At 34.8% G+C, this 59,071-nt stretch overlaps 2 protein-coding genes across 2 annotated transcripts; one reads left to right on the top strand and one right to left on the bottom strand.

The window, feature by feature from the left end:
- The first annotated feature begins 5,828 nt into the window (after window positions 1-5,828).
- On the top strand, window positions 5,829-46,340 carry slgA (proline dehydrogenase slgA). Its single transcript, XM_090114340.1, has 12 exons — window positions 5,829-6,124; window positions 28,658-28,779; window positions 33,693-33,779; window positions 37,890-38,071; window positions 38,944-39,008; window positions 39,614-39,792; window positions 41,180-41,354; window positions 42,374-42,478; window positions 42,842-42,979; window positions 43,706-43,816; window positions 44,226-44,388; window positions 44,642-46,340. The coding sequence occupies exons 1-12, from the start codon at window positions 5,921-5,923 to the stop codon at window positions 44,845-44,847; spliced, it is 1,737 nt and encodes a 578-aa protein (XP_089970466.1). The 5' UTR covers window positions 5,829-5,920; the 3' UTR covers window positions 44,848-46,340.
- Window positions 46,341-52,348: 6,008 nt separating this feature from the next.
- LOC149899388 (uncharacterized) lies at window positions 52,349-55,996 on the bottom strand. The gene is made up of 5 exons (XM_090114441.1): window positions 55,857-55,996; window positions 54,554-55,288; window positions 54,088-54,354; window positions 53,617-53,880; window positions 52,349-53,062 (listed from the first exon to the last, which is right to left on the bottom strand). Exons 1-5 carry the CDS (start codon window positions 55,953-55,955, stop codon window positions 52,850-52,852), a joined length of 1,578 nt encoding a protein of 525 aa, XP_089970567.1. The 5' UTR covers window positions 55,956-55,996; the 3' UTR covers window positions 52,349-52,849.
- Between the last annotated feature and the right edge of the window lie 3,075 nt (window positions 55,997-59,071).

The raw sequence follows: 59,071 nt of genomic DNA, 5'->3' as shown, positions 1-59,071 counted from the left end.
ATTTACGTATATAGATAACAATAAGTGTAAAAATATATTTTTATCGCATTTGTTTGTATTGATAGATTTTTATTTATTAGAAATGAGAGGTGAAGAGTCGCTCGTGAGAAAATTATTGCCATATTCTAATTATTCTTTTACAAACTGAGGACCTGTTAATAGAGTGTATTAATAAAAATAATGATAAGTAAATTTTGGCAATTTAATCTGTGATATTTCGAAATTGCTACGCATTTTTAATTTAAGAAAAAGCTTTACATTTAGTTTTGAAATAACTATCAACTTTACATTGGTACTTTGGTTAAGTTACATTGACACCAGGATTGCAGGCGTAAATAACAAAAAAAAAAAAAAATATAAATCAAATATTTTTTTTTTAAACAAGTCCTCAGTTTGCAAAAAAAACTTATTGGTCAGTGTTGTGTTAAATTTATGAATAAAATAATACGCTACGTGAAAAAATAGCAGACTTTAAGCACTTGGCTGCGATTCGTCGCTTACGGCTCCATTTAATTTTGACGTTTTTTTTAATAGGTCTAATGTCGAAATTCAGTTCGTAAGGGGACGAATCGTTTGACATTTGAGCCGTGCATTATCTGTGCCAAAATTTAATCCGGAGCTCTTTTTGGCAGTTACATGACGCTATAAGCAGCTTTGTGCGTTGAAAATTCTATAATGATTGCTTTTACATGTTTCTCATTGGTTTATTTACTCAGAATTCAGATATAGTGAATTATTTATTCAATGCAATATTCGTTTGCGTATAACATTGAAAATGTTGGTTGTCCCGTCGAGAGTTAGTTCGGTAGTGCATAATATGTATAAAACGAGAGTTTATTTCATAATTATAATTGAATTCGCTGAAGTAGGAATGTGACCCCTCGCTCATACGTTAGCTGGTAGATGGCTCGGCACCCGGTACGGTTCGTTTGTGCCTATAATACAATAATTACGTGAGTAAATGTACTAGTGTGTGTGTTTCGTTTAATAGCAGAATATATTATCGAGTGATTTATAGAATTTTTATACATTAGCGTTTAAAAGATGACTATTTAATTATAACACCAAGTCGAGTATAGTTAGTGTAAATAAGTAGGGACTAGGCGTGTCTGTGTACAGGTTGTCTACGCTTTGTATATACGCTGTGGTCGAGAATCGTTGGCATTTGTGTTGAGTACTCGAGGGACATTAGCAGATGTAATGCAAGATACACGTATATCGTTACTTTAATAGCATTTATTAACATTATCATATTATATTATTATATATATATATACGTTTATTTAATTTGGTGGTCTTATTACCATCGCGTATCGATTTTATTAATTGTATATGAATCTCATTGTTCATTCATTTAACGATGTACAAAAATTGACAGGATGTGTCATTTGTAAATGACATAATGTAAATGCCAGTGTTGCCCGTACAAATATATATTAATACATATATTGATTGATATTTATTAGTTTATAATATATGTGATGGTTGGCAGCACTGGACTTGAATAATAATGGACTTTAATGTGTAAACACAAGGTTTATTTTCGTCTAATATCGATTTTTCTCTTTTGGTTAGATCACGGTAGCTTTTATATAAAGATGGATGATAGTCAAATTTGAAATACATATGTATAATAGGATTTAGTAACGAACTAACGCATTGCATTCTACTCGATATCAATTTTTGTTTGATATTATGGACAATATTTTGCGCAAATTACGTATGTTGTTCCTATGTTTACAACGTTCTTAAAAGGGTCAATGATATTTTGTCTTCAGTTCTGATAGTTTTCAAAATATACAGAAATAAATTCAAATATATATGTATGATCACTATTGAAAAATAATTAGAGAAATCATATAAAAATGCCTTATTTAATATAATTAAATACTCGATGATTTGTTTCCTAATATATTGCAAGAATTGTTTATTATCATATTTAAAACTAAAGTATCTGAATGAGAAAATATAATATTATGTTCTATTAATGCAATTTATATCTTATTTATATACATATATGTATATGTAATAGTTGTATTGATTTATATCAGTGTCAGTGATTACGCTATTTCTATGTTATTGAATAAAAATGTGATTTTCACATAATTGTAATATAACTATAAATTATATAGGTATTTTTTTATTTATGCTACAAATTGTATCGTTCACGTACGATTTATTTAATGAGAAATGATTGAAAATGCGCTTTATTCTTGTAAGCAAGTATTTCCACCAATGAAAAGGTTTTTTGCGCATATAACGCACACATTGACAAATTATATAAGTCCACGAGAATATCATAAATATAAAGAAATTGTACATAGTATAGTTATGTGTTTAGTGATAATGTGAATGTAAGATAGGTATTACCGCGCGGTAGATATTGTTTTGAAGCATTTTATAGCCCGTAGAGATCGGTATATTTAGTCAAGTATATATTTTAAAAATATAATATTTTAGAGAATAAGAAAAGATGCTATACACTGAATTTTTGTGTGTTATTTTTAACCCTCTTTCTCCTATTATAAATGGTGATTACATATTATTTTATACAATTATTATAATATGTAATTGCTTGGGCTTGCAAATCTTGCAATTATTATAACATTTCCTTCCTGTAAAAGTACATGTATTTTCCCATTCCCCGTATATAAAGTTGGTTAACACCAATAAATAAATTGAAATGACAACATATTTCCAAATATTAACATGGAATGAAACCGAGGTGTTTTCCCCGCAACGCTATATAGGAGTAGTCCATTGTTTACGATTCAATAGTTCGTACAGTGAAATAGTTGCATGGGGGAGTGGGGGGAGCATCCAAAGATGGCGAGTATATTTTCAAGTTTATGCCAAATCTAATCACACAGAGGCTGATTCAAGAATTTTCTGCCATATTTTTCATTCAGTCAAACACAAAGACAGTGCAGAGATAATTATTCTAAGCCCTGACACCGATATTTTTATATTAGGCCTTTATTTCTGGCATAAACTTGAAAATATACTCGCCATCTTTGAATGCTCCCCCCACTCCCCCATGCAACTACATATTTCACTGTACGAACTATTTCAGCACGAACTGTACGAACTATGTACGAACTATTTCAGCATCATTTTATGAATCATCTTTCAGGACCAGCAACTTAAATAAAATGCATTTAATTTATACACTCCTTTTGAGTGGCGGTTTTTACTTAAAATTTACTCATAGTTTCAATGGATATTTCTAAAAGCTCCCAAAAATTAATTGAAAAATATATTTTTTTATTTAAGCATAGAATGTGGGTAGGTGGGGTAGGTTCGTTAGATACACACTAATTGCTTCTTTGATTTTTTTTTGGGTACGCTGATACAATTTTTAAACCAAAATCTCTAAATAAATAATACGTAATTGTTTTATATTAGAAAAGATCCCTTATTTTCCACCGTATAGGGCGTATAGGTATATAAGGTATCTTTGGGAAAGCCCTTTTAATTTAATCAAGAAATTACACAATGAGTAATATTCTGGTAAGTGCTCGGTAAATAGTCTTATCGTATTAAGCAAATACTGATAAAATATTCGTAGTATTATTTACATAGATCATTATCAATTAAATAAATATCAAACATCACTTTTGAACATTGCTTTTGATGTGCGTGTAACTCTTTTTTAAGGAGTAAGTACCTATGTTTATTATAACTATAACTTTTTAGGCACAATGTGATTGACAAAAAATCTATAAATCATGATACCTACAATTACAATTTATATGAAAATTGAAATACGCTTTTAGTTAGTTTGAGCTATATGTATGTACCTACAATTCAATACGCTGATGGATTTGCATATGCACGAAAGATTGCCTAGATCACGATAGATTGTAACACGTTGGGGCTCATACGATGAATCATGAATGATACATTGTGTACCTACGTATGCATGATCTCCATTTAATTATTATTATAAAAGTAATAAAACATTTTTGAAAAATGTATATACTTATTCATGGAAATGGAAAATAATATATTACCGTCGATTATATAACAGTTACATAAACTCTGCCTTTATTGATCGCAAATCGGTGCAATAAGTTTTTGGATGCGCTCGAAACGGGAAGTTGCACAATGCACAGAAAACCGGCTCAGCACATCGAGATAGAATGTACTACGTACTAGAGAGGCGATCGCTACTACACTCTCTTTAACACGAGCTAGAGGTAAGAATCACAAGTCTCTTTAGTCTGTGTCGGACTGTGCCCCCCGCTTGCCGCGTCAACACGTGTTATTGCTCTGTTCAAAATGCCTTCGTGTTTGCTTAGATATTGTTTTAACAGTTCCCATAATACAAACAAAGCCCGAGGAGTGACTTTTCACCAATAAGTTTCCTTATTATGAGTAAGTCATGCATTTTACTAATATTGTTATCATTTTGCGAAAAATCACCACGCGTTCTGCGTTTCGCGCCATTTTTCATAGATTAACAGCACAGACGTGACACTATCGATGAGTCTGTTAAAAAAATGTAACTGGATTTTTTTAACTATGTATATACAATATCTACTAGGAAAGATTACCGTGGTGTAGTACCTAAATATTTATACTTTTACCCGACTACGCAAAGTAAAACGGTAGGTTATATTAAGTAATATTTATTTATTTTCCTATTTTTATTTATTAAAAAAAGGTTAATCAACAGTTGTTCCAATAGGATTTATAAATTATTATGCACAACAATTACAAATAAACACAACATTCACAGAAACTAATACAGTAAAAGTTCCTTAATCGCGCTTCCTTTATTCGTGTTTTCACTATTCGCGGATTAAAAAAATGCGACCCAATTTCTATATTCACGACTAAAAATTTTTTTTATTCGCGGATTTAATAAGTACATACATAATAATAAAATTATTCCAATAGGTATCTTACCCAATATCCTTGTCAAATGGACTAATAAGAAAGTAAAATAGATCTTATTACAAGTTTGCCTTGTTCTTAAATGATATCGCCGAGGCCTTTGACACAAGCCGCCTTTGTCGCAAGCCACCTCTGCGGCGATTGATGTTTTTGAGAATGTAAATAAACAGAATGGAAGCAACCTTATAACTCAATAAATAAAGTATATTTTTAAATGTAGTTCCGTTTATAGTAAAGTTACAAAAATTGTGATCGAGTAAGGGGGCGTCCATAAATTACGTGAGGTGTTTTTTTAAATTTTCTGCACCTCCCTCCCCCCCTGGTGAGATGTCGTGAGAATTTATTCAACCCCTCCCCCATCCTCGAATCTCACGTGAGATTTTTCAAAATGTGAGTTTCTTATACGTAAACGCCATCAACATTGAATCATCGTATCCATTTAATTAGGGCTATTATAAACCAATACTCCAAAATTCGATTACATCATGAAGCAAAAACTGATAAAACTATTGATTACTACACAAAACGACAAAAGCTTACTAAATTGATATTATTTAAAGGAAATTAAAATACATAGTTTAATATAAAATCCTCGTTTTATTAATTCCCTAGTATCAGTACCACCAGATAGTACCGAGTAAACAGATTGCACAATGTGTCGCATCTGCACGCATTGCTTAATCTTTGAACTTGAAGCCACGCCTCGCTCGTTCCACACGTACCCCACCACATCGGCCGCGCGCAATGTTTTTGTTTGGAATAACCCCTCTAGTACGTAGTACATTCTATCTCGATGGCTCAGCATTCAATAATCTGCAATGAGCCTATAGCTTACTTCAACAATGACACACCTCCAGTGGGTTTTATAATTGGAACGTTTGCGCGCGCACTCGGCCGCGATATCGAGCGCCTCCGCCTAGACGTCACTGTCATCGAGTTTTCAAATTTCAGTTGTCAGTTGTCAGCCAAGCGAGGCGGACGTGTGTGTTACTCAGTGAACCAGTGCGCGGAGCTTTTAAACATGGCTCTGCTACGCCGGCTGGCAGTGAACGCTCCTCGCGGGATTCGCGTACTCTCCACGCCATCCTCGAGTCGGGACGAGCTGGACCTGTCGTTCAACAGCCCGAAAGACGCTTTTAAGAGCAAGAAGACCAGCGAACTAGTGCGGGCGTACCTCGTCTACCAAATATGCTCGATCAACTGGATCGTCGAGAACAACGACATGGTGAGTAAATCGATGAACAGCTGATGTCTTATGTAACTGTAACAATGTGCCGGCGTCTTTTACGTTCGGAACGTGGCTAAAATTAACTGAGACACGGTCCTTGAATTTGATTCGCTGGTAGTGAGTGATGGCGAGCGAAGTTAAGTCTTCATGCGTGTTTTTGTATTTCGCGAACACACTGCACATTCAACCGGTTTTTTTGGTCCCGTCGGCCGTCGCTGTATTATTCTAGATCGCATGGGCCAGGCTGTTACGTCACAGTACCCGTAGTAATTTGAACAATTTAAAATTGAAGGAAATCGTAGATTATGCGTTCGGTAGTTGCGTGTGGCGAATTCCTTATTGGGTTTGAAAATTGCGATAACGCCGTGGGATTTGATTGTTTTCCATGAATGGGGAATGGATTCGTGGTGAAAAGTTTCATGGCGCATGCGTTTTCGGTCCGCTGGCTAGACGGTTATGTAGACCGGCCACCCGGCGGCGGGCGAGGAAGTCCGCGGTCGACCTAACGCAACTTAGGTCGGCTGAGGTCTAGACTGGTTTCTACTTCCGTGAGAACTATTGTAATAGAGAAAGAGGGACTTTAAAATTTTAATCTACGTATTGATCTTATTATACTTGGGCTGTGGGCAGGTGTAGTCAGTTAGGAATTTAATACATATTGAAAAATAACATGTGCATGGTGCATATGAAATAATTACATGCATGTTATTAAAGAATATTTATCGACCGGAAATTCTACCCCTTATATGGTGAATCTTGTTTACTTCTTATTCTGCTAATAAAATATAATTATTGGGTATTTTCTATCAGCTATCGATACGATACCTACCTACTGAGCGTTACTTATGTAGGTGGTGAACCTACATTTTTTTGCAGATTCCACGTGGTGATATAAATTGATCACTTTTTTGTCCGAAACATAGAACTTTTGGACTACTTTAATGATCGGAATACATAGGTATTATGTTTTGTATCAATTTTTATTTAATTTAAAGTTTCTGTTATCATATATGCTCACCTACCCACATAACTGACAAAAAAATTATCGAAAGAAAGGACTCCGTGAAAAAAAAAATAATGATATTAGAACTCTTATGTTAAGTATAAAAATTACGTAAATAATGGTGTCATTCACCTGCTCTTGAATTCGTTTATAAAAAAAAAATATTGAAGCTTACGTTATGAGAACAGCTGCTTGTTGGTTTGTGAACGAAAAAAAAACTCATTCATGCTTTCCGTTTTGATAATAGAATAGCTAAAAATTGTCGGTCGTAGATAGATAGAGAAGTTTGCAAAAATAATAATATAAAAAACGTAGGGGTTTTTGTTACATAGGTACAATATTGAGTAGGTACCTACTAGTTACCTACTAATAGCTTTCATTGTTTAAAACGAAAAATTTTAGAGGACACATCACCTGATTTTAAGCGACTCACGTCGTAAACGACCTCGCATAACTATGCCTAAATCCATCGCGTTTAGATATTGGAAGAAATAAGCGCGAGCTAGATTTGTTCTCAAGGATAAAAAATTCGTTACAATTGTTTATTTTTAAGAAAATGTAGCATTTGTATGAAGATTTAAGAAAGAAAGAAAGCATTTATTTCTTATTATGTACGGTCTAGTAACTTCAAACAATATTCGATATTTTTACGTAATCATTCATTTTATAAATGTTATCCTGAAAATGATATTTTCAATAATCAATTGCCTACCTAGTTATTTTTAACAACGCAATTTATTTTCGCATTTAGCGCGGGCATAAATTTTTTCTAATCTTTCAATTTCTCTTATCTGCAGCTGCGGGATCATTAGTATCCCAAAGTTGTATATAGGTAAGCCAACAGGAAATTAATCAAAATATTATAATAAAACCGAAACTTTTTAACCTAGTCCAATATATTATATCTATACTAATATTATTATAAAGCTAAATAGTTTATTTGTTTGAACGCGCTAATCTCGGGAACAAAAATTCTTTCGGCTATATCATCACGCTTAGAACAACAGCAGCGGAGTACTGCGAGTAAAACCGCGGAGCACAGCTAGTTATAAATGTTTGTGAATATGTCTGTCAGGTTTCAAACACGCCTGAACGCCTAAACGAACTTAGTTAAATGATGTGAACTGAAATAAATCAATTATGTACATGTTTATATTTTATGTAAAACTAGCGGTCCGCCCCGGCTTCGCCCGTGGTACATATTTACGTTTTCTCTACATAAAAACCATCCTCGTACTTCAAGGAATACTTACTTACTTACTCCTGTGGCGCTGAAACCCCGAAGTGGGTCTTGGCCTCCGAGACGAGAACTCTCCACCTTGCCCGGTCCTGAGCGGTCTCTTGCCAATTGTCACTGGCTTGAAGCGCACTCAGGTCTCTCTCCACTTGATCGCGCCAGCGATACTTGGGTCGACCCACCGGCCGACGGCCCGAGGGACGGCCCAAGTATGCTCTCTTCAGACCTCGCTCCTCACCCATTCGCTCTACATGACCAAGCCAACGCAGGCGATGCGCTTTTATTTCCCCAAGTATATTTGGCTCGGCCATGAGTTTTTCTAATTCGGCATTCTTCCGGATTCTCCAACTTCCATCCTCTTGTCTGATAGGACCAAAGATCTTCCTAAGAAGCTTTCGTTCTGTGACTAAAAGGTTACGCTCTTCGTTCTGGGTTAGGGTCCAGGCTTCACAACCATAAGTAAGTATTGGTCTTATAACCGTTTTGTAACTATATCCGCAGTTTGGTTTTTTTACTCAGAAGCCTAGACACGAGGACTTTATGCAAGGCAGCACCACACTTGAGGGTATTTTGTATGCGGATTTTAATCTCTTCCTCTCTAGTGTGTGCATCCGTTATCGTGCAACCCAGATATCTGAAGGAAATACTTCAAGGAATATAATAAAAAAAGAATTATCGAAATCGGTTCAGCCGTTCTCGAGTTATGCGCTTACCAACACATTTTGCGATTCATTTTTATATACAGTTGAACCTCGATAACTTAAACCTCGATAACATAAAAACCTCTGTAACTTCACAAAATAATATGTTCCCTTCCCATCAGAGCCCAAAACCTCTTTAACTTAAAATACGCAACCTCTATAACTTAAATAAATAATCTCTGTATTGGCCCTCAATAACTTAAAGAAATGTTTTCACAACCTCTATTACATAAAAATTTTTGTCAATGAGTCATTTTGAAAGAGTGTCAAAACAAAATGTTTCGGTATTTATTGCTTGCACGTGTTTACTATGTACTCAAATTTCGACGGACCGAAGGACGATTTTTAAAAACACAAGATTTAATTTACACGTCTTTAATTAGTGCTTTCTACATTCAGAATGAATTAAACTAAAACTTAAACTAATAAACTTATCTCTAAACAAAAATGCAGCGTTTGAAGAAATACAATATGTATGCATTAAGGCGATGCAGGGTGGCCATAGTTTGCTGCGTTAACAAATATGACATCGCTCGCATGTACTGCGGGTGGCCCCGATATAACTCCTCCATCCTCAGTTTCAAGAAAATCTGAAGGGTTTTCTTGAATACATATTTTTCTTAATTTAGACTTAATAACTATGACGATTACAATTATAATTACGATTAATACAAAAGTTATAATGTTAATCACTCCGACGGCACTATTCACTGTACTATTAAACTGGTTTTCACTATTTTCACTATTTTCAATTAAATGCCTAAGCATATTTATGTCAGTTAAATTTGCACCCTTCAGGTTAACAGGCTTCCTGTCGGTCTGGGAGTTCATCAAATTTGGTAATATAATTTTTGGTAAACTTGGGTATATAATATCATTTCCATTCGTTTCATATTTCTTTAGTGTTATATCTCCGATTTTCACGTAGCAGCCAATCTCGTCTAACGCCAATAAATAAGTACCACGAAGAAATTCTTGGGTTACCTCATTTTCACAGACCTTAGTAAGTACTGTTTCCACATTTACGTAAAGTATCCATCTATTTGGTAGAACATTGTCGATTTTCACGTCATCTATGGAAATGGGAATCTGCTGACAACTGGAAACATTTGTGGATAGCCGCAGAAGATCGGTTAAACAATCATCTTTATATAATGTTGATGTCAGTATTTCCGGGCATAGGAACCGGTCTTCATCAATTTCTTTGCATGGTTGTGAAAGTGGCATCGTTTTCAACCCCTTCACAAGGACATATGGGTATTTGGGAAGGATAAGGGAAGTCTGACCTTTTTCTTCGTTAAATATAGGTAAAGGTATTATTTTAAAATATGAGTAAATATCATCAGTAATTAATGGAATAGTCATTACGAATTTTATTTGACTTTGTTTTACATAAGTTTGTACTTCTATTAATTGTTCGATTTTAAGAACATTATCTAAATTTACTGGAAATGGTAACTTAGAGCTAGTTTCAATATTTTTTAATAAAAGCAATAATTCCTTCGTATCTACAACGGATTGGTGTAAAAGTTTAATTTTACTAAAAGCTACAGCAGTTTCAATTTCACTTAATCTAACGTAAATAGACATAAAATTATGTAAAAATGCAGAATATGTATGTATAATTTCATTAGTCTTTTGATGTAAACTTGTGTCATTTAAAAGCGAATCAATTACATTTAGCTTATTCTGGATTGCAATGAAATTGTTATTAGATATTTCAGCCACATTTAATAACGAACCCACCATCTCAGTAACGATCGTCATCTTATGTATTATAGAGTCTTGTTTAGTCTTTAATTTTTCAATAGTGTTTTCAAATTGTATAGCATCTTCGTTGTCGAGGTTACCGGTGATAATTTTTATAACTGAACCAAGTGGATTTAATAAACCACGTTTAGATCTAGAAGACGGAATTAATTGTTCAAATTTATCAATAGTATAATTCATATGATAATCTGTTTGTAATTCGGTTGTAGTAAAATCGGAACCTAACGCTTTTACATCAATACAACTATGAACCTGATTTCTAAATGATAGATAACTATTTATATTAAATTCTAAATCGTCATATATTAACTTTAAATCTAACACCTTAATAACTCTCCATGTGTCATTGCTGACGACTGCATAGCCTTCACGGAGGGGTAGTATTCCGGGATTCCGTTTAATCTGGTGCAGTTGAAGGCCCTGGTTTTGGATCACATGGATCGTCAGAAGCAGTAACCTGCGGAGGACGCTTAATGTATTTAATTGGAACTTTAGTCTCACGATTGTGTGTCGTTACTGGCACAATATTTCTATGGATTGGTCCCGTGACTATCGCTTTCTGATATGTAGGCCTATCTTTAGCACGTCTCGTGTTAAATCCTTTAATGTAAACTGAATCTCCTATGTCTATGTTAAAATAATTTTCACCGCCATGCTTATCCTTAATAACCTGTTTCTTATGAATAATTTTGTCTGTAAGATATTTGTATAAGAATTTTGTGCGTTTGTGGTGATCTTTTACAAATTGTTGAGTTAATTGTTTATTAAAATCTACAGCTAGATCTAGAATCAGTATGCCTTCCGTATCAAGATCGCGAGCTGAATGAACCGTATCTATATTTTCGCTATTATTGTTAGTCGCAGTCAAGGTGCTGCTTTCCATGGTTATTGTACTACTATCAGGTGACGGAATCGAATATGGGGACCTTGGGCGATTATTTTTAGTGATAGGCACTGTTCGGTCTGAATCAGACGAAATTGTAATCGGCGTCAGGGGTTGGTCACATTTTCCCGCCTGATCGTTACTAACTTTTACTATTTCATCGGTGAAGTGTTTTTGAAGATTTCGCTCCTTTTCATCTACATTAACTTTCATTGACACGTCGACTATTGCTGCGGGCATACGAACGCTTTCACGAAAAGTCTGAAAATCTAATATAGCGTCACCGTTCTGAAGGTTAGTTGGAATTGATACTCTAGTTTCTGATCGAGGCTCTAAGGTGATTTTTAACGGAGGGTTATATATAATCGGTATTTTGGCGTTAAATGTTTCTAAAACTTGGTGCTTCATATCGATATTTGCATCTAGTTTCTTAAGTAAATCAGATCCGATTAATCCATCATACTTACTGTCTACATTGTATACATAAAATTTGTGGGAAAGTGAGCTTCTAAAAGTTTTTAATAATGGAATTTCTATAACCTCATCATGAGTGCTTTGCGCATGGGTACTAACAACTGTAAATTGTTCATACTGTTTACGGTCTCTAAAATATTCTTCTGCTTTGGCTGGACTTATAAAGGAACGACTGCTTCCTGTATCTATGAGAAACTTTGCTTTTATTTCGGGAACTATAATATGTGGTAATTTTAAGAAGCTGTCACAATAATTTAAATTTATTATTTCACTGTCTCGTTGGAGGCCGGTAACAGGAAATTCGTTATTGTCATTAAAATTGCTTTCAGTTACTTCCGGATCGGTATACTCGTATAACTCGTTCGCGGCGTCTTCTTTATAATCTAAGGGTGAGTTATCGTAATTTTCATAATTTGGTTCATCGCAGTAATATATGTTATGAGTTACGTTTTGCCTCATAGGTGCTGTACGCATTGATACATCGCTATTTAAGCCGGGGTTCGGTGCCTGGGCATGTTGTATGCCAAATTTAAAACGAGGTTGGTCTGTTTGTTGATTTGGGATTCCTAATTGATAACCGGAATTTTGAAAAGGTCGCAATTGGTGGTTATTATTAGATTGTGTGCCAAATTTATAGCCTTGGGCTTGTGGTGTTTGCCTTGACTGTTGAATAAAATTTGGTCGAGGTTGTTGTATCAAATCTTGTCGGGGTTGTTGGGCGAAATTCGGTCTATAACCAATTGGCTGTTGAGGACTGCCATATTTAAAGTTTTGATTTATAGGCATTGTAATAAAATTAGGTTTGAATGAATTTTGAAAAGTGTTTTGGGTTATAGGTTTTGGCTTACTAATCTTTGTGTTATATTGTTGTATAAAATTTACTTCTTCCGTAACTACACTAAGTGCATTTTCTAAGTTTTTACAACCCCTTAATCTAACAATCCGGATCATGTCCTCCGGGAGGTTGTACAGAAAAACATTTAACGCAGTATTATTGTATATGATCATTTTCGCGGCTTTGACCCCTTCATCAGTGAAGCGGTTCACCTTTGAAAATAGGGAACTTTTTACGTTTTGTATTCTGTGGCAAAACTGTATGTAACTTTCACCTTGTTTTATTTTTAACCCTTCTAACTCTAATGCTATACACTCTTCCGATCGCGGGTCTCCGAAATGTTGGGTAAGTATTTCTTTCAATTCAGTCCATGAAGTTATATTTTGGTAATCACTAAGCAGTGAAGCTGCCTTACCGATAAGCCTGCTCGTTATGGCATGGTATACATATAAGTTTTGTGCGTTATTACTCGCATCTTGGAATGACCTTATAATATATTCACTTTTATTGATAAATAGGTTTAATAGTTTTTCATCCCCATCAAATTTGGGAATGATACATAGTATTTCTCTAGGAATGAGTTTAATCTCTTCCATTTTGCGTAGTTTTATCGATTAAAACACGAAATTAATGAAAGTACCTAACACTTAAAATCACTAACTAATAACTAACAATTAAAATTAAACACTAAAAATTACGACTTATCACGATAATTGTAATGAACAAAATCAAATAAACGTAATGATTAGGCCGACTATTTTGGGTCGGGGATTTCGTGAGAACAGGGACTATGAAAAACAGGAGTGAAGAGGTCTACTCACAGTCTGCTCGCTCCCATGTCCTTCACTTATGATTCTGAATGCTCGTCCTTGAAGTCTCCGTACGCGTTTCACTGCAGCGATTCAGTTTTTTACGCGTACGCGTCGCGGGAGTTATTTATTTAGTTCGAGGATACTCGTCTGTACCGCACTATCACAGGTCCTTAATTATGGCTTTACTGATAGCTCGGCAGCAGGATATTATCGAGTATCCTACCGGCTGCGCCACTCAAATTTCGACGGACCGAAGGACGATTTTTAAAAACACAAGATTTAATTTACACGTCTTTAATTAGTGCTTTCTACATTCAGAATGAATTAAACTAAAACTTAAACTAATAAACTTATCTCTAAACAAAAATGCAGCGTTTGAAGAAATACAATATGTATGCATTAAGGCGATGCAGGGTGGCCATAGTTTGCTGCGTTAACAAATATGACATCGCTCGCATGTACTGCGGGTGGCCCCGATATAACTATGTATTGTTAACGTAAACAATACATTACCTATTGTTTGCTTTATCGAAATTCTTCAAAGATTTGCGGCGGTTAGCTTTATGACGACTTACTTGCATCATAAGTTTTTGATCGTTGTCCTAGAAACATCACTTTACTTACTGTGTGATAAAACTGGCTTAAAATTAGTCCAAAAAGAAAACTAACAACCCCCACCTGCGCTGATAAATTAAAAGCTATAGAAGCAGTGAAAAATGGATAGACCCTTGATAACTTAAAACCTCTATAACTTAAAATATTTTGTGTTTCCCTTGGACTTTAACTTATCGAGGTTCTACTGTATAAGATTTAGTGGGAGATAGAAAACAAATCCGCAATTAATTACATATGCCTTTTGTACTTACTGAGCCTCCTTTAAACAAATCATTTAAACTAATTACTTATTTTACGATAGCAAACAAGGAAATGAGACAAAAAATGTAATTCAACACGGCTACGTAAAATTCAGTATTTTTTTTTACGTAAAATTCACTTTGTAACAAATTCTGGAACAAAGTCAATGTGACAAGTTAATTTTGGCATCTTTTTTTGTAAATGTAGGCCGAGACATGACGAGCGCTAGCCGGCTAGCACAAAGCAGGTCATAGGTAAATGACCTAGTGCTTCGATTTGTTACAATGGGTACCTACTTGATGATTTTATGCTAAGTACAGTTTTAATAGAATGCGAGTTGATTTATTATCTTGATTTTTTAACACCACGGAATTAAGTTAAGTTTACAAACATCGTAATCGTAGTGAGCACATATTGTGATTATTATTTATTATATATAGCATTTTACAACTACCCCCTTCTTTTCAAGCTACAAAGTACCAAAAGTTCCGTATCTTGTAATTCTTTTATCTTTACGAAAATATCAAATCTTCTGAATATATTATACTCGTTGATTTATTATCTAGCTTGCCAAAAGTAAATTAATTTTTAAAATCGCTATAGCTGTGTGAAATATCGTTTCAGAACGAATTTATCCGTAAACAAACAAACATACGATCAATCTCTCTCTTCATCAAGATATTTTAGATAACGCATAGCTATGTTTTGAAGAATCTTTCAGGAAATTTTATTTTTAAAGAATAACCTTATGTTTTTGGCGTAAATTTGATCTAATTAAGCAAACAGGCGATAACAGACAGTAAATATTAAAAGAAACAGACAGAAATCGTCGTAAAACTGGTTATATCGATATAAAATGGGTTTACGTGCACGCCACATGGTAACAAGGGTACTTTGGTAAACTTGGGTTGATCGACATTTGCCCCCTTATGTTCGATTCGTAATTCCTGAAAGATTCGTAAATGATGATGTCGTGTTCAAATTTTAATTAAACACTATTTTAAAGACAATGACTATTATTCTTTATAACTTACATTGTATGGCAGCGAATACTTATATGAAAGAAGAGCTACAAAATATTTCAAGTCGTCTATTCTTTGAAGCAATCGCTACGTATCCAGAAAAAAAAAACGAATGTTTTCTGATGCTATTTGTCACAAAATAATAAACGTCCTTTATTTTGAACAGGACACAATTCTCAATTAAACGCTCTGTGTGTTACGCCCTACTACCTACACTCACGTCGCATTAAATTTATTTATAAAACGAACATTATTGATTCGGTTATATGTGAGATATGTATGAGATGTCAACTCAATCACTTGGCCATGGCGGCGTGCCAGCTATCCATCGAGGGTTGAGTACCCTTGGTGGGGTTTCCCTTTGTACGGATCACGTAATGTACTGTGGAAGAGTAATATTTCACCTAGAATTTGGGCTAGATTTTGTAAAAGAAAAAGTATCTTAGGCATAGTTATAGCAGCTAGATTTTAGTGTGACAGTGAACAGAAGAACAAACAAACTTTCGCATTTATCTTAATATATATAAATCTCGTGTCACAATGTTTATCCTCAATGGACTCCTAAACCACTTAAATCGATTATAATAAAATTCGCACACCATGTGCAGTTCGATCCAACTTGAGAGATAGTTTAAACATGTAGGTACCACGGGCGAAGCCGGGGCGGAGAGCTAGTAATATGTATAAGTTAGGATTACAGATCATAGGCTATACTATCTTGGCTAGGGACAAAATATATAATAATATTATGCATTGCGAAAGCCACTAGGAGGATAAAATGGAGCAAATATTGTGAGCAAAGGTGCAGACGGGATGCTAGTCAGTTATTATGAAATATCCAATAAGAAACTGCGTTTTCCTTCCGGATGCTTAGAAATCTATTAGACATACAGGATAATGAAATATTATTTGTACGTCAATCCCTACGCGACAAGACGTAAGCAAAATGTTTATCACAAAGCAGACATTAACTTGAACCAAGTCTAAACCAGCTAACAATGCAAATTAGATTCTTTAAGAAATTCTGCCTTCTGAATAATACCATGTTCAAATTAATCAGTACGAAGGTTGGGTAAGAAGAAACATGGTATTACCACAAAAAAATTAAACACAGTCTAACTTTAAACCAGGGATCTCTCACTTTAATAGTTGTCTATGTGAAATACGACAAAACCAGAAAAGAGAACCCGCGCTTAAAGTTAAACCCTGTCTAAAGTTTTTTGTGGTAAGACAGATAATGAATATAATATCATTTGCCAAATTAGGATAAGTAGATTGCGAATTATGTAGCTACTAGAGGTCCGCCCCGGCTTCGCCCGTGGTACATATTTCGCAATAAAAGGTAGCCTATGTCCTTTCTCGGGTATCAAAATATCTCCATACCAAATTTCATGCCAATTGGTTCAGTAGTTTAGGCGTGATTGAGTAACAGACAGACAGACAGAGTTACTTTCGCATTTATAATATTAGTATGGATTTGGAGGGAGCAAATTAAAGCCCTTCGTTTTACATTGCCGCTTCACGCATGCGGGTAAATACTAAGTAGCTTGTGCAAATCATCGTTACACTTTAATTGTTAATGTTATTCAATTATTATTAATCACATACAACCTTTCCTTAATAAAATAAATATTCTGCAAATATCCCGGTCATTTTATGATGCACTTATTTAATATTTATGACGTGGATATCTGCGGTTTTGAGCGTATGACGACTTGATAGATAGTATATATTGATGCGATTATGGCAGAAAGCTGAGTCAAGACCCTTTTCTGGAAATGCAGTGCACACACAATACCAGATTCTCAACAAACATGGCGTCTAATTTATGTCTAATTTTATTATGAATCGTACTTTCTTTTGCACGCCTCATAAGCGAAGCGTTGAGGTGGGTACTACAGACTGTCACTTCGCGCAAAACATCTGATTTTTCAAACTTAAAATGTCTTTATGTATCATACATTGCACTTGTAAGATAATACATACACACACATATTAAGAAAAAACACTATTTTTAACGTTCATGATATTTTTGATGTCATTTTTGTTATTTAAACTAGTTAAAAAACAGTTTAAAAAAGTTCTGTCTTGGACGTCCGTGTGTCTGTACAGGTCAATTAGGGAAAGCTGGCATGTTCACAGTACTCACACTTATGCAATTTCACTTACAGTATGTTCAAAAATAAAACCGGCCAAGTGCGAGTCGGGCTCGCGCACAAAGGGTTCCGTAGCAGCAAATATAATAAATTACAGTTAAATCAACCTATCTCAAAAACTATAAGAGATACTTTGATCAAACCAAAAATCGTTGAAAGAGTTAATTAGCATGCATCACCTCTATTTTTTTTAGAATTTTATACCCCGTAGTTATAAAAATAGAGGGGGGGGGACATACTTTTTACGACTTTGAGAGCTGATATCTCAAAAACCGTTCACTTTAAGAAAAATGTTTTTTAGAAAACTTTATATCATTTTAAAAGACCTTTCCATTGATACCCCACACGGGTATGTACATCGAAAAAAAAAATTTCATCCCTCAGTTACATGTATGGGGGGCCCCACCCCCAATTCTTTTTTTTACTATTTAGTGTCATATTTTTGTAGCGGTTCATACAACACATATTCCCATCAAATTTCATCACTGTAGTACTTATAGTTTCCGAGTAAATCGGCTGTGACAGACGGACAGACGGACAGACGGACAGACGGACATGACGAAACTATAAGGGTTCCGTTTTTGCCATTTTGGCTACGGAACCCTAATAAATGCGACTCTAGTTTCATTTTAGACTTGAATTGTAAAATGGGTGCGTTGTAGATATGTATATGCAAATATAATTACTTATGAAAGCTCTCATAATTTACCTGTAAAATTATAATTTAAAAGTAAATCAATTGATGAAGTTAATTATTTATTCTAATAATAATCAATTGGATAAAAGTATTAATAATAATTCAATTATCAAATAATAATTAAATTCCTGACTTTGGTCGAGTAAAGATATCTAAGAAATATTATATTTGTAGTAAGTACGTAATACCTACCAATACGCGCTAACAAATATGTGTTACATGTTTATTGTATAATTTTCACACTATTGGTTTTAAACTCAAACTCAAACATTTATACAATTCTTCTAGAAGCACTTTTGAATCGTCATAACAGTTTAACAGTTTTAACATTTACCACCAATTCAGAAAGCAGTATATAGAGAAGAAGAAGAATCTATTTAATCATAATCGTAATCTTCTATTTCACTGTAACTTTCATCGCTCGAAGAACTCGATGTTTCGTTGTCGGAATTTCTTAATGTTATTATAAATGAGTCAGTGTAATTATCTACTTTTGGTTCTAATTGAATATATTTTTCCTCATGTTCTCGCGTCTTTCTCCAAACGTCACTAAACATATCCAGACTAATAGCATTTGCTTCCTTTCTAAATAATTCTTCCACAGTTTTCAAGTTAAAGTTCACATTTTGTGATGCTACTTTCCCTTTAATTATGCCCCATAGTAACTCTATTGGGTTGAGTTCTGGATGGTATGGTGGAAGGCGCAATACACTATGTCCATGATCTTTGAGGATTGCATCAAGTAGGTAAAAATTGTGTATAGTTTGGCTTATTTTTTTTTAATAATGTGATAACTCTGATTATTAATTAGTTATTTGATTTTTGAAAAAAAAATCCGATTTTAATCAAAATGTATATTTTTCTAACAAGATCCTTATCATCCAAATTTCCACCTTGGTGAGAAAAATTGACATTTCTAATGAAAATGAACAAAAAATTAAATGATTTTATTAAATACTGTAAAATAGTCTATAATATTCTTCCATTTACTGTATCACAAAATTCTTCATAGATTTTTAGATATTCGTACTACACCAATTACATCACCCTGTATTTATAAACAATTGCAAAATATGACACATACATAGGCCGGGAGATACTGACACAAAATTTCGGGTCATTTGTAACAGAATGGCGGTTCTACAGAGGTCTTATTACGCAATGACTAAAAGAAAAATGATGGTCAGAACTCAGAACGCTGGTACCGGCGGACTAGTCGCGTGGGCGTTAGTCGAACTCGTCGGATAAATAGCGAAAGTCAAACGATTTACAAATCGTTTGACTTTTCCGCGGTATGGCGACCATTTGGAATCGTCCGAAAAGTATGGCATGGCGATTTTAGTAAATGGCTGCACGACGATGGTTACCTGTGCAAAAGTGAGCCCGGTAGGTACAAATGGTTGAATTGTTTTTTTTAAATCAACGCATTCACGTCGGTATGGCGGACTGTAAGTCACATCGTAACTGTATGGCATGACACTACCGCCTACATATTTTTTTAAGGGCTATCGGTAAATTCTAAAATTTTTGTGTTACAAATCGTTGGACTTTCGCTATTTATCCGACGAGTGTGACTAACGCCCACGCGACTCGTCAACCGGTACCAGCGTTCTGACCATCATTTTTCTTTTTGTCATTGTGTACTAAGACCCCTCTAGACCGCCATCCTGTTACAAATGGCCCGAAATTTTGTGTCAGTATCTCCCGGCCTAACATGTGCAATGTGTAAATGTGTTGACGTTCCAGCTCTTCTTAATATACCTATATGTGCGGATCCTTTTTCTTGTTAACACGATAGCGACCGAAATACTTTACTAATCGAGTCTTTTTTTTTTCTCTTACGCTTGAGTATGCTCAGGAATAGAACCCTTTCATTTTTCAGGGTCTGATTCGATGTGGTTTAATTGTTATTAAATAAACAAAAATAATAATTAATAAATATTTATTAAAAAAAATTATGAGGCGTGCACTTTTGGATTTTCCAAATTATCTTCTTTTATTTTGTGTTTTCTTCTTGTGTGTGTACTGTGTACCTTTATCTAGAAATAAATGTTTTTTCTTTCTTCTTTCTTTCTTCTTCTATATATTGCAATAAAGGAAAACTAAGTTAAACTATTACGATAAAATACTTTTTCATTAAAATATTTCTTTTTATAGCCTTTTCCATTGTTTCATTAAAAGACATTCGTTTTACATCCTTGAATAATTTATTTTTAAATTTAACTTTACGGACATTTTAAAATTAACTTTTTATGTTAATCTATTGTCGCTTTCATTTAATTATGTTTATTTAAATTTTAAAACCTTGGTGATTGTGAAGCAAGGTTTTTTTCATGAATTAACTGCTATTGTCATTATAATTGTAATCTTATTTGTCTAGAGATGATACGCGTTGGCTAGACACTTAATTTTTCACGACATTTTTTGATGATTTGCAGTGTTCTCTGATCTGTTCCTATAATCTATTTATACTAGTTAAATAAATTTAAATACTAAAAAATGTATTTTTGACGACATTTTTAAGTTTTTAATTTTTTATAAACAATTCGAATAAATAATAATTGAAAGAGGAGGCAGAGGTCGCTTCTAGCGTGAATATTTTGAGCTTTGTTAGCTGTTGTGAGCTGGTGTTAAAATATATATATATATATGATATTTATTCGCACATTTTTCGTTCATTCAACCAAAATGTTCAATCAATTTTGCGATACCTATCAGAGAACGTGAGATAAGCATGACATGCACGCGAGCGAAGCGTGAGCGAAGACCTATAGTATCTAAACAAATTGTAAAAAAAAGTCTAACGCATCAAAGGCAAATACCAAATAATACATTTACAAGATTTTTATTGTACCCAAATTAGAAGAGATAAAAATAATCTTCGTATGCGTTTGAACCTAACTGGGCTGCCTAAAACTGGATTTTTCAGTTGATTTCAATTTTGATAAGGTCACATTATAGGTATGCCTTGTGAGCGGTTTTTCTGTCCTTATCCCTTGGCCAAATTTCTAAAGTAGGTGTCCATTATATTGATTACTTGTTTAAAACAATGTATAAAAAGACGAAAATTAATAAACCGATTCAGCTGAAATTTGTGAAATAGATAGATCATGCCTTGAAAAAGCGTTTTGATATAGCTAGGTGCCACAGCAACACCTTGTCCGAGTATAGAATATCTTCTTCTTATATATATAAAATTCTCGTGTCACAATGTTAGTCTGCATACTCCTCCGAAACGGGTGGACCGATTCTCATGAAATTTTCTGTGCATATCGGGTAAGTCTGAGAATCGGCCAACATCTATTTTTCATATGTACCACGGGCGAAGCCGGGGCGGGCCGCTAGTATTTATTATATAAATGCTCTTTGCAAAGTTTTTTGTTCCCCATAGCGGTTTAGTGACCCCTTGATCTAGTTCGATTTAGTTTTTGTTAGCAGAAACCGGAGTGGCCGGCGGTTAACGCCTGGTTAAATATAACTGTAGTTTATTAATTTGTTTTATACGACCTATTTTAATTTGCGACGAAATAAATCTTTGAAATTGAAACTTAATAAGAAAATTTTTTATCACAAGTGTCCTCTCATATAGCAAGAAATGACAAAGAAAGCAAGTAGCAAGAAAGTAAGCAAGTAGATGTGTACCTATTTAAATAAATAAAAATAAATAAAGTCTGCGATTAAAAATTGATGTAAACATACACTAGATCTGTATCTTTCTATAGAAACTGTTTTTCGTCCCAAATATGAAATAAATAATAATGTAACGTTACGACTATTCAAAGGCGCTTCTAAAAGGAGTGAATTTGCACGATAAAGTGTTTCAGATTTAGTTTAAAACCTAGTACGCATTATTCTTATCATCAAGTTGACTCATAAATCGACATTTTCGCATAAGCAATCAGATTTGCCGAAATATACATGTCTCATTGCGATACGTGCATTGGAATAAGAAAACAAAAAAGAGGGTAGATGCGAGTTTTACAGTAAGAACGTAGAAGCTCGATCATGTTTTAGTATAGATTTAATAAATCTGACTGTATGGGAATGTGGGAGGATTATAAATCTGACTTTGTACTATAAATCTAGACAATAGGTACACATAAAATACTGCAATGGTATTTATGTTACCCGATTTTTAGTTTTTATCATGAAGGCGAGCGAATGCCTTGAAAAATTTTGCTCTGAATATTTTATCTTAGTTTATTGCTTTTATATAGGATAGAATATGTGTGTATCAGTCTGTGGAATCGTACGAAACGGATTGACCGTTTTCGATGAGATTTTTTATTTATTTAAATTAAGCCAGTTTCCTTGTTTTCTTATCCCTACTTAACTGGTACTGTATTGTATCAGTATTTTTCCTTAACTTCACATTAGTGTTAAACTTGCCTTACATTAGACATTTCTGGCGTAGGTATGTGATTAGTGATTAGACTATTAATTGCCGCACACGTTTCAGTATATTTTTTTTAGGTCGGTGGCAAGTCGGTACATTTTCAATTAGATTTTCAATTCAATTTACTCGTATAATTAACTCAATCAATTATTTTTCCTATGCTATCTATATGTAAATAATGCTACATAACAAGTTACACGCAGTATATGTAGATAAAATTACCCCCCATTGAATACTTACAGTGTGTTTTTGTAATAGATAACAATAATTACACATGCAGCGTATCGATACGTAATTAACTACGAATAAGAAATTACTTTTGCTTTTATACTACCTACGTATGCGTCATGCTGGCCCACGCTGTTCCAAAGGTTGGCCGACCGTGGGCCAACCCGCGTCACTGTGATGCTCTTATGTAACCGGGAGGCGTGCCCTTCAGAGGTTTTGACGTCGTGATTAGATTAGTTCGTTTAGATTTATGTTCCTGTACCTGTGTTTTGAAACAATTTGTTTACTGTATGATGAATGGGATTTGATAGAACTTTCATTTGGAAAAACTTCTTTCGATGTAGAAAATTCAGTAGGTACCTACTGCTCTTCATTTGAAAATTTATGGTATGTTCTTTTAGTAATTTAGATAAATACGGAATATGTAATCGACTTATATTAAAGGTGTACCTAAATCTTACCTATATGCATAAATATATTTTAAAAACATGAATATTAAATACCGTACGATGTATTTTTTAAAACAGGGCTTTTGTTTTAAATTAATTATCTGATTTCATCGCATTGGTTTTATTATACTCTTATCTATATTGGTTATTGAATTTCTTGGTGACGGTTTGGTCGCTTTGAGAATCGATATAATTAACCAGCTTACTAATCTATAGATTGCCCTAGGTCCGAGGCCAAAGCAAATATCGCGTCTAGACTTCGATAGGAAAGAAGAGATAAATTATATTTCATTTCAATATTGATTTTGTGAGATCTAAGCAAAATTTGATAACATTTCTCTGAAGAATTGATGTTTATTCTTGTCAAAATCTATCGATTGATAAATTTCTTCCAAAGGAGAATGGGCAAATTGGGCCTGAAACTTGGGCTAAGACCAATACACACGAAATATTGTTTTTGTGATAGATCATTACACATACCTTACGAAAAAAATAAAATAAAAAAATAAATCAACCGGGTTCTTGTACAGTCAAGGCAAAAAGTTTTATTCATTTGGCTATTATTTTGCGCACAATAACGGCGTTTTTAATTCGAGTGAAGTAAGTATAAATCTAAATGTCACTGGAGTGACTGAGTTTAAACACAAAAAACGTCTAACTACGTTAAATTATAATAACCACGGTATAGGTACCTGTTACAAAACATAATATTAGTGTATTTCGCTTATTAGAAGGCTTAAGATTAGTGCGTATTTGTAAGTGAAAGTGAATTGGAGTAACATAAAGATATTGTCATTGTATTATAACAGTTATTTATGGCAAAAAATATTATACACAAAGAAATAAAACTTGATGTGACTGTACAAAAACCCGGTTGATTATTTTTTTATATATATTTTTCCCGTTATGTATGTGTTATGATCTACTATAAAAACAATATCTCATGTGTATTGGTCCAACTCAAGGGTTCAGGCCCAACTTCCATAGTAAAATGCCCATTCTCCTTTGGTCACACTGGAATATATGTTAAGTTATTGTCTAGTGTGACTGGAATTAAAAATATAACCAAACTAATACATTGTTTCATTGAGATACACCTTTAAAATTTAAATATGTACATAATGATCATGTTTCTCAGTCGATGACATACTCCATATTTTATCTTAATTACGCAAAGATCATACGAAAATAGTAAGTAAATAAATAATTGAATCACGAGGATAAAAAACCTGCCACAACATTACCGAAATAAAATCATCTATAGATTTTATCAAAAAATCTGTTTCCGAAACTATTCCGGGGCTTATCTCAGATAAGGAAATGCAGACAACTCCTGATAGCAGACGATAGCGAGAGAAAATTCCATTCAGGAGAATTTTCTTTTGGAAAAACTAAGAGTTATCTAAATTCTTTTAACAGATTGTGACGGAGCGATTATTTTGGTACCGAAATAAATAGGTTGATAGGGAGATGGGATCAAATCAAAAAGGCTTGTATATTAGGAAAAGATTATCTTAAGAAGTATATAAGTAATATGATAAAAATAACTTTCGTTTTTGATAATAATCGGCACATTATTGGCATCGGTATATCAACACTTTCATATAAATATAAATATTTAAACAGTAATTTATAAAGACGGATGAATGTTTAATCGAATCTAAGTACATAATACAAGTAACTAGCTTACCGCCCGCGGTTTCGTCCGCTTTGTCTAAAATCTAATAAATTATATATATTAAAACCTTCCTCTTGAATCACTTTATCTATTAAAAAAAACCGCATCAAAATCCGTTGCGTAGTTTTCAAGATTTAAGCATACAAAGGGACATAGGGAAATAGGGACAGAGAAAACGACTTTGTTTTATACTATAGCTATGTAGTGATAGGACTTTAGTAAGCTAGTGTGATAACGATTAAATTTATCACCAATTAGTGGTAGCTGCCCTTGCTAATGTAATTCACGTAATTGTAATTGCTTGTACACTACAATTAGGAGGATTGTATTTAAGACGAACTATCTTTGTAATGTATACTTCTTACTATACTTAATTAATTTTATAAAGGTGGTTGTATGTTTGTATCTCTTTCACGAAAATATACGACCGCATGTATAAAATATTGTACAAAGATGAGAGATAGATTGTAGTCTTGATTAGCTTAACACTTTTAGCCGGGCTATCATGACTGAAACCAGATCTGATCTGCAGCTAGTGTTACAATAAATTGCTTGGTGCTTTTTGAATGGTTGATTATCTCAAGATAATCAACTTCGGACTATTATAATATAACGCATACGTCCTAGTTTAGTAAGTTATTTAACCATGTTATCATATTAAGGACTGAAAAAGCAAAGTAATGGACAATATAGTTTTAATCGCCATTAAAATAAATTAAATTGGTTTCAATATGCACGTCATAAAATTACAATTCAGTTTGTTTTTGCAAATTCAAATTAAACAACGAAGGATATTCCTTTGCTTCATTGTCTTGAAACCTACAGTATTAGGTACTAATTCTACCTGGGTGGTTTGTATTTATGGTTAGGTTACATTGAATATTCGATTCGTTCCTATTAATACGGAACCATAAATAGGTACTATCAACTTCCTTTCCTTCCAAAAAAGATTGAATGGGCATCTACATTACCAAAACCTTTCGGCAGAACTCAGGCGTGATTTAATAATTATTTAACTTCTCTTGCTGTAAATCGTCAGAATCGTCATCACATGTGTAAATAGAAAAGTCACTTATGTAAACATAAGATAGCTCTATATAAAAACGTTAATTTCCACAGTAAATATGATCTCGATAATCCCGAGTGGAAAAAACCTATTAGCACGTCGAAATAAATCCACTCAAGTGGTTTGATGCGGTCGGTAACTAGTTTTTTATTGTAAAAATCACGAGATTGCGAAAAAACTAAACATAGCTGATGTAAACGGTCGCTAACTCGACAGACATGCTTCAGACTGGGATAGGGTTGGCAACAGCGAGTATTAAGGTTCTTGTTACTAAGTTGTCATATTGATGAGGACAATGGCATTTGCATATTATCGAAAGCATACATATTGATGATTTTTTATGAGTAACTAATTGTAAGTAAGGTTTTAATCGTATCGTCTGTGATAAGGATTCTTTCGGGTAGGCTTTTATAAGTTTTTGGCCATACGTAATATTATTTTCTATAATTAAATTTAAAATATAATTCATATTAAAATTCAATTCATAATGTTTAGGTGAGCATAATTAAAAATAATGGTCATTATTAACTTTAAAACGGTGTAATTGGCAACCCTAGCAGTCGTCCTTGACGTAACCTCGAATTTTCAATGTCACTACAAACAATTAATTACCATCTTTAGCAAGATCTAGAATTTTAATATCCAATGATAAACTTTTTTTGAGAAAATTCTCGTTTTTTTTGTAATTTATCATCCCTACTAATATTATAACAGCTGCGAAACTCGAAAGTACCTAACTCTGTCTGTCTGTCTGTTACGCTTTCCCGCTTAAACCTCTCAACCGATTTTGATGAAATTTGGCATAGACAATCTTTAGACCCTGAGAAAGAACGTAGGCTACCTTTTATCAAAACACCACGCGGGCGAAGCCCAATAAATGATGGACATTGAATATTTCATATTGTATTTAAAAGCTGTTAGCAGTCAGAATGATGACAATGCAAATTATATACAAAGTTTGGTGTGATCTTTTTTACTCTTTTTTCTCATAGAATTTTGATGAAATTTAGCACAGACAGAGATAATAATATGTATATCCTAGATGATTAAATGGCGTAAGTAATTGTTATTCTTCTCTGAAGTATAGTAATTTGTAAAGAAGCGTAGGTACCCTCATTAAAAATAAAAACTATCTAGGTACTAGTACATTGTACCTACTTAAAAACTTGTACGAGTGAAGCGGCAGGCTGAAGCTTGTTTTTCAACATCATGCTATATTTAATAAAGCAATGAATAATTATGTACCTTCATATTAGGTTTTTTTAACTCAGTAGTAAGTAGTAACTTTTGATAATAAACATTTAAAATATAACTTAGAAATACAACCGTAATTTTAATGTACCTATATCTAAGTAAATAAAGTTTAATATAAAGTTTAATATACTTAAATACGTAAATGTTTTATGTCCAGATAATTCTAGTTAAAAATAATTACTATACACATACAGTAGTAGATTTCTAACTCTTTGATAACAATCAGTTAATTATCACGGAAGCTAAATTTATCATTTTGCAAATTATGTTATTTTATTTAGCATAAGTAATTATTTTTTTTTTAGTAATTCCGCCTCACCATGCTTGCTGAAAGATTTTAGAATTTTTTTTTGTGGAAGATTCGAGTCCCCAAAGTTTAAATCCTTTGGACAACTTTCTTTTCTAAATAAATAATACACGCCAAAGTATAACATCGACTTTAATAAAGGAGGAGGTTCTCTGATACAAAAAAGACTCGTGTGGCACTCGGGGACTGCCGCGGTAAAGCTATTGCATGCTATGCCTTCAAGCCACACCTCCGCGCACGTCGGAGTGGGGAGCGTGAGGTTTTTTCGTTACGGAATTTCTGGATTCGGTCCCCGCGCTCAAGGCCCGTGATAGAAGCTATGCAATAACTTAAAAGATGATGTTCTTAATATTATTTTTATTCGAAAGAGTAACTTGGTTTCATAAATACATATTATATACTGGCCCCGGCTTCGCAGTGGTTGAGGCATGATAAAAGTTCTTAGCTTTCTCATTGTCTGTGGTCTTACCTATGATGTATGAGTTTCTTTTTAATACTTTGAGTACTGTGTAATAACTCAGGCCCCGGAACCACAGACACAGTAGAAAATCTATTGTGTCGTGGTCCGTGGACCGATCGGGTCGTTCGGGGCTCAATGGGTTAGTTCAGCCCAACAATCCATCCAGTTTATACTTTATAATATTAGGTACTTAATACTTTTTTACTATTTATCTATTTAGTATTGATAAAATCTTATTTGTATACAGTTGATGAAGAGGCTGCGCCAGCTGGTCGGGCAGCGGATGTTCGAAGCCATCATGAAGGCGACCTTCTACGGGCAGTTCGTGGCTGGCGAGGACCAGAACAAGATCAGGCCTACCATTGAGAGGTGAGTCGCATCGTTATGTATTTAGTCAAATGAAATGGTATCCATCTTTAAATAGGAACGATTAAATATGACCTTTTGTGTGTCAAATGTCACATGTCATGTGAGAAAAAAAGTTTTAAGAAATTACTCGGAATTTATTCTTTTTGCATATTAATAACGTTTATTATAGGGATGTAACGATACATGATTTTGCCGATACGATACCGATACCGATATTTGTAGTAATGTATCGGCGATACCGATACCGATACCGATATCGATGGCTTGGTAGAAAAATAAATAGTGAATTATGCATAAAAAGTTACCAACATTTAACAGAGACAACTGTTAATCGTATTCTTTTAAATAAAAATGCCAAATCAAAAAACAACAAAACCATTTATTTTAGTATTATTATTTTACGAAGTCAGTTAAACTTTGAGTAATACACATATAATCAGTACCTAATAAAAGTTTACTATTCTGCATTTCTGCCGTCCTTTAACTAGAAAGCCGTTAAGCCCACGAAGTGAGTTTCGAGTAAATGGCAAAAAACACGGAAATCGTTATTTCTTAAAAATTATGACACTTACAATAATTATTGTGAGATACATCGATCGACATTTAATTATATTATATACTAGCGGTCCGCCCCGGCTTCGCCCGTGGTACATATTTACGTTTTCTCTACATAAAAACCATCCTCGTACTTCAAGGAATATAATAGAAAAGAATTATCGAAATCGGTTCAGCCGTTCACACGTGATGCCATGACAACGCGAAACGGGTGCAGACCCGCCGCCTTTTTATAGCTCCCGCCGCGAAGCGCGTCGAACGCGGCAACTGATACACAAAAATAATCCTTATGCATGATTCTGTATTCACGCGCGATGACTTATAGCGTATTTCATGTATAACTTTGGTGTTTCTACACTGATTTACATGATTCTTTTACTATAACCTGCCCAGGAGTATGAAGAATAATTGTGCCAAATTTTGTTAAAATCCGTCGTGTAGTTTTTGTTTCTATAACGAATATACAGACAGACAGACAGACAGACAAAAATTTTACTGATTGCATTTTTGGCATCAGTAGCGATCCCTTATCACCCCTTCATAGTTTTTTTTTTAAATATATTTCATGTACAGAATTGGCCTCTCTACAGATTTATTATAAGTATAGATAAATATTAGTTTTTACCCAAAAACTGTTATAATTTATTTTTAAATTCACTTTTTCTCGTTTAGTTCAGCATATAATCTGAAAATTTTAACTATTTACTGGACAAGACGGCCGTTCACATACCATAGCGACTTTTTAGCTAAGTAATTTAGTATTTTTATTTTCATTTTACTATACTACTATAACTACTTTTAAGCTATGACTTTCGTTTTAATTTAAATTTCAAAAACTTTATAATCAGCGTTTAAGGGCTTTTGGATGCTTTTGTACTATGATTCTATATAGTTGTACTAAATTTTAATCTTACTAATGTTAAAAATTTGCTGCTGTCTGAGGCTTTGCTCTCGGGAATTACATCCTCTAGGTCAACCAATGGAAAGGAAAAGGATCAAAAGCTTTTAGGTTTAAGTATTAAGGATTTAAACACTATCTAAATTAATGGTTTTAGCGTCTTATTGTGAGTAACAAGTATTTTAAACTCTTTTACTAAATGACTCTTTTAAGTTTTCGATAAAATTAACCTTTATTTCTCGTCATGTTCACGTTTATTTCATTACAGTGGCTCATTAAGGGGTTAAGATTGAGATAAATCTTCTCGCTTTTCTTTTTTGGAACCGTATATTCATTTAGAATTGCAATTTTAACGTTATTTTATAAATATTCTTCTGCGAAGCCATCATACGAGTCACGGATATGTGAGTACATATAGAACCACAAACAATGTAAACATAAATAGTTTCCTGAAAAAAAAATTAAGACTTGTGCACAAGGTTTTTAAAAAAATACACCCTGGTTTCAATAGGGCTTCAAGCTCTTACATGTGGGATGCTCTTAATAAATAATGTAGAACCGCTTATCAAATGATTAGAAGACTCTTTCATCCACATTCAGAAAATATAATATACCAGAATATGTGGAAAATAGCAGGAGGTAGAAAACTTTTTATTTGCTACAATGTAAAAAATACAAATCTTAATAATCTAATACATATAAAGATAAGAAAAAATAGCAATAGTTGCAAAATGGACTCCCCGTCAGCGGGTCAAAGGTAGTGTACTCCTAACAATTTTTGTATCACCATCTCTAGTACATTGCTTGACAGTCGATTACTAATTCCACCCACGGGGTAAATTACATAATTAATAAATAGTTTTAAAAATTAAATAGTACAGACTGTCTGACTTTGACTTGTTATATTTTCCGTAATTTAGCTGCTAGATTGTTTAAAACTTAGTAAACCTGATCAGAAACAATACGTCTTGTAAAAGAAAATCAAAAACAATCGGTACTCTGCTTGGGAGCGACATTATTTCATCATCACTCTCATCCCCAAAACTGATGCATCACCAGAATCGGATAACTGCCTTTTAGCTAAAAAATGAGGGTTAGCTGCTTTGTAGCTAAGCAAAAAAGTGTTATTAGAATTTTTCCTAAATAAAATTACTTAACTAAAAAAGCGTTAAGGGCGAGTAACTGCAAATAAGGTAAGGATTTCCATTGGAATCGTTATATGAAAGCATATCATAAAGCAGTTATAGTCCTTTTGCGTCCCTATAGTCAAGTATAATCTGATAACGTACTTTTAGTCAAGTAAAAAGCTAAAAAATAATTATTAAATCTGGCGGTTAAGGTACTTTAAAGGAAATTTAGCGAAGTAGTGTTGGTTAGACGCTTTCAAGTTATGGAATCGCTGAAAATTGTGTTACTTAACGACTTACAATATTTTCATATTAATGCTAGAGAAATGATTCTTAGACAGAAAGATAGAGAATTCTGAACTCTATCACCCTACTTTTAAAACTGAAAATTGACCATTTGAGGGTTAACGGCTTTTTAGTTAAAGGACGGCAGTATTGGTAGAGTTTTTTCAGAAAACAAAGTGCGCACGCGCGGGCGGCCTCCCGCATCGTTCATTGGGCGCGGATTTTTGAATTATTTGATATCAAAAAAATTGGTTGTTTGTAAAGTAGGTTTACGATCGAGATGTTTACGTGATAACATAATGCAGTGGCAGCGCTCGAGATGAAACGGGAGATCGGCCCATCTCTCTCTCGTTATACCTGCGATCGCGCTCGTGAGGTTTTGGTGTGACACAAGTTTATGAACATGTCACCCGACTAAAACGATTTTAAAAACGTTATCACGTTAAAAATTAAAAAAATTCAAAATTATTTATTTCTTTCCTTTACATAAACAAATTTGTGATTGGAACACTCCTAGTAAGCAAATAAAATGCTTGTGTCAGGAGGTTCCGCTCTTCCTTAACACTATTACAGAAACAGAAATAAAACAATATGAATGAATACAATGCAAAAACATAAAAGAAAAGAAAGAATTTAATAAAAAAATATCGGTATCGGTTGATTTATTATCGGCGATACCGATATATCGGCTTGCCGATATATCGGCCGATATATCGGTATCAGTATCGGTATCGTTACATCCCTAGTTTATTATATTTTTCCTGGCTCGTACATCAAATTTGAATAAAAACGTAATTGCTTTACAAAGATTTATCAAAGGTTTGAATTGACAGCTATGACGTCACAAGTCACAACATGGCGATTAACTATATTTTTTGTGGGATCGAATTGTATGTTTGTTTAACATATAAGGGATCTTTTAGACGTGCTTTTTGAATAATTTATCTTTATAAGTCAAATTATTGAGAGGTGAGACTTATTTGTTTACTTGATATCAGTTCAAATTGATTTAACATTATAATTAATCACGCGTCTTTCTCTTATTAAAGTCCATAGATTTATAGATATTTGATGCAATACAAAATATCCCTAGACTTTGTTGACGAGTGTATATCTGGTTAGTTTAATGAGCTTAGCAGATAATATCTTCGTATTTAACATATTTATAAACATACAGACATACGTACAACATGCGATTATCCACTGTATTTATTGTCAACAATGGTTGAATCTAAAACCATCGCAACCGGGATAAAAAAACATGTTTGTTGTAAAGATGTAGTTTTCTAAAGCAATTTTATAAATCAGTTGAGGCATTTGTTAGTTACCCTCATTATAACAAAAATTTTCTTTCTGGCGTCACGCGAAAACCACTGGAGCGGTTTTGATGAGATTTTAGAAGTGTGTAGCGATTCAGTTTATTAATAAGAATGACTTGACAAATACACTATTGACGTATGAAAGTTAATTACAGTGAATAATTGTTACATTTCCTGTACTTCTTCCTCAAAATGACGCATATCCTCATTTTTTTTAATTCATAGTAATGTTGAAATTATATCGTAAGTATTTCTATAGAAAATGAATATATAAAGATATGAGTCAAGGGTATATGCTTTAATAATTAATATCATGTTCTTCATTGGGTTTCTACAAAAAATTACGGAAACGCGTAATTGCTACCGCAGAAAGCTTGTCTTTTTAAATATAGGAAAAAGAAAAATTTGAATAAACACTGAACATAGTTAACAGTTAATACATCACTTTTATTACTATTAATATTTAAATTGTAAAAGTTAATTTTATTCATCACTAGCTGTTCCCCGCGGTTTCACCCGCATTATTCCACTCTTGTTGGTCTAAGCGTGATGATATATAGCACCTTCCTCGATAAATGGGCTATCTAACACCGAAATAATTTTTCGGAATCGGACCTGTAGTTCCTTTCCTGAGATTACATTACTAGTAACTACTTACTTTCTAATATTATAGTATAGATTATATAGTATATGGTCTTTTTTCATATAAATTTCGTATGTATTCCACAGATTGCGCTCATTTGGCGTCAAATCAATCCTGGATTACTCCGTGGAGGAGGACCTCTCGCAGGAGGAGGCTGAGAAGCGCGAAGTCAGGTAATTTTACACAATTTTACTTGGTGTTTTGAAATATTTAATACTAGCTGACAGCTGTGCCCCGCGGTTTTACCCGCAGTGCTCCGCTCCTGTTGCTCTTAGCGAGATGATAATATATACTAGCCTTCCTCGATAAATGGACTATCTAACACTGAAAGAATTTTTCAAATCGCACCATTAGTTCCCGAGATAACTTCGTACTACTTATAAGTTATAAGTGATACTTAGATACGATATAATTTTCATTCATTCCATTATTATCAAACAAAATAACCAAAATTAAATCTTAAATGTTACAAATTTATAATTTTTATTTTGGACTTCCTGAAATTTCACTCGCCTTTATATAAACATCAAAGTATTTTTAGAAAAATTATTTTTGGTGCAACCTCCTGTACTACCTACATCATTTATCAAGCTCATCCAAATGGGACATTATTCGTTTTTACATCAAAAAAAATCACAGAGGCTTCGTAAATGACGCTAATACACATTTGACACGAGTGACGACAAGGACAGCTATATCCTTACGTCGCACGTGCGAGCGGGACGGCCGTTGTATAGTTGGAATGATTTTTCCCATTGTTTCGAAGGCCTGTGTATTATAATGAAGTCGTGATTTTACTTAAAAAGGCTTCAGCCAACCTTGAGTGTCACGTGTGCAATCAATTAGAAATTACGAAAACTATTTTCAGCTCGTTAACGATATTACAATATTTGACATGTTTGTTTATGAATTAGGTGGGGTTTATGGGATATTTCATACATTTTCAGTAATGTGAAAATGTAGTGCCAGAGTAAGTACCGAAAGTAAGACTTCTCGTTTATTTTGAAAGTCCTCAACATTCTTACCAAACGGGGGCATTTGAATGAGTGGGAAAAGAACAATTCAAAAGGCCATAATCCGATTAGTTTTACTTCTTACATTAAGTATCTTAATCTATTAAAGGTATAGCTCAAATATCATTAGCAAATACGTTATTAAAAAGGTAGATCCGTTGTTACTAGGTACGTCTTAGCCAATACGATTTATATTATAATTTTCTTCAGATTTGTAACTCAATGCTTCTAGGTCGATAAATCGATGATAATATCGGTACAGATTACTACATATTGTGGCAAATATTTACGGAAACTCGGCCAAATTTAACAGTTATGTTGCTAATATATACCGAAACAAGCCAAAATATTACAGTTGATATTCATTATTCACTGAAGCAGACAAACATTTTGTAGAATTGTCAACTATATATTTTTTTTAATTTTTCAGCGGCAGTTCAAGCTTGCGCTTGGCTGAATTGATCATGAAGGAGGCTAGAAGTATCCAAGAACTGCTTATAGCCGGGTTTTTATGTTTTGCTTTTTTTTGTTCGTACTTAGTGTCGGAAAATTAGTTAGCTCTGTTAGACTACTCTGTAACTTGATATTGGTATGCGTTTTTTTGGGTAATACTTGAAATTGAAATGGAACTTGGGTAACCAGTGATCGATTTTGATTTGAATGTAGTTTTGGACCTTAGAGGTGAAGGGTAGGGGGATGTAGTGTAGTGTAGATCGTGTAAAGAGGGTCTTTGTTTTGATATTCAATAAATGAGGGATAAAGCTAAAAATTACATGCATTGGTTGGGGGGATAATAACTATAACATTTTTCTCGGAAAAATACTAGGTATAGGTACATAATTCGTGAAAAATGGATACGACAGCTCCTGGTTTATGCGGTAGGAAAGCCTCGAGTCTAATTAAAAACAGCAAAGCAAATATATAGACGTAAACATGGATTTTTGATAAAACTCCCAGAAGCAAACAGTTACTCACCGTGACTTGAGATAAAAGCAAAATCATTTCCGACACTCTCGAGGCCAGTTTGGTCACATATTGGCTTCACTCCCGCGGTATGTGCGTTCAGTTTTTACTTATTACATAACAGTGAAATAATAATAATAACACCAACCACGTGGTTCTGTGGGATGCCAAAACTTTCGTTATCTACCATCTGATGTGTATTTTGAGGGTAATTTATGTGACGGTGGTCTATCGTCATTTTTGATTAGTCATGACCCATGGTATAGTCTTATTTCGCCCACTGTCTTGGTGTCTAAATATCCAGCCTACTTTGATGGTGTGAAATAAACGGAAAACTGACTTTAGCACCTTTAAAGGTGGTATATTGAATGAAAACAAATTAGGAAGACTTCTCCTAAATCGATTGATTTATTATAAACGAGTAGGTCGTTCAAGAGAACACCCACACACAGCTTCTATGTAATTGGTATTGGGGTCGAAATAACGCTAGAGCTTACATAAAGCGTTCATACCGTGTTCTATTTTACCTAATGGTTGCTAAGAAATTTTCTGGTTACGAGGCAATATTATAGTAAAATAGGTTAGTCTGGGTAGTGACTAGTGAGTACATAACTGAAAGGAGGCTAAATAAAAATTCTGCAAATGGAAACTGGAGTGTTGCCAATGTCTAGCGAAAAGGCACAAAGTAACGGGGATGCCCTTTTTCTAGTAAAAGAAACAATAATTTAAAAATTATCTCCACTAAATCTCACAAACGTGACATAAATCTACTATTGAGAAGCGCTTGGTAACTGCAAACAAAAGAACACGACACGAGTCCTTGGCTGAAAATCATTTCGTTTCATCGTTTGTTACGTAAAAATTTTACTGACTTTGAGCCAATTGCTTTAAAAATAATATGGGGGCGTGTCCGAGACCGCGTGATTTTAACTTCGCTCGTAAAATTGGTAATTGTACACGTAAAAGACTTACTTCTGGTCATGTTATGTGCTATAAACGGTCTTATAAAGTTGGCATCTCGATTCTTTTTTTAGGAAAGTAAAATGTTTGAATTGATTATGTTGATTTCATTCTGTAGTACAAGGTACGAACTATGTTATTCGTAAAAGCAGGCTGGAAAGTGTTTCGGGATGGTATACATTTGTCATATTATCAAGGCTTGAAACATTTCAAAGTTCGATTGAGTAAGTATGCAATTAGTGTCGAGGTTCAAAATTCCTTTAAAACATATTATTACAAGAATAATAAAAATGAAACGAAAACAATTATAATTAACACTAATTATGTTGGATAGTAACTCATAAGAATGGGATATTTAAAAATGTGTTTGAGCTGCGATCTGAGACGACAGATGAGAGACGTTCTGATGATGTAAAAGTATTTACACACCTTCCCAAATACCACACACTCTGTTCGTCTATAACTCTATACAGTATACGTATATTAATAATATTGTAGTAAAAAATTATGACGTCGTTGAAAAAAAATTGTAAATTTTAGGTATTTCATACATTTTAGTAAATAGGGCGCTGCGACGGTTTGCAATTTCCTATAATGTGTATCCTTGCGCGTGTCTGTTCGTCCGTCCGACTACACAGTCGGACACACACACGTGTGTGCTCGCCCGTCCGTCTAATCCCACTTATCCTGGTTTCTTAACTACATATATTTAATTCCAAATTACATCCAAATCGGTGCTGTTATTAATTTGTTAAAGTCTAACAGACATAAACAGAAATTCGCTTTTGCACTGTCTCCAGATACAAAATATTACAAAATTGCTCAGTTGCAATGTGTAAGAAAGATATAACAACAGAGTTTCAATTTATAATAAGGACTACAAGCGCAGTGTGAATTTCAAACAATATGTCCTGTCTATCTCTCACCTATAGTAGATTTCCCCAAAAATGATAGCCTACCATCTCTAAACTATTTCCTAACAGAGTTTCAATGGACTACAGGCGCAGTGTGAATTTCAAACAATATGTCCTGCCATCTCTCATCTATAGTAGATTTCCCCAAAAATGATATCCTACCATCTCTAAACTATTTCCTAACAGAGTTTCAATGGACTACAGGCGCAGTGTGAATTTCAAACAATATGTCCTGCCATCTCTCATCTATAGTAGATTTCCCCAAAAATGATATCCTACCATCTCTAAACTATTTCCTAACAGAGTTTCAATAAGGACTACAGGCGCAGTGTGAATTTCAAACAGTACATCCTGTCTATCTCTCACCTATAGTAGGTTTCCCCAAAGAATGATATCCTTCCATCTCTAAACTATTTACTACTATTACCACCAGCGCCTCAGTGTCAGTATGCGGGGACCTTGCGGAAGAGGGCCAACTGCGCCAATACCACGTGGAGCAGCGCTTCGCTGACCGGCGCTACAAGGTGACCAGCGCCCGTACTTACTTCTACCTCAACGAGGCCGCCTGTGAGAAGAACATGGAGGCCTTCTTGAAGAGCATTGATGCTGTGGCTGGTGAGTATATAAATATTAGGGGTAGAATTATGTACTAGCCATATAATATTGTAAAAATGACACCTATATTATGTGTTAAGTGTAATCTGAATTTGATGGGGCATATAGTGCAGGCGTTTTTAGGGTTTTTAAAAGCCAGCGATGTATACTAAACAACTACACTTAAAAGCACCTATTTAAAGGTTGATAAAAAGGTTCGAGCACTGTTGAGTAAAACATTCATTGAAATTAAGACATTATTTCGTGGTAGTAATGTTCAAAGTGGATTGTATCGCTATTTAGAAAACTCTGCCTTATAAACTCGTAGGAAGAGTTTTGCTTCAGACAATTTTGAACATGATTGTGAGTCTAGTTGTTTATTGTACGATGCTAGGAAGGAAAGAAAAGGACAGAAATCTAAATAAATCACTTTTACTCTCTTTTCCAATTAGCGAGTGATGCGTGTGAGCAGTTGTTGTATAAACAAATATGAAATAAACAATGGCCTATGCCTTTGTTTTGTTAACAAATATTTTTGTTATTACGTCATCACACCAGCATTGCTAAAAATTTATCGAAAACGATTCAGCTGTGAAAACAACAACGCGTCAATAATCAGGCGCTTTCACATTTAAACTTGAAAAGCGCCTGGCTTCGCCTGAGGTCCATATACATATTATAGTATTCAAGGATCGTGTCCATATACAATGTTGAAAGAATTTTTTAAAGTGGTTCAGTTGTTTCTGAGATTAGAGTATTGATACAAACAAACTCTTCAGCTTTTAGCACCTATAGATATATTCATTGAAAGAAGTATATTTAATGAAATGAAAATTAATATAGATGGCACTTTATAATTTTACCATCCTCAATGAAACATAATATTATTTCAGCAATCACAAAGGGCACAGGATTGATGGCGATAAAGTTGACCGCTCTCGGCAGACCACAATTACTTGTGAGTACACATTGATTTGATTAAATACTTATGTAACCATCTGTCGTTATAAAACGAATGCGCAATTACGTGCATCAGCGTGTTTGTACCAAGAGTGTACGATATTCCCCAAAAACACTTTCAATTCATGCCATGCCTTTGAGCACTGCTTTTTTATATTTTTGTAATTATTATTATGTGATTAAATCTACCAACTTTGTGTTTCAATAAATATATTTTTTTACGACCCACACTTTGCACACCTGCAAAAATCGCAAAATTAAATGTGTCGTATTTAACAAAGTGTACACAGGGACAGACACGGGAATAAATTAATAAAATTTGTTTTATATGTTGGGATTTGTGATTAAAAAAAATGTGTGCGTGTACAAGTGTACACACGTAAGAAGTGAAACTTCTTACTTATTTTTCAAAAAATTATTTACTATATGCAACTTTACGTCGAATCGAACGAAATCGAATACGTCGAATCACGCGTGGTAGGGATAAGAAAAAGATGGCGCGTAACGGAAAAATGTCACGCGTAACGAAAAAATGTTACACTAAATTTTTTTCCAACCCCGATAAAGAAGTTTCACTTCAATAAATAATATCTCCCATTTCAGCTGCAACTGTCCGAGGTGATAATGCGCGCACGCAACTACATGCAACAAATAGCGGGCGGTACGGGCAACGTGCTCACACACCACAAGACGATCGAGGACTTCCAGCGGTACCTGGGCGAGCACTCGTCCAAGCCTGAGGTCCAGGACTTTATGAAGAAGATCACTTCGGATAAGGAGGGGTGAGTGTGTGGGGTAATCAAGTTAGGGTACGTTGTGAAGTCAGGGGACATTTTAAAGTTAGGGGACATTGTAAAGTCAGGGTACATTGTGAAGTTATTGTCACTGTAATGTTAGGGGACACTATAAAGTTAGGGGATACTGTAAAGTCACGGCAAACAGAATAAAAAACCAGGAGAAAAGTTAATTCAATAACTAAAACACAAACGATCTGATCAAATTTAATTGTTGATTTTTCCGCGACGTATTTGCTAATGTAAAAACAATAGGCTTTTGAATTATAGAACATATATAAAATTTATACATTTATTTATCATTCTTTATCCATAGATAACCTAATAGGAATTTAATTTAGTTACACATTGACTGAAATAATCACACAATAACATGCTTATTTTAGCCGTTACAACTTTAAATGACCCTAAGGCATGTTTTCTTACAAATATTCTTTATTATTTTGTCCCAAAATTGACAACAGAATTGTACACAAAAACGTACCTTATTACCATTGTAATAGCGGTTATAATGTGTAGATAACGTGGCAATGTGTTGCAGCGTGCTGCACCTGTTCCCCTGGGACCGGTCAGTGATACTGCGTTCTTGTAAGACTTGACACTCGCTAGAATGTGCTAGAAATTACGCTAGACTGAAATAAGATTCCATTATTAACCATTATAGGCCTTAAAAACATTGTATTGCCAGACAGGGGTAGAAATAAATGTTTCGAAAGAGTCATGAGCACGGTGACAGTGTGAATATTTTCTACGTCTGGATTATTATCATAATTATAGGCTATGGTGGTTATGCCAGTTGCACAGTTATCATCCATAAGGATATTGTAGCAGCTATGGTAGATTTTTCACATGTTATTTTACGGAGAACTTAATTCATTAACCAGTATTTATATAATGTTGTGTGGATAATCTAGAGGTTCATTCCTTTATAGAATTAAAAAAGTGCCGGTTTGTCACAAAAAATTATTAAAAGTTAAAAAATTTTACAAACTTTAACGTTTGAAATTATTAACTGAGTAATATTTTTAAAGTGATCAATTTCTCATAACTTTTTATGTCCTTCCATGAGCTCTGTCAAAAAACACTTTAATTTCACTATTTTCACAAACATTTATTTTCACGATTCCAAATTCTTTACATTATCTATACTAATATTATAAAGAGGAAAGGTTTGTAATTATGTATGTATGTATGTATGTATGATTTTCACGCATAAACTACTGGACCGATTTTGATGAAATTTGGCACCGACAATCTTTAGACCCTGAGAAAGAATATAGGCTACCTTTTATTGCGAAATATGTATACCACGGGCGAAGCCGGGGCGGACCGCTAGTATTTTATACAATTTCTCAAACCGTTAATTTCTCTCCAGAATAGTCCACCTGTTCCCGTGGTCGAACATCCTGGACAAGGACATGAACCTGTCGGACTCGTTCCGCGTGCCCGACCCGCAGACGGGGCAGATGCGGCGGCTCATCTCGCAGATCTCGCCCAAGGAGGAGGAGATGTTCCGCAATATGCTGCGCCGCCTCAATCATATTATACAGGTATGTATCTTTACTAATATTATAAAGCTGAAAGTTTGTTGAACGCGCTAATCTCAGGAACTACTGGTCCGATTTGAAAAATTCTTTCAGTGTTAGATAGCCCATTTATCGAGGAAGGCTATAGGGTTTATATCATTACGCTAAGACCGATAGGAGCGGAGCTATGCAGGTGAAACCGTGATGAGTAGCTAGTATTATGTATAATGAGAAGAATATTTTTTACATGGCGATAATTACAGCAGACATTTACAAGTAAAAATTTGTAATAGTAGTATAGTTAAAAAAAAACCGTTTAAACTTTTGATATTATTGCATTGTCACCGATTCTTGATTAAAAAGCTGTGTTCAAATTAAATCTGTCTGTATAAAGTTGTTAAAAATCGAGTCTAAGAGCGTATATGCACTATGCGGGTAGCCGCATTGCGGGTAGCCGTCCGGCTGACCGCAAGCACAATTATGTACGTAATATTCATTTCTATGCGCACTGCGATGCGGCTACCGCAGACCGCACAGTGCGCATAGAAATGAATATTACGTACATAATTGTGCTTGCGGTCAGCCGGACGGCTACCCGCAATGCGGCTACCCGCATAGTGCGTCTACGCTCTAAAAGAGTTGGTTACATACAAACATTCAGATGAAACTAATATATGTATAAATGTGTTAATACACTGTTAGTTTATAATATATCTTGCGAGATTTGCGCACTCAAGTTTTTTTTTATTTTTTTCCTTTTACATGATGTATTGTCTGGTAGAGATTGCTACCCGTTAAACCGCCGTTAGCGAATTTTAAATTTATTGTTCGTTTTTCATGTGCTTATCTATACTAATATTATAAAGAGGATAGGTTTGTATGTATGTAGGTTTTCACGCATAAACTACTGGATTTTGATGAAATTTGGCACAGATAATCTTTAGATCCTGAGAAAGAACATAGGCTATATTTATTGCGAAATATGTACCACGGGCGAAGCCGGGGCTGACCGCTTGTTTTTAATATAACTTTTCATGATACAGGTGGCTGCTGAAGCTGATGTGCGCATCATGATCGACGCGGAACAGACGTACTTCCAGCCGGCCATCTCCAGGATCTGCTTGGAGATGATGAGGCGGTATAATAAGGTAAGGCATTTATTTGATAGGGCAATGTGTTAATTTGTTCGTGATGTAGGTCAAAACATGGTTGTTTCTAGGACACTTAGTTAAACCAAATGGGAAACAGCATTGATAAAAGTTCAGAAGGAAGGAAGTTAAAAAACCTGTAGGTAAATAAATTAAACAGTTTCTTGGGTGTATTCAGAAAAAGCAGCAGTCGCTCAGCAAAACATGTTTATTAAAATAAGCAATTTGAGGCTTCGTTTTCATAGTCTAAACTCCTTTATGTGGCTATATATTATTTATTTACCTTTATACAAGTGCTGTTCTGCCTCTTCCAATATTAAAAACAACAATCATTAGATTTTCATGGTTTTTCTCTTTTAACAGGGAAGGTTCGTGGTATTCAACACTTACCAAACCTACTTGAAGAACACATACAATGAAATAGTGACGGACCTCGAGCAGGCTGAACGGCAGGACTTCTACTGGGGCGCCAAGCTTGTGCGGGGCGCTTATATTGAACAGGTAAGGAGCGGTTATTGTGTAATTATAACGCGAATCATGTAAAAAGAACGCTGGATGAAAGTGATGGGGTGTGTTTTGGTATGTATTGAGTTTAGCACGAAAGTAATTTGCTGCTTATTTTATTTTTGAAGTAGGCTCTCGAGTCGTGGCTTCGCAACTACATATTTGTTATTCTTATACCACCTCATAACACCAAATAGACCAATAAATCGCCAATGCGCAGCTTAACCGTCAGCGTTCTTTTTACATGACGCGACCTATACCCGTCTGTGAAAGAAATAGAAATATGTTTTTCGAGTGTATGTATGTTTGGGACGCCCTATAGCCCAAACTGCTGGGAGGATTTTGACTTATGTGTAGGTGTAATCGTAATCAGCAGGTTTGTGGTAGTGATATGTGGGCTACTTAAATTTAAGAGTCGAGTTTTTGTTTTCATAATCATAATGAAGAATAGAAAGTAAAAATTTGATTAAGTATTAAAAAAGAGCGTGTGTGCAGAGCACACGTGTCAGAAGTGAAACTTTTTTGGTAATATTAACAGATTGATATCTGTTATTCCATGACCTTGAAATTTACTCTTACCGCGCCTAAAGAAGTTTCACTTAAAATTTTTTTTTTTCTGACCTATAATTACGTATAGTATAGATCATACAAAAAAAGTTGTAATGTTTTATGTAAACAGTTATTGCGAACTAAAGTTGTATCATAAATGATGTGGTTGTGCAGGAGCGAGCGCGAGCTGCGGCGATGGGCTACGAGGACCCGACGTGCGAGAGTGTGGATGCGACCACTAACTCCTTCCACCGCTGCTTGAAGGAGATCCTTAGCAGAGTCAAGGTGAGATATACTATCAATGTATTTAAACTAATAGCTATACAGTTAAAGCATGTGGTCCTTCGAGCCGGATTTTCATTTTTATATATTTTCAAAGATTTGATATGATGATTTTTAACTGACTATAAACTCGATTGTTTGTTGACAAATTGTATTTTTTTACATTTTGTCAACACGGGACAATGTGATATTAGATTAATATCAAATATTTCGTTTTATAGCATTTCTGTCGCAAATAAAATTTATTGAACGATGAATGGTGAACGATTTATGTCAAATTATTAAAAACTAATGTTCAATCATGAGTGATGTATGATGAATTACGAATGATGAATGGTGATTGGTGAATGACTAGATGAATGAATTGAATGTTGAGAGCATTGAATTATATTTTAATATTTGTTGTGTGCAGGGCGAGCGTCAGCAGAAGCTGGGCATAATGGTGGCGTCGCATAACGAGGACACGGTGCGGTTCGCCATCGAGCTGATGCGGCAGCACGGCATCGCGCCCGACGAGCGGGTCGTGTGCTTCGGCCAGCTGCTCGGCATGTGCGACCACATCACCTTCCCGCTCGGTATGCACATATAATGATCGCTCATAGAAACAATTATTAAAGTTGTGTAACCGGGCGTCCGCTGCCGTGGATTTCACAGTAGAAGTCCGACATAACAAGCAAGAACATTTTCCACTTTGAAAAAATCTGTTAATGGAAACTTTTACTTTTTTATTTCTCTAATCGTTTTTTAGTTTATCCAAACATTCAATTGAATGTATCTTCTTCCTAAATGTTAGTTAAGATATAATAATCGTTACAATCTCCCGCACAGGTCAAGCCGGGTACTCGGCGTACAAGTACGTGCCGTACGGGCCGGTGCTGGAGGTGCTGCCGTACCTGTCGCGGCGCGCCAACGAGAACCGCGGCTTCCTCAGCAAGATCAAGAAGGAGAAGGGGCTGCTGCTCAAGGAGATCGGGCGCCGCGTGCTCACCGGCCAGGCGTTCTACAAGCCCGCCGGCAGCTACACGCCCGTGTAGGCGCTACGCCGTAGCCGCGTAGGAGTTTCGTTGCTTCGGTTTGTTTTCAGCGCCATCTCGCGGCACCCGCCGGTGATGACATTTTAGTTCGGTTTAACGTCGGAGTGAAAGGGCGTTGGAAATACGGCGTTGGATTGCGTCGGTAGTTGGTTTCGCGTATTGTACATATTATTGCCGCCGTTGCTCGATCGAATTGTAGGTTTTTTTTCTGGCAACATTCGAATCTGAATACGTATACGCTGATTTTGTTTCGCGAGCCAAATCTTATTTTTTATTTGACATTTAATTTAATGTTCGTCGCTGTTGAACAGCGGCGCTTTGTTTTTATTTTCTCCACTATTGGCGATGTATTCAATACGATATCCATAATTATGATGTATTTTTCTCGATTATTAGATAATTTCGTTGTTGTTTCATATTATTTAATTTATTCTCTCCTTTTCGAATAATTTATTTGTATTTTAGCATTTACTTTGTATTATTTTGAAGTGATATATTTATTTAAATTATAATCAATTTAAATATAAATATACCGGTGTGAATTATTTCTCAATTATGATTGTCAAGTCTTTTAAATTGACATCATAATTATTAATGTTTAAGTTTATTTAATCGTTTGTTTTTGGTTTTATAAATTATTGTCTTAAAATATGTTTTTCACACAAAACTAAATTCCAAATTCAAATCTCATGCTGATTATAAAACGCGAATGTATCTTACCGTTGAGATTATTAAATTTACTATGCGTTCCACTACTTGGTATAATACATGTTTATTTATAACTATACATATATGTTTATTCTACAATTGCGCTTAACATTTACTTAAACATCACAATAAAATTGGCAAAAATAAATTAAGATTATGTGAGCATCTAGTGGAACGCACCGCGTTGGTTTTTAGTCTGTGGCAACATGGCGGAATGTCAAATGTCAAAAATGGCGCGATTTGTACAACTGAACGGATTATACGGGACTTAATGAGTGCATTTCTGTGTCCTAAGTCTTAATTTATTCTTGTAAGCTAGTATGTGTTTTTGTGCTATTTTTTTGTTATGTGGGTTAGAAAATGCTCAATTATGTTTTTGAAACCCGGATATCGCGGTACAGAGTAAGGGTCGGTACTACGCTTTTATGTGAATTAATTCCATCTACATTTATGGCACTTGGTAAAAAATTGCATTAAGTTGATATATTATTTTTCTGTCACATTAATTATCTGTGGTTTCGAAGCGTGGTACCGAATGAATTAAGTTCCTAAATAGGCCGATAACGCAAGTATTTTACTGTCTGTATTATATTTGTAATTATGTTGTAAATTTAATTTAATTTTACCTCAAGTCGAATTAACAATCGTAGCCATAAATTTTAGTTTCAATTATTTTTCCATTTTATCGTTTTAATTTGCTTAAGCTGTTTATTTTAATGCGCTGATTATTGTGATGCTAATTTAGATATTACGAATAGACAATTAATAAAGACAAATGTTGTATATTTTTTTGTTTTCTTTATTTTTTCCTTTTTGTTGTGTGGCAATAATGTGTATGGCAGGCGTATGGATGTTGTACTGGTATTTTTTTTTATTAAAAAGTGGGCAAACGAACTGGCGGGTCGCCCGGTAACGAGCAATCACCGCCCAGGAGCCTTCATAAGAGTCTGTGAAGGTGTTGCCGGCCTTGAAACTTGTATCTGGAAAAAATGAAAATTTCGTCCAAAAATAAGACACACCATTTACATATTTAAGTTTTATAAATGTATTGGATTTTCATTGGTATTATTCAAGTAAAAGAATGAACTAATCAGAATTTCGTAATAAATACATGCATAGATTTATACACAATGCTGTCTTGCTCACATAAGCTTACCTAATTTTCTTTATTATCTTTGATTTACTTTTTCCATCTCTTATTTTTATTAAATGGCTAGATTTTCAATAACCATTCTATTAAATTGTTTATGAATTCCTAGATTGCCATTATATTTATTATCTCATTAAATTTAGATGTGTTATATTAGACGCGTGTTGAATGTTGGCTTGCCTATGATGCGGATGATGATTTACTTTGAAGGCATATTTAGTAGTAAATTTAAGATCGAAAATAGTTTTAGTCTTTGTTTTATGACTGTTTTCACACAACTTATTTGATAAAATATACATCAAATATAAGATCTATGCGTATCTTATACTAAAATACCTGGTAAATAACGGTATTGCGAAATCAGTTAATTTGAAATCAGCAGTGTTGCTATCACCTGGTCAATTACTTTACACAAGCTGTAGTCATTTTATTAACTACAGCAAGTCTCTTTTAGGTATATTAAGAAATTCGACGTGAATGGCAACACTTTGTCATATTCTGATTGGTCATTTGATTGGCCGATATTTGTTTTTCTTATAGAATACACGCTATTTCATCGGGTATGAAGTCCCAAACTGTTGAGCTACTTATTTGCTATAGTACTAAACATGTCCTAATTGTAATGTTTACAAATGCTTGTTCTTAAATATATAACGTCTTTTTAAGGAGTTTGGAGGTGAATAGATGTAACTATGTAGGCAGACAATAATGTTCATTATCGATGTATCTAGCGGCAAGATTAGTTGGAAAGTTCGCTAGGCGTTAGGTTTTTGTCGTGTTTTGTTATGTATTGAAAAATACCTTACAATAGAATCGACTTTTCCAAAAAGACATTTGAAAACAGGACTGAGTGAAGAAGCACTTAGGGCACCTAAAACTCCCGCATCATTTTTCTACGCCGTGACTACAGATACCTAGTATTACTGTCTATAATAGTAGTCGACCAGATCATCTAAAGATTGAAGAACTACCCTAATTCCTAACCTATGGGCGTATTCAGAAAGAAAGCTTGAAACTTATAAGCGCTTATCGGCGCTTGTCATGTTCATATATTTTCCTGCGCGGGTTACCAGCACTGACAGGAAAATATATGAACATGACAAGCGCCGATAAGCGCTTATAAGTTTCAAGCTTTCTTTCTGAATACGCCCTATGTTATTAAATATAACAAGACACGACAAATATCTGCATTTAATCGTTCCGAATAAAATTGTATTGTGTAACTAAATTGCCGTTTATATATTCTTAGTCTATTGTAAATTACGCCCTGGTAGAGATTTTGGATGGATTTTTTAATATCGGATATTTGTACTAGATGGCACTACTAACCTAAGGATAACTTTTATTTAACTGTTTATTTGTGTTACCTGTAATCTAAGCCTATTGTAATTATAATTATTATAAAGCCTAATTTCGTTGTTCTATATCTGTAATCAGTTCTCTGTTTAAAATTATTTTAACCCGATTGTCATCTTGTGTGCGGATAATTTTTTGTTAACATTTTTATATTAGGAGTAGTGCCTTCTTTATGTCAAAAGACTCAATAATGTTGGAATATAGGGCTGTATTGTAAGAATAAAATTGTGTTAATGTTGATTCTGTTGTTTTATTTGAAACCCTTCCCAAGTAAAACAAAAAAATGTATCATCTGCTGAAACACGAGGAAAGAGTTTTAAACTTATCCTCTTAATATACAAGGTAGCTTAAGGTATATTTTCTGCTATTATATTAAACTAGCTGCGCTTCGCGGTTTTACCCGCATAGCTCCGCTCCTGTTGGTCTTAGCGTAATGATATATACCCTATAGCCTTCCTCGATAAATGGGCTATCTAACACCGAAAGAATTTTTCTAATCGGAACAGTAGTTCCTGAAATTAGCGCGTTCAAACAAACAAACTTTCAGCTTTATAATATTAGTATAGATGTGCGAAAAAAAAACAAATAAAACAATCTAAGTAACAACCAACAATCAATATTTATTCTCTGTACCAATCTAAACATTTGACATATTTATAACGGGGTCAGAATTTGAGAAAGGGGTCACAAACACCATCCACTTCAATGCATAATTTCAACAATTTCACAGTAAAAACTTACAATATATTACATCTATTGAAGAATCGAATTAAAAAATATGATTGAGATATGAGATAGTAGAAGTGTTAGAATAAAGTATTACAAAACCTACATTTAATCTTAATTAAGTACATAGATTGTGTATATCTAAACATTAAACATTCACAGCGCTTAGAAGTACACCCTAGGGATGGCGATCTGAGATCGATTAATCGAAGAATCGATTTTTCGAGCAGAAAATATCGATTTTTTAAATCGATATGAAGTACTGTGTCGATTCACTGAATCGATATATCACCCTTGAAAATCGACATTCGATTTTTTCTGTTTTGGTATAAACCATACAATTATTTGCATTTAGTTGAATGTGCCTGAATTATAAGAGTGCTGCCGGTTAAAGAGTTAACTACTCATAAACTCGCGAGATGGCTGTATGTTTAGTATCCTTTACTCGCCCCTCTTTAATAAAAAAGTTACGTTAGTAGTCTTTGACTTTATGTATCTATAATCTGTGACGATTGATATTGCAATTTGCATTATTCATTTGTTGTTGTCGTTTATTGAATACTGTTATTAGCATAATATAAGTATTTTCATGATTGATAATTGATTTTCATCAGATTTTCATGTAGTGTTTGTTGCGAAATAATAACTAATTGAGAGTAGGTAAGGTAAGTAAATAAGTAAAGCGCTTCTTATTTTTCACTTTGACGCTATTATTTTCAGTTTGTTCTGTTATTGTTTGATATCCTTATAGTTTGATACGGTAATAAAAATAATTGTTATTTTTGAATTCCCTGATTTTATTGATAAGATTTCGTTAATTGCAATATTAATCTTGTTTTTAGTAAAATTGATACAAATTTACATTGTAAATGCAAACTTGAAAAAAAGATCGATTTTTTAAGAATCGATTTTGTAGGCCTCGATTTTTTCGTGAATCGATTCATTAGACTACGATTCGAATCGATTTAAAAATCGATCTTTTTCGTAAAGAATCGCCATCCCTAGTACACCCTGTTCGGGGCATAGAGTAGAAGAGAGATAAAAGGCCGCATATACACTTGACAACATTTTCATTACAAATAGACGCGCGCCTTAACTAATGCTATACAGGTAAATTAGCTTGGAGAAATTTTTGCATATGTAGTGGTGTGTATATTACTCAGATCTTAGAGCGCGTTTCCACTATATCGTTCTGACTTCTGGCCTATACAAAAATGTTTCGATATCCTAACATTACTATTTAATTTTATACTTATTCCTAGCAACACTTTTGTTTTCAATAAAAACAAGTTTTTATTTGAAAGAAAATGGTTTTGACTTTATAAAAAAAAATATATCATTCAATTTCACGTCCTTGAGCAAACGACAAGGCGACTACCGTGAAACAATAAAATATCGTGTCCATAATAATTTGTTTCATAATTAATATTTGACCATAATAATTACGAAACAAAACAAATAAATAAATCGTCACTTGATAGTGGAAAGTGGAAACACGCACAAAACCAGAATAAACCAGTTTACGCTGTCCGCAGGTGCCACGTGCAGTCGTTTGGTACCGTGAACATAAAGCACACATTTCATTCAAAAATTATAATTATTACGTATAGACCGGGAGATATTGACACAAAATTTCGAGTCATTTGTAACAGGATGGCGGTTCTACAGGGGTCTTAGTACGCAATGACAAAAAGAAATAGTTTGGAAAATCCAAAAGTGCACGCCTCATAATTTTTTTTAAATAATTATTTATTAATTATTATTTTTGTTTATTTAATAACAATTAAACCACATCGAATCAGACCCTGAAAAATAAAAGGGTTCTATTCCTGAGCATACTCAAGCGTAAGAGAAAAAAAAAGACTCGATTAGTAAAGTATTTCGGTCGCTATCGTGTTAACAAGAAAATCCTCCGCACATACAGACACACGGACGTCCAAGACAGAACTTTTTTAAACTGTTTTTTAACTAGTTTAAATAACAAAAATGACATCAAAAATATCATGAATGTTAAAAATAGTGTTTTTTCTTAATATGTGTGTGTATGTATTATCTTACAAGTGCAATGTATGATACATAAAGACATTTTAAGTTTGAAAAATCAGATGTTTTGCGCGAAGTGACAGTAGTACCCACCTCAACGCTTCGCTTATGAGTGAGGCGTGCAAAACGATGGTGTGAACACTGGTACCGGCGGCTTAGTCGCGTAGGCGTTAGTCGAACTCGTCGGAAAAATAGCGAAAGTCAAACGATTTGTAACACAAAAATTTTAGAATTTACCGATAGCCCATAAAAAAGAAGTAGGCGGTAGTGTCATGCCATACTTTTCCGGTGTGACTTACAGCCCGCCATACCGACGCGAATGTGTTGATTAAAAAAAAACAATTCAACCATTTGTACCAGGCTAACTTTTGCACAGGTAACCATCGTCGTGCAGCTATATACGAAAATCGCCATGCCATACTTTTCGGACGATTCCAAATGGTCGCCATACCGCCGAAAATCTGCAAAAATTTTTTTTTTCGCCAAACTTTTTGTACCAGTATTGCATTTGGATTTTTGGAGAGTATTTGATAAAATGTGACCATTATTATATTTACCATACTTCTAGTAGGGGGAAAAAGTGCTGCCATACTTAAAAAATTAATTTAGTATTAATTTATATAAGTGAAGATTTCCACCACCTAGATCTTTGAAATTTTGTATTTATATTCGTTGAACCTCAAACTTACAGGAAAAATTAGTGCCATACTGTTACTAATCGTTCAAAATACGAATAAAATCTTACAATAAAAAAAAATCTTATACACATTCGCCACCTCCCACAGGTATGGCATTATCACACTTCTATTTATAATCATTCAGGAGTTGTTGAAAAAAAAATTTAGGGTGGTACAAATGGTTCGGCGAAAAAAAAAATTTGCAGATTTTCGGCGGTATGGCGACCATTTGGAATCGTCCGAAAAGTATGGCATGGCGATTTTCGTAAATGGCTGCACGACGATGGTTACCTGTGCAAAAGTTAGCCTGGTACAAATGGTTGAATTGTTTTTTTTTAAATCAACACATTCGCGTCGGTATGGCGGGCTGTAAGTCACACCGGAAAAGTATGGCATGACACTACCGCCTACTTCTTTTTATGGGCTATCGGTAAATTCTAAAATTTTTGTGTTACAAATTGTTTGACTTCGCTATTTTTCCGACGAGTTCGACTAACGCCTACGTGACTAAGCCGCCGGTACCAGCGTTCACACCATCGTTTTTCTTTTTGTCATTGCGTACTAAGACCCCTGTAGAACCGCCATCCTGTTACAAATGACTCGAAATTTTGTGTCAATATCTCCCGGTCTAGTTAATGTAAAAGTTATACGTATGTTAAATGTGCAAATATTAAAATAAAGTCTCATCTTTTTCAGAGGAGAAACACATATAGTTTAATTTAAAATCCCTTATATATATATAAAATAAAAACTAAAAATAAAATGTTGTTTTATTTTATTTGCTGACCATACACTACTACAAACGCAAAAATTTCTCCAAGCTAATTTACCTGTAATGATATTATTGTTAAAGATCTCAATGTCCTGCCTGTGGAATGTTAGAAAGTGGAAGAATGAAGCAGTAAAGTTTTTAGAAAAATATACACTCGTACAATAATTACTTTCAGATCTAAGTTGAATGGGTCTTGTTCTATAGAAAATAGTGCTCACTCCTATTTTCTTTTTTCTTGCACTTTCTGATATCTACTACACATCCACACAGTCAGTCTCGAAAAGAAGTCGGAGAAATAGTTCAAAAATTATTTTACATTAATTAATAATATGTACAATGTACATCACATTACACATAGCCTTCAGCTTGAATTATATTTGATATAACAGTTTTTGGTGCACTATCCACAATAACCGCCCGTTTATCCATCAAATAATCTCACTACAATAAAGTTCCATCTCTCACAAATACGATGTAATCTCTTCAGTATTACTGAACCGTTCAGTATTTAGTGTATCAAGCGATAACATGGAACGCGATGTCCTCTCTATCGCTGCTATGTGCATATCGTCAGGACCTATGCCGGAGGTCCCGTCTGAGTCGCAGCTCTAGCGCCCCGTGTGACATCAGCGCGGTGAGCAGGGCCAGCGCGAGCACGGCGAGTTGTGTGCGCACGCAGAGGAACTGCCGCGCACCGCACGCCAGGGCCAGGCCGGCGTGGCGCGCTGTGAGCGTGAACGACCAGGGGCCGCGCCAGCCGGGCCCTCCGACGCATATGCCGCTCTGGAATTTAATTAACTCTTTAGTACAAATAATAATTTTAACTTATTTATACCAATACCATAATGTTAACACTAACATAATAATATGAACATAATGAAACCGACGCTTATTAAAAATTATTAATTTTTATGAAACACATTCACATAAGACAAGAAAGTAGAAATAAGTACCTAGGTGCGGTATCAAATTCTGCGCGTGTAGGTTACCTACTAAGTAATTAATTTGTGTCAATCTTCTTATATATAAAAATGAATCGCAAAATGTGTTGGTAAGCGCATAACTCGAGAACGGCTGAACCGATTTCGATAATTCTTTTTTTAATATATTCCTTGAAGTACGAGGATGGTTTTTATGTAGAGAAAACGTAAATATGTACCACGGGCGAAGCCGGGGCGGACCGCTAGTGTTTAAAATAAAAATAAGAAAATTAGGCTGTTTAACCATTTGCGCAAAGGCAGGACATAACCTTTTGGGTCAGTGTCACTTCATAATCAAGACGTATTATTTTCAATACCATTGTATAGTTACCTACTTAGTAAAAATTTACAATATACCTGCAACACATCCCACAAGGCAGCACATGCGCCCCACGCGGCTGCAGCAACCGTAGGCAGCGCCAAGTCTGTTCTTGCCGCCCTCCAGCGCAGCAGCGCTAGCAGCAGCGACGCGTGCGCTGCAGCACCGCCCGCAGCAAGGGCCCCGCGCCGTCCTCGAGCCGCTGCCATGCTGAGCGTGGCCGCTGCAAGCGCTTGCAATGCCCCTGCACCGCATAACGCGCGCCATGCTTCACTCCATCCGCCGACACATACACCATACCACTGTAATAATACACACCAAACATTATGAAGAATATAAATAACTGACAAAATAAATATTTTTAGCTACATATTGCATTTAGTTAGAAATAATGTCTCGCCAAAGGTAACATGTTTTACTGTTTATGTGTTGTATGTATAGGTAGAAATAAGATTTAGTATAGTAATCAATATATTATCATTAATCATGTTTGTCATCTCTCAACCCACCTTAATATAAGACGTATAAATAAAACCCTGTTGCAACCCAATGAAGAGGCCCATTGGCGCGCCGAGCAGCGACCTTGGGTCCCTCAGCACGGACCTTGCGTCCGGCGGCGGGGAGGGCGTGGAGGCAGCCCCGTACAGGGCCAGGAACGCGGCCGCCAGCGCCAGCCCGGCCCACACCGCTACCACCACTCTGCGGCCCTCCGCGCTTAGTGCTGTACCAACTAGGGACTGCACGTCAGGACAGCCAGATGCCCCACATGTTCGCTCCTGAAATATTTGTTTTATCACTTATCTGATGATATTTTTCAACTAAGTTTTTTGTTAGATTGATAACTATAGACAAAATAATAACAAATAAATAGATATAAATACTAGACATATAATAACAGATAATAGGGAAGGAAATGATTACGATAATGATTCGAGATTTATTATTAGATAGCTAGATTAAATTGTTGTAAATTACCTCTATATCTTCTTCAACCAAATCATCTTCAGACGGCGGCCACCCTGGTGTTGAAAAGTTTTGCATTGTGTTAGGTAACTGTAGTAGCGGCATTAGATCTTCAGGCCAAATTAGTAATGCTCCACCCAACATCAGTGATCCAATGACCAGCCCTACATCCTGCGTTGCTCGCAGAGCTCTCAACGCTCTACGCAATGCAATCTTTCGTCTACTCTCATCGCCTGCCGCTTGAGCAAAAGACGTAGCTGATGCTGCTAAAGCCAGTTCCATAGGCGACAGCATCACGCCACAAATTGCGTATAGGAACAGCAGAATTGACAGAGGTGTGGCGATCGTGTGTGCCACTAAGAGAACACACACTAGCACATGTGACAGAGTGATCACGTGTCTTGTGCCGGTTTTTTGAAGAATTAATGGAGAGAACGGAGCCGCTATAGCAGCGACTGTGTGCATTACTGCGAGGGGCATGGCTCCCGCTTCTGCCCCTGCGTATGCTGTGAAAGGAAGTATAGCTGTGGAGCAGAGCCCGCTGGCTATACAAAGGAGCGTGAACCGCGTGATGATGAGCTTTGGTATCTTCTGTGGTTGTCGTGTGATGAGGCGGCGCACGGAGGCGGCCCCGAGAGAGGACGCGGCTGACTCCCGTCGTCTGTTCGCATTTACAGCCGGCATTTTTAATTGTGTTTTGGTCTTTCTCCATGGCCACTCTTTCTTGTAAATTGTGCTCACTGGTATCTGTAAAAAATATTGTTTGAAAAGCGTATTTTTTAGTTCTATCTACCTCAACTAGTCATTATTATAATTTGTCGTAGAATCAATTTATTTAGATAATAATCATCGTATCTATTAATAAAATGTCAAAGATTATAATATCATTACATAATAGATGTTCTGATAATCATTAGTCATTGACTAGTTCAGATAAATCCACAACTATATAATATATATAATAGCTGCTGTATTATAAAATATTCGCTTGTTCATACTTTTTTGTCGGAATTCCTATGCTTTGCAAAAGATCGGATCTCAACTCATCATCCTACTACTAATTATAAAGGCGAAAGTTTGTAAGTATGGATGTTTGTTACTCTTTCACGTAAAAACTACGCAATGGATTTGAATGAAACTTTACCACAATATAGCTTATACATCAGAATAACACACAGGATAGGTTTTATCCCGGAAATCCCACGGGAACGGGAACTATGCAGGTTTTCCTTTGAAAACGCGGGCGAAGCCGCGGGCGGAAATCTAGTCTTTGATATACATATACACTATTATAACACTGCTATGCTGCACAAACCTGCGGAACAACAGTGCGGTGCCTGTGCGGGTCAGAGACGGTGCGCGCGGCGGGCCGGCAGTGCCGCGTGCGTTCCGTCAGGTCCGGTAGGCTGCCCATGCGGCCATCCGACTACCTTCGCCGGCTCATAGCTTGCTAATGGGCCCTGGCCCAGGGCCCTGTACGGGGCTGCCTACACGCCCTCCCCGCCGCCGGACGCAAGGTCCGTGCTGAGGACCTGGACGATGTATACTCTATTTTATAAATACCTATATATCAGAGAAAAAACACGTCCAAAAGTGTATTTTGGACGTGTAAGCTTTTTGTCTTTTATTTACATGCCAGCCTAACAATTTATAACAGCTTTGAAATACAACAGTATTTAATACTGTTTTATTCTAGTTACCTACATATTTAATTATTACTGAAATATTATTTTGATTATCCTACCAATAACCAATATGTTCGTTGATGATTGGTCGTGTTCAAATAAGTTAAGTTTATATATATAGTCGTTTATATTATCCGTAGGCCGTAGTATATCCGACTACCTACGCCCTACCTATAGGGTACACATACAATAATAGCCAATTGCATCCTCTGAAATCTGTAAGTAAGTACTTACATGAATTTAATGCTAGAGACACTAACATTATCCATTAATCTTAGTTTAAAATCTTATCAATGATAATATTTCCATAAAAACAAAATATAACAACGGAATATTTTTTGCTTTTAGCTCGTCAGGCTATTTATCGGATTAATCTTCTTCACATAAGAGGCACGTTGATAAACTTGGATCGCCCAGTAGCCATATAGTTAATCAAACAAAAAAAAATGTGTGCGTGTACACACGTAAGAAGTGAAAATTATTTTTCAAAAAATAATTTATTAGGTATATGCAACCTTACAGAAATACGTCGAATCACGCGTGGTAGGGATAAGAAAAAGATGGCGCGTAACGGAAAAATGTCACGCGTACCTAACGAAAAAATGTTACACTAAATTTTTTTCCAACCCCGATAAAGAAGTTTCACTTCAATAAATTGTAATTTTATGTCATGTCATTCGCTGTTTGTCTGTCTGTCCATATGAATGCTTAGATCTTTAAAACTACGCAACGGATTTTGACACGGTTTGTTTAATAGGTAGAGTAACTCTCGAGTGAGGCTTAACTTTATGAAATTTAACAACGCGGCCGAAGCTGCGGGCGGAATGATAGTGTTAAGTTTATATTCATGATTTTCTGATGCTTGAATTGAAGTTAAATTAAATCCTTAGTAGCTACTAAGAAGATATTTTATGTACAAAATAAAGGGTAAAAGCTAGTATATAATAGGTATAACAATTGCTCTATTGACCTAGCCATGCGGCCATGGTGTTGACATTTCAGGGGCGGAACCAACTGTTGCTTCTCTTTGTGATAAAGCATTGTCATTTTGTATTTTCCAATACCTACTAGTTGCGTTTGGTTTTATTCGCGGTTAAGTCGACTTTTACGCGTATTTTATAAATATTATGCATAAAAGCACATTGAATATGTATTTTAAAATTCTTCTTAATTTCGCAGATTTAATCGAATGTAGAGTATTTTTTTTTTTAGACAATTTTCACACACGGCACGATCCGATCTCATAGGTACTAAGCTTTCGTTTGTGTTATGGAAACCAGATGGCTGATAAACATACCTAGAATTGATCACACAAATATTTGCCCCGGGTGGGAATCGAACCCACGACCTCTGGCTTGGAAGGCAGGGCCACTATCAACCAAGCCAACCGGTCAGTCAGTATTTCTATATTCTTTGAGAAAAAAGCTTTCTCGCGCTTATTCTTTAGCCCTCCGACATTATTAAAATAAAATAATAATTACTTGATGATTATTTTCATTTTCATTAAGTTATTAGAATTATAAAGAACATGGCACCAAATAGATAATATAAATCCGTTGGTGTAGACATCATTAATAGTTATAGGTAATAATATAAACATTGCCATGTTTCTGATTAAATCTCCCAGTAAGTATAAGCTAGCGAAGGCGTCTAGAATTTAGAAATGTAATTAGTGAGGGATAGGACATTGAACTTGGTAGTTTCGGAGAAAGTTAGTTTTGATAACAAATAATCAATAGATTCCTGGCGTTTGATCGGCTTCTTGCATAGTTCTAGTTTGACTTGAGATAATTCACAGAACTTGGCTTTAAGAATCATATTCGATTTTGATCTTTGTTTTTATTTACGTTCGTTTATGGTACATATTTAAGTACCTACTTATCTATCAACGCTTTTACACAAATTTGTAACCAAATTCCTTAGATACGGATTTTGACGGATTTTTTAAATCCGAGAGAAGTGCGTAAACTTTTTTTATTTTCTTAAGGGATTAGGGTATCCTAGCAGAGGAACAGTTGCCAGTTCAACTTAAAAGACATATTCGCGTAAGATGTATTCTTTGAGGCTCTATGTAAAAACCAGTATTTGCTATCGAATAAAGAGGTAGGTATAATGCATATAAATATGTTTTACATTTATTCTTCAATAGGACGAATGAGCACGCAAAAAGTCTGGTAAAGTAAAAGTTTATAGCCACGATACAGCAATAAATATTTTTGCTTCAAGCAAGGGCGGGCGGTTTTTAGTTGTTTATAACAACTTATATGTAGTTGATATTGGACTTGATCGATTATTGCCATATTTATTCCATACATAAAGCTGCTATTGCTAAGTAAAAACTGATAATTTTAATATTTGATTACAATTTTAATGATTCATCATCTATTTATTTGATGAATTACACAATATGATACTGCAAGCAAAAATGAGATAAACGGTAATATGTAATTCTTTTATTATTAATGATTTAAATGCAATATAACAATCAATCATAATGACTTATCAACCGTACAATTTCTTTTTTCCTTGATGTATCACACACAAAAAATAATAAAAAATAAACCTAGATTGATCATTATCAATTCAAAGAAAGTTACAAAAAACAAGAAGACAATTTGCTTTATTTAATAAATCCTTACGAATATTATAAATGCAAAAGTTTCTCTGTCTGTCTGTTACGCTTTCCCGCTTAAACCTCTCAACCGATTTTGATGAAATTTGACACAGGCAACCTTTAGACGCTGAGAAAGAACATACCTTTTATTGCGAAATATGTACCACGGGCGAAGCCGGGGCGGACCGCTAGTTTAAAATAATATGACTCATGACTCATGAGTCATGAGAT

This window comes from Colias eurytheme, chromosome 21, assembly GCF_061535395.1.
Source record: "Colias eurytheme isolate Ceu_HAF_F1 chromosome 21, ilColEury1 Martin Lab GWU primary, whole genome shotgun sequence".
NCBI lineage: Eukaryota > Metazoa > Arthropoda > Insecta > Lepidoptera > Pieridae > Colias > Colias eurytheme.
Note: the sequence above shows the minus strand (reverse complement) of the source record. Positions and strands in the feature narration are given on the sequence as shown.

What these genes read in the sequence shown, in the direction of transcription:
- slgA (XM_090114340.1), top strand. Translation starts at nt 5,921, where the DNA reads ATGGCTCTGCTACGCCGGCTGGCAGTGAACGCTCCTCGCGGGATTCGC. An exon ending in GAGCATTGATGCTGTGGCTG is followed by an intron (nt 38,072 to 38,943) that starts GTGAGTATATAA and finishes ATATTATTTCAG; the next exon opens with CAATCACAAAGGGCACAGGA. An exon ending in AGATCCTTAGCAGAGTCAAG is followed by an intron (nt 43,817 to 44,225) that starts GTGAGATATACT and finishes TGTTGTGTGCAG; the next exon opens with GGCGAGCGTCAGCAGAAGCT.
- LOC149899388 (XM_090114441.1), bottom strand. Translation starts at nt 55,955, where the DNA reads ATGGGCAGCCTACCGGACCTGACGGAACGCACGCGGCACTGCCGGCCC. An exon ending in ACCGCACTGTTGTTCCGCAG is followed by an intron (nt 55,289 to 55,856) that starts GTTTGTGCAGCA and finishes TATTTTTTACAG; the next exon opens with ATACCAGTGAGCACAATTTA. An exon ending in CCTTGTGGGATGTGTTGCAG is followed by an intron (nt 53,063 to 53,616) that starts GTATATTGTAAA and finishes ATTAAATTCCAG; the next exon opens with AGCGGCATATGCGTCGGAGG.